Raw genomic sequence first — 72089 nt, 5'->3', positions numbered from 1 at the left:
TATCCCGACCAGCGAAGTTATTCGGTTCATTCGAGTACTCTTTCATCTTGGCAATCTTGAATCCACAGTAGTCATCTCTTTTGGCATTCCGGTCATTTTGTCTTCACCTCCACCTGGAGGCAGGCATCTTTTGGTCTTCATCCAGGGGACTCCAGGACTCCATCGTCTCCCGTGGCCTCTGATCCCGGAACCTCCGATCAAATAATGTTAATCGTCTAAATCAAAATAGAAAATAAACAGATTAAGTACATAGCACAATACTAACTTCATCCTTTTGCCAAAAATAAAACATGCTTGGTAAAAATACTTCGTTTTTTTTTTTTTTCTGAAATTAAACACAAGTTAAAAGAAAACAAACACATATAAAACAGCATTCAATATTTAATACACTTTCTCTCTGCACACCAACCACGAGCTTCCGTTATATGTGCATTTATTTATTTATTTATTTATTTATTTATTTATTTATTTATTTATATTATATATTTTCACATATATTACAGTGTTTATGTGCCATCCTAACAATCAACTTTTTTTAACTTCTTTGTCACTGCCTCCTGATCACACCCATTTATTTTCTCAAGGGACTCTATCCGTTTCCACATGCTCAAGCTGCCTGATCTCATGTCTGGGATGGCATGGTTTGATTTGATTTACATGGACAAACTGCTCTATTGCTGTTTCACCTTCATTTTTCAAAATTTTATACACTACAGGAGAGACTTTATCTATAATTCGGAATGGCCCCTGCCAGGCTGCCAGAAATTTAGAATTTTTCTGTTTACTTTTTCCAAAATGAAACTTGTACACCTGATCCCCTACATTGTATTCCTTTACTGATGTCTTTTTGTCATAATATGACTTAGCACTGTCAGCAGCTCTTTCCAGATTTCTCTGCACAAAAGCAAATGCATGTTGCAAATGCCTCCTCAGTTCATCAATATATTCATGAACTGTGGATGCACTCACTAGAGTTTGCTCATGTGTTCTGTATAGTAGGTGTTGTGGTAATACCATTTTCCTACCTGTTAAGACCTCATGGGGGCTAACACCTGTTGCTTTGGCAGGAGTCGACCTGATTGCCATCAAAACCAATGGTAAACGCAAATCCCAGCTGGAACCTGCTTCTGCCACAAATTTCTTTAAAATGTCCACAACAGACCTATTGCTTCTTTCAACTGTACCTGAAGACGCCGCCCGATATGCGATATGTAGTTTCCTTTTCACACCTAGTATTTGCCATACCTTACTCATTAGATTACTTGTGAAATGACTTCCTCTGTCTGACTCAATTCTTTGTGGCAACCCAAACCTTGAGAACACATGGTTCACCAGCAATGTGGCTGCTGTTTGCGCACTACAATCTGGTGCGGGAATGCACTCAATCCATTTTGACATCAAACATACCACACTCAAAATATAGCGGTGTCCCCTGCTCGACCTTTTTAAAGGACCTACATAGTCTATTTGCAAATCTGACCATGGGAGAGTTAGGCCTCTTTTCATCAATGGTGCTCTATGCATTGGTGAAGCAGGTTTAAATTGGGCGCATACTAGACATCCTCTAGTATATAATTCCACATCTTGGGACATATGTGGCCAGTAAGCATAATCTTTTAGTATTTCTAATGTCTTTTGTGAACCTCTATGGCCTGCAGTTATGGCATCGTGTGCATGGTGTAGCATTAGTCCTCTGAATGAAAGGGGTACTACCCACTGTATTTGCCCTGTTATGGACTCTCTAATCATGAGCCCATCCTGTAATCTAATTCGTGTTTTGTTCTTTAATAACACCCTCAACTCTTCTTTTCCCATACAATCATTTTCTGTTAAAGGATTTTGTTCAGGATCTATCAAATGATTATAATAGATTCCCAAAATTTGATCATTCTTTTGTGCCTCAATCAAATCTTGGTCTGGCGTGTCATGACTCCACTGCACCACCGGTTGATCTACCTCCTTTGGTGCTTTAGAACGTGTGACTGCATCAATTTGTATTTCACCCATTAAATAATCAATAGGTAGCAATTCTCCCATCACAGCCCCAATCTTAGCCAGATGGTCTGCCTTATCATTTCCCTCCTTATCCTCTCCTGGTGTTTTTAAATGCCCACGAATTTTTCTCCAGTATATTGTTAAATTATTTTCTGACACCAATTTGTCTATGGCTTGTATCATTTTTCCATGTTTAAGTGGCTTTTTGTTGTATGTAATCATGCCTCTTGCTTTCCAACCAGGCAAATACTCCACAAAGCTATTCCGTGCATAGTCAGAATCAGTCACCAGGACAATTTCACTGAACTTTTTATCAACTGCAGTAGCAATTGCTTTATAGATGGCTGCCAATTCCGCTACCTGACTGCTCCTATCTCCAATCCTCATCCCTATACTAGGAACGCCTTCACATTTCAACCAGACATTTCCTATTCCTGCCACTAATTGTTTATTACTGTCATTTTCAATGTGAAAAGCACAACCATCCACATATACAGTTGGCAAATCCTTGCATGTTTTTTCATCAAAAGCTTTGTGTGGTGATTGTTCAAATTCCTGCAAACTAGCTTCCACTTCCATTTCATTTGGTATTTGTTCAGCTGCACAGTCATGTAAGTCAGCTAACCCTTGAGCAATTGGGCTCTTTTTATTTTGTCCATATCTTACTTCTACGGGAAAACCTTGTAATGCCAGCGTCCATGAAGTGATTCTGGATTGCGCTAGATTGCCTGATCTAATTCTTTTACTCTCTAAAAATTGCAAAGGTTGATGATTTGTTTCAATAATCACCTTTTCTCCCTGAACAATGGGGCGGAAATGTTGTAGCGCCCACACAGTGGTTAATAGGGCCTTTTCGCATTCATTAAATTTCATTTCAACTTGGGAAAATGCCTTACTTGCATATGCAATGGTTTTGTGATTCAAATCGTGTTTTTGTGATAACACTGCTGACATACAATGTTCAGAAAAGCCTATTTCTATAAAGAAATCCCTGTCCTTTATGGGGTATGCTAAACATGGTGCCTTTACAAGACATTCCTTCAATCTAGCCACTGCATCAGACTGCTCTCTTTCCCATTTCCAGGGAGTATTTAGTTTAAGCAGTTTAGTCAATGGTTGAGTGATTTCTGCATAATTCTCAATGAACTTTCTGTTATAGCCTGTCATCCCTAATAAACTTTTTACTCCTTTCACATTTTTAGGATCTTTTAATCTTTGTATGGCCTCTATTTTCTTCCTTTGTGGATTTAGCCCATGTTCAGTCACTTCATGCCCTAGAAAGTTCACTTTTTTCTTGCACCATTGTGCTTTTTGCAAAGATACTTTGGCGCCTGCTTTCTGCAATTGGCCAAGCACATGTCTTATTTCATCAAAATGGCTTTTAAGGTTTTCATTTTTTATCAAGACATCATCCACATAAACTATTGTCCCTCTTTCCGCTGCATCCGGCATGGCCTTTCTCAAAAATATGCCAAATTCACTCCCACTATTGATGTACCCGAACGGAGCTCTAAGCCAGGCATATTGAGTCCTGTCAAATGTAAAGGAAAATAGGTGTTGTATCTCCTCTGCCAATGGCACACACCAATATCCAGATGTGAGATCTAACGTGGTAAATACATTTGAACCATGTATCTGAGCTAGGCCCTGATCAATGAATGGTAGTGGCCATCTAGATACTGGTACTCTTTTATTTAACTCTCTTAAGTCTGCACATAGCCGCCATTGACCATTTGGCTTTAACACACCTAAAATAGGCGTATTGGATGTGCTATGAATGGGCCTAATTATTCCCCGTGATTCCAAATTTTTAATAATCTCTGCCAATGATTCTAAACATGCCAGCGGTAGTCTATACTGGCGTACAAACACTGGATTTCTGCTACAACCTTCTGGTAGTGTGGCCACATGTAAATCAGTTAAACCACAATCATAAGCATCTTTTGCAAATACATCCTTAAACTCCATAAATATTTCCCTCAGATTGCGTCGATCCTCATCGCTGTTACATGCATCCGCTAAGGAGATCTGCTCTTCTACCATTCTGGAAAATTCTGGAAACTCTTCTGGTAAAGGAATCTCAGCGCTTTCCTCTAACTGTGTGGCTGTGTCTTTTTGTAGAGCTGCCACTTTCAAATATTTTGGCAGATCAGCTTCCACTTCAATGGGCTGATTTCCTGTTTCATTTTCATTTAAATTAAATATTATGCAATCCTCTTGATGGCAGCACACTGTCTCATTTGCATCATAAGGATACACAGAATGAATTTTAAATATTCCTTTGGGCTGAGAGTCCAGGTGTTCTGGTAACTCGCCCCTGGCATCTACATATTTTTCAGGAATATTCCCAATCACCATGTTATTTAAATCTGCCGTATAATGTGATTTTTGTATGGCCATTCCTAATGGGGAGTTTTCCTCTAAATGAACGTCCTGACAACCTTTATTATTTACCATGATTTTTACAGATCCCTCACCAATGTCTACCAATGGAATGTATTCATAATCCAGGCCTTGCTGTTTTATGGATTCATTCAGGCATACAAATGCATCAGAGCCTTTCATCTGCTGTCCATTTTTGCATTTCAGTGTTATTGCAAACTGTTTTGTAAATGCAGGAACAATAGTATTTTTCCTCATCTGTAATTCGACTGCATAAGGAACTAGTTGTGCACAATGATAAGCCCTTCTTTTGTCTCCAAATTCAGGCGCCGGCCCACCTAGGCGTGACCATATTTTTTGATTAAGGAAATCTAACACCATACACATTCTGTGCATGATGTCATTGCCCATGTAAAATTCATTTTGTGCTCCACTCACTATCCATACATTATGGTAAATTGCTTTCTGCCCAATGCTAATTTTAAGCATGCATCTGCCTGTAATTCGGTTTTCAAAGTCTGGACTGTCCAACCCAGAAACATATTGGTTTTTAATCCTAAATTTTGGGATTTCTTCCCTCTCCATAATTTTTTGCAACAATTTCTCATTAATGAAACTCCTTTCATGTTCAAGCGCTAAAGTGGCTTTTATTGTTTTAAGATAATCATTTATACCAGCGTGAACCCATGGTTGCTCATCTTCCATGTGTATCTCTGCCAGAGTGGTAATGTGTTTTTCTGAATCTGTTTTAGGAACAATATTCTGTTTGCATGTATTCTCTTTTAAATAGAAACGTAATGTGTGTTCGTCTATGGCAGTCTGCCAATCTTTCCTTGGGTCCAAGTATATTTGTACAGGTAGTTTTTCATTGTCGCTCTGATCTTTGTCTTGACACCTTAATATAACAGTGACACTAGGTATGCAGCTATTCTGGAGATATACCTCCACAGCATCATTTGTTTTGGCAATGGTGTGACATTCTTTTATATTGCTGTTTTGTGATTTTAGTTTCTTAGGCCTCAATGGTTTTTTGGTTAAGGACCACAGCACTCCATTCACCCCATCTATGAGAGGAGACAATCTTTTCAGGCAATCTGTCCCCATCAGAAATGGAATTTCACAAATAGATGTGATCAATACCTCTTGTTTCATTCTGTGCTTTCCTATTTTTATGTCAACCTCAGTTACACCTATGATGGGCACCTCCTCCCCATTAAAGTTATGCACTGGGCCTTGATTTGCCTTCACTGTGATCTGACTCTGTGGAGGCCTCCCTTCATTGATACTCTTTACCAGCTCCTTGGACATAATTGTGGCCTGTGCGCCAGTGTCAATCATAGCAAAGGTGTGGCATTTTTCTTCTACAGTGATGGGTGCATAATATCTGTCCTCAACTTCCTCTAATACACATAAGAAATGTGAATTCTTACTGATTTCAGGGCTCACCTTTCTCAGGTCTTTTTCACTTTTGGCTAAGCACATTGGTAAATGAAAAGACATTTTTCCCTCCTTTTTACCCATTTCTGTGCGAGATATTTTATTCATTTCTCCATGTTCAGAGGTTTTTTGGAGTGTGGCCACCGTTCGCCCATCCATCTGGGTAACATCAGAGACCACATTACAACCTTCCAACTGAACATGTGTCACAACATCATTCAGCAATTTGTCATTTTTTAATTCTGTGCATTTGTGATCATTTAGTGTAATACCAGCCCTTTCAGCCTCTTCAAAAATATGTGGCTCAAAGAATTTTTCAGGTGATTGACTTGTACCCTCCTTGTGAGTATTTCCTTTTTCTGTCTGTGTTTGGTAATTGTTTTGCTTGCCCAGGGAAGGAGCTATGGCATCCCCACTTACTCCCTGTTCACTGGTATTCCCCATGCATGAGTCATTTTTCTTAAATCTGTCCCTTTGTTCTTTTGGAATTCCTAATGTTTCTTTTTCATTTGTGCAAATCCTTACTGTTTTATTTAGCTCTAAGTTAAACCGTACCTCTTTTTTAGAAGTATTTGCACTTTCTGTCACAATTTCATTTACTGGTACTTTCATTTTTAATCCATTAGACATCTCAGAGTCGTTATGCAAAATTATATCAGAGCTATCTGTCATTTTGGCACTGCAGTTATCATGAGTACTTAGTCACTTTTCGGAAGCCCCCCGGTCATTGCTATGGCCATCAGCCCCCTCTTTGGAAGGTTGTTTTTGCGCTGTATAGAGCTTTCCTATTTGCTCAGCTAACATTTTCACTTGGGCCTCAAGGCATTGGAACCTTTCCACCTCTCTAGGATCCTCTTTCTGTGGCCTAGGTCGATATTGGTTGTTTTCCCCCTGATTGGATCTATTCTGATACCTCTCAGGTGATTGATACCGGTTGGGATGGTTTCTGAACTCTTGATTCATTTGTGGAGGGGAGCGGGTTGCACCCATCCTTTGATTATAGTCCCCTGGTGGGGAATCATTGTACTGGCGTGGACTGTAGTTCACGTTTTGCTTCATGTCCTGTTTCTCAGATTGTGGGTACTGGCCCCTATATTGATTTCCATTATCAGTAAATCGATCCACATATCGGGGCCTATCCTGATTACCATATATCATGGTGCTGGGATCAAATCTGCTCTGTGTCCCCAATGACTGGTAGGGACCATCATTTCTTTGATCTTGATTTTGTCTCTGATTATTGTTCATACCTGCCATATCAGACCGGTATCTTACCCGGGGTCTATCTCCTAAATATCTAGGGCTGATGTAGCTCTCTCTATTACTAGGATCATGTGATTGGAATATTGGTACAGTAAATGGCGATCTTTGTTGATTACCCCTTTGTTCAGGTGTCACATTATTTTTACCTTGGCTTTGAGCAGACTCAAGGGACATTTTGGCTGACCTGATTTCCATTACTGTGGCTGAGGGTTCTTTAGATTTAGGCCTAGTATCTTTCATTTTATCACTTTCTCTACCCTGACAATAGAGTACCTCATATAGCTTGGTGCTTTGATGTACAATCCATTCAAGGGACTTGTCACGGTCAAATTCACGGACCAATTGGGATATAATGTCTTTCTGTAGCCCATAGAAGTATGCGGTTTTAAACTCATTGGAATTTGAGTCAAAAGATACATCAAAGCGAGAGAATGCTCTTTTTAAGTCTTGTAAAAATTGGCGAGGTGATGTATTAGGTCCAGCAGTAATAGTGTACGCAACTTTCTTTGCCTCCTGCAATGACTGAAAAGGAGAAAAATGGCGCCTAATTTCTTTTTCAAACTCCAGCCATGTCATATTCTGCTGTTCATTTAATCCCCTTATGATGCTGGCCGTCGGGGCATCTAAAGTTAAATGAAAATATTGTCTGTACTGTTCCTTAGGTATCTGGAGCGCTTTAAAAATGTCATGCACCGCTTCTAAGTGATCCTCAATGCAGCATTCACCTCCCTTTTTAAATGGTTTGATCAGGGCTTTAATGGATTTCATTATTTTTATGGGGCTACTTGTTGCAATGCATGGAATTGCACTATTTTGTGATTCAATCCTGTTTTCAGGTGTATGAGATTGGTGGCTGCCCCCAACGGGAGTATCAAATCCCCCAAGGGCGCTGCAACCAAGTTCAGTCACCGGCCCAGTCACTGGGGCACTAGCTCTTTGGGCAGAGCTAGAATTCACCTCCACTCCATTGAATGTGGTACCCTGCCGCCTCTCCTGGGACCTGGGAATGCACATTTGCTGTTCTAAGTCCTTACACTTTTTAAGGAGTCTGTTGGCTTCATCATGCAAATAATTATTTTCATCACTCATTTTATTAATTGCCTCCTGCATATCGCACATTTGCATTTGGCATTCATTGAACTCTTTACTTCTCTTGTCTCTTTCTTGGATCATTTTAATCATTTCTTGTTCTACACTCTGGAGATCACCTTCTTTTTCGCAATGTTCTTTTTGTAAAATCTGCATTTCTGAAACAACCTCATCTTTATCCTGCCTAATGTGATCCACTAAGGCTTTTAAGTGTGTCAATTCTTGCTCACTATCTTCAAATTGTTTCTTGTTTTTGGATAACTGAGTATCAAAGTCTCTGCATTTTAATTGCATGTCTTTTTGGCATACATCCAATTCTGCTCTCAACATTTCCTGATTTTTACTTGCCCCATCTAATTCAGTCTTTAACCTGTTAATTAGCTGAGTATCATTCTCTTGCATTCGCAGTGACTTGTTTAAAATAAACCATATTTTGCCGCATAGCCGTATTAAACAGTCTTTCTCTGCACTTTTATCGGCTGCATTCAATAATCTTGTAAGGCAGACCTGAATTATGCTGCCTTCTGCAAAAATATTGTCTAGTTTTTCTTTCTGCACCTCACCCTGAATGCGGTTACTCCATTCTAAGGTACTGTTCGAAGACCAATTCCCATGTGCAACTAACTTTGCCTCTAAATATTGCACTAGATCTGAGAATGTGGTTTCCCTTTGTGACATTCTGAAATTCGTTTTTAGTGGCACACTGCTATTATAAAATGGGTTCCCTTTAATGTGCAAATGGCAGTGTGAGACACGCTTGCCACGCCCAGTAGGTACTCTATGATCACTTTCCCGGCCTGCAACGCACCATAAATATGTAGGGTATTTTGTGGAGATTTGGGGCCTGACGGTATTTTATTACCGCTGAGAAATAACTTAGCAATAATCACTCTTTGTATTCAGATTTGGCCATGTGCAACAATAATACAATGGACATGCATTATTTCAGCACCCAGACCTGCATATTTGGTATACGTGGTTGGTGGTATTTTGGTGAGCATAATTCCCTTGTTTTATTTGTGGCCCCAATGTCCAGAATCCCTTATCTTCGCTTAGATTTTTCGTGTGATCACTAGAGAGACCTCAGACCTGCATTCTAGGGAAACCACAATTTCCAGGGATAGTGTTGGTGCGCCACCATGGGCAAACTCACTGACTTATTTACGACAGAGAGCTATATGTGGTAGTCTTGTGGTAATTTCCACTACCTTATATACGGTAGGGAGCTATGTTCAGAGAGTCTCTCTTCCCGTTGGCTCATGTACCTCCAACAAGTTATACTACAGTCACTCACAATTATTCATACTGATTCTGACATACACACATCTGTCTTAAAATGACCATTGCACTGTTTAAAAATCTCCCCACATCATTGGCATTGTAATGGTAAATAGAAAATAAACCACCCGTCTGTTTTCAAATATTTTCTGTATTATAAAATTTGCATTTAGACATAATCTCATTCTTTACAGCAATAAAAGGGAACAATCAAAGCATTTTCAATGACACACTGCAATTATAGTGGCGGAGAACAGAACTTAAATTGCAACATTAGCACTTGATTAAGACACGCACGGGACTTTCATTTTTCTACACTGACTGCATACTTTCGTGCACACACACAGCTCCCCCAGTTAGGTAATTACCTTATCTGTTTAGAGGATTCTCTCTGTGAATGTGGCTCTCTTGGCTTAACTCCAACGAAAAGGGACGCTTGCCTTCTCAAGCCGGGGTCATTGCCTGGAATTCTCAGCTTTTTCAGATAGGACAGCCTCTGCCAGTGGAAATGTAATTCTTTCAGCTTTCCCCAGTCTCGACTGCAGCAGGACACCCCCACAGCCAGGTCTTCTCCCCAGTAGTGCAGAAAGATGTCTCCTGTCTTTTTCCCTGCTACTGCCCACTAAAACTTTCCTCTCAGCCCTCTTTATGACGTGTTCCAATGAAATCCATCATCTCTCATCCTCCTACTTTTAAACAATAGCTTCGCTTATACATTTGCAATTGTTGCAAATCTGACTTCCTTCCTCCTGCAGTTACTGTGCACAACAACACGGATAATCATGCAGAGAAGAGAGGAAAAATCTGCACACTCATTTAACTGGTTTTCAAAATATGCCTAATTCTGCAGTAGAGAACACATTTTATTAGTGAGTTATAATAAAATAAGGTTTTATTAGTCAGGTTAATGGTTAATATGTTAGCTGTTAATTTTCAAATGTGTCTCTAGCAATATAGGCATTTCAGGTGAAAAATAGTGTGCATTTTTAAATGAACACGTGTGCTTTTAACTGTAAAAATAGCTTTGCATCTTATATGTTAAAATCGTTTTTTGACTGAATAGTCTGTCTTTCCTTGTTAATCTGCTAACCCATATAGCAATGCACCGCACCCTTGTGGTGGTGCTGCAAAAAAAATGCTACTTGTGCAGTAGTGCTGTAATGCTACTTGTGCAGTAGTGCTGTAATGCTACTTGTGCTGTAACATGCCAAATATCCTTACAGGGCCACTGTGTGTGATAGAGTGGCTTCAACGGCTTAGGGATTAATTCGAGATGAGCTTTAGAGTATAGTAATTTTTTAGAATGATCCACTGTCTCCTGTAGGGGCTGTGCTGGTCTGCCGCAGACAGAGTAGTTTGTAATCCACTTATTCAGGGGGACTCTAATATCAACCTGTCTGATTTCCCCATTGTCACTGACTCGTGTGATAACAGCATTAGATGATTCAACAAGGTAGGTGAATCAGCTAAATCATTACCATCATCTATCATTTGATTTTTTGTGCTGTGTACCATTCTTTGTAAAGCGGGTAGATGTGTATGAAATCCCACTAGGTTAGATTTGTTTCCCTTAGTAATCCGAGATATTTGTGACTTTGGATTTCCATCATCTCAATTTCCTGACATAGAATGTCAATGGCATCTGGTTCACTGACAGCGCAAACTACCACCTGATCCTCGATAGTCCCTGCCATTCCAGTGAGAGAGCCGAGTTGCATATTATCGGCCAATATCTTTAATTCTGAGGACTGTAAATCCTGTAATTCATTAATGAGCATACAATCTTTGTTAGGAATATCAACAAGGCTACATGCCTTGGGCGTTAAGGGTACATAAACACCAATGGGACCCCTACCATCCATCATTGCAATTGCTAGCAATTTAAACTTTTGCTGATCTTCCACCAGACTAGTACACAGTTCGAATAATGTGTCAATTTTAGCAGACATGGTAAGTAAGATCGAATGAAAATTTGCCAATGTATCCTTATCATTCACTATAGGTACATTCAGGCTTGGATTATTTAACTCTTCATCAGTTTCATAATCTGTTTCTTCTGAGTCTTAAATCAAGCCAGTCAAATTTGGACTTGCAGATAGGTTTGTTGGTTTTATAAAGTCCAAGACGGTATGGGGTGGTCTCAATAAATTCCTTTTTAAGTGATTACAAAGGTCGAGGAGTACACCATTATAATCAATGGTATAATGTTGTGCATATTAATTTCAATCAGTTCTGAGTCAACTCTTGCTGGTGGAGCTTTAGGACTGAAAAACCCCATAATACGAGGAACTAGTTTGACAATGTAATTCTTTGGTCCTTTCGCATCCTGTCTTCCCTTTTTAACTCTCGGGGCACTTTTTAAATTGTTATGTTTTCTTAAAGGGCTCCTTATCCTTTTCCACGGTCTTGAGGTTATACTCCTCAGACCTGAACGTTTTTGTCTCCTTTGTACGGTCATTCTGGTGGTCCAAATCACAAAGCCTTCAAGCTGCTCTGCCAAAACTCCACAGATGATAATAGGTTAGTTGATATAAATCAAACACACCAATGGACCAACAAGGGGTGATTAGAATCGGCAGGCACATAACTAGGTCTATAGGACCACAATGTGGAACACCAATTAATTCCCAAAATAACCACCAATTAAATAGCAATCGTTCCTTTGTTCATAATTTGACTGCAAAAGTCTATAGTGTAAATTTCCCAACATAACTCAAAAGGCACCCAGGACTGCAGCCGCTCTGTATAAGTAGTATCAAATAGCAGCCTGTGTAGTCATTAGTCATTAAGAGCCACAACGCAGTTAACTAAAAAAACCTGTGCAGCAAGGAATGGAGGTCTCCTGGTGCACGAGAACTCAAAGTCAACCATGCAGTCACTCTTGCAGCAATGTTAACGTTAATGGAGAAAATGTGACACACAGGTAGGACATTGTTAGTAAGAATTGCCACAATGGCAATCATTCAGGCACATCCTACCTATTGCCCCTTTAGTCATGGTCCTCTGGATCCGTGCAAACTGCAGACTCCTGACACAACTCGGCTGCAACTTAGCGGCCGCTCTGTGGGATAGTGAGGTTCTTATATATAGGCTCCACCTCCTCACAAATACATTGAGGGACAGGGAAAGCAGACTCTCCTTGCAGTACGCAGACTATTGAGACAACTCGGCTGCAACTCTGCCCTATTCTATCTAGGTAAAGTGCTCCTAGCCCTAAGGTGGCTCAGTAGGGGCAGTGAGGATCCTGAATTATTCAATGCTTCACCGCAATCCTTCAAGTTCCTCAGATGTAAACATGTTAACTGGTGAAACCTCTCCCTAAATGTGCTAATAAAGTCTGCTCATCTAGTCCCCTCCAGATTGTGTCACATGCATTTCCATTTCAAATGAAATCAATATAGATGGCAGCCTGAAATGTAACACCCGGAGCATGCCACTGCTCGACATACACCATGCCTATCAATGCTTACACATGAACAACTCGTCAAATTGAACCCTGATTTTAAGAGCCGGTCTGTAATGGTAAATTATACCTTTTGTTTTATTTTGTACCCAAGCAATATGTTTGAAGCCAACAGTGCAAATTGCAAATCTTGTTTAAGCTGTAAAATCACATTTAACAAATATGTTTGTGTAGACTGACAGCAGTGTAATACTAATAAATAGCTGAGCCTTCGATGATAAAATGTAAAATGATCCTTTGAACAACCTATGTTACATTATTTCCTTTTAAATATAGGTAATTATACAGCATTTTTATTCATAACCGTACACACAAAAAACTCAGAATGGTTTGATCCCAGATCCCATAGCTTTTCCGTGTTTCCAGTCGAGAGTTCTAATCTCAAAGCTACCAATGTTTTGGTCATGAAGTGTGTACACGAGTGCTTAGACTAAACGTAGTAGCTACTTCACTACCCCCTCCTTTGGGGTATCAGTGATCCCTTCCATGCTGCTCAACAGTTAATGCAATATGTTGGGAATGGCTAAAACCTTGTGCGTTAACAGAGTGATTTGAGTCTAGCACCACTCTGCGAAGAGAACGGGTGTGTGTGTATATATATTGCCTTTAAACCTTTTGATTATTGTGAAGGTAAAATGAATGTGTGGGATGCTACTTATAGAGGCACGGGATCTCATATTGCTGCCAAGAATGTATCAAGTGTAGGTCAATATCACACATGTCTATGGCAAGTGCAATATGTCAGTACCATAACCACTAACAAATGGCGTACATTCTTGCCACAGTAAGGTGAAATAAACAGTTATTTGTGGTGAACTATACACTTATTTGAAATGCAATGATATATTACATCCATTCAGCAGATGACTAATTTAAAACAGTTATGCACCCTGCACAACCATGTTTCAACCATATAACTTAGCGATGCATCGAACCAGCAAAACAACCAATGAATAAAAATACTTACCATCCACTTTTTTTCTGTAAATAATGCACATAGCACTATAACATGGTATACATATTATTATAACATATCGAAATAAGTTTCCATTTTCCTCCATTCGAATGGTCCATTATTAAATGAATTCTGCGTGGTTGTTTTCTACAGGCATTTCATATTTGGGTGAATATATACATATTTGAACAGAAGAGTTAACATTGAGGATGAGAACACCAAAATATCAAATTTTTGATGCATTGAACATATGGACAATGTAGCTATATCACTAAACAGATACCTTGCAAACAAACGAATTAGCATGTACCTCTGGAAGACATTGCTAATTACAGGGTATATCCTATTTGTCCATCCACACGTTCTGCTTGAATGCACGTAAAACATTATTGGTCACGCATCACATTATAATTCATTATATGAATACATTTTATATAGCTTCAATTTAGCTGCATGCAATTCATCTTCACCTGTTCCCCAGATGTGCACTGTCTCCAGAGCTCTGGTTATCTCAAGGCTGGACTACTGCAACAGTCTTTTTTCTCACTCAGTATAACTCTACTCTTCGCCCCCTGCAACTAATCCAGAAACTGTATTGCAAGACATCCTCGGCCTCAAGCCCAGGGACCACATCTCTCCTGCCCTGAAATCTCTCTTCTGGCACCTGGTGGCTGCAAGGCTCAACTTCAAGACCCTCTGCATCATCCACAGGCTTTCTTGGGCCGGAGTCTGCAATATATCTAACTCTATCTGCATAAATACCTTCCTTGTAGAGCCCTCCACTAAGCTGCCTCTTATTATCTAAGGGTCAGATGCTTCTCCAACCAGAGAGTGGTGGGTAGATCTCTCTCCTCTGCATGTTCCTCCCCCTGGAACGGACTGACCTCCCCTCTCAGACTTGAACCAGACCACCTGAATACTAAATCATATCATATCATATCTTATATTAGTGTTTTTGGCCTGTAATGTACTCACCTTGCGACTATTATGAACAGGACTGCTTTCCTTAAGTTAACGTATTGCATTTCAAAGTCCACTCCATTCAATAGCAGTGATTGGACCGCTAAAGCAGGGTAGCTTTAGTCCAATAAGGTGAGGACATTTGCCTTTAAAAGAAGCGGTCCTCAACCGCTTCTGCAGACACGCTCAATTCCTCTTGGGTCCTTTAAGGCTGCAGATTCACTTTGAAGATCTTACTGCTCTTCCTTTTGGAAAGTTGCACTTTCCAAAGCCCTCAGCCTGAGGTGAAGAAGCAATCATCCAAGACAGAAGAAAAATGTGTTCCCTGTCCGCTCTCAAGGCACATTGGGAGTGGCCTCTGCCATGGATCAGGACAAACCACTCTGCATCAGAATCACCTGCGCTGAATGGGCAGACCCTGAATGGAACCATTTAATCCTCAAGTTCCCCTGACTAGAACTCACAGCAAATGGAGGTCTTAAACAGCCAAAACTCACTGTTCTAAAGCACAAAACCGGTTGCTCCATGTGCGCAATACCTGGAAAACTTGAACTTCCATGAACTTTTAACTAGCTCTGCATCATATCATATCCTAACTAAAGCTTGTCACCTGCTGTGCCCGAAGTGACTGCTCAAAAGTACCGGGATCCGAAAGGAATCATTGGAAAGTCACACGCTGACTCTAACCGGGGGATACAATCATGGCTCGGCTTAGCTAGAGCTTGAACTGCCACCTCATTGATCGCACATCCACGCACTAAAGATCACTTCTTCGGCAACTGCCACCCTTCGACTCAAACTGCTGGAGCATTACTCATCAACCCCTCCCTGCCACTAAACCCTGACTCAGACTGGCCTACTGCACAGTGTTCCTGGGACCGCCTCAACCTGCACTTGAGAGCTGCCTTTCTACCACACAGAGCATCCACCTTCAAACCTACTTGATGCCTGCCTGCAGCCTGGGCTCACATGAACCAATGTGCCCAAACTGAACTTGATCCTCCCACATCTAGGTTCTGATTCTGTCAACCCACCAATAACTGATTCCAGGAGGTGTTGACTGTGATCTGCCCCCTAAGTCTACCTGGACACTATAGACAGGTTAGGTTAAGATTACTCCTGTTTTCAATCAATAAATATCCTTTGTGTTGAAGTAACCTACCTACCACCCTTGGAACCATGCTCAGAGTGCTACTTTTTCCAGTCTGTTGCATCTTATCGGTTCTTCCTTTGGGGTGGGCTTTTGTACTGTATTCTCTATTTGTTTTACATGCAGATTGTTTGTTTGATTACATTCTATATCTTTTAAGAGAACCTTGATTGGGCATTCACTTTATTTTGTGCTGTGATACTGTGTTTTTTTAGTCACTACTGGTTCACCTTCACAACCGACTTAAAAGCATAGCTTTTCCTTGGCCCATGTTACCGCAAAAGGAGGTATATCTCTTAAATGTCTCTGCTTTACCTTTATGATTGCATTATTTGTTGTGTGAGGGCTGAGAAGGCAATTTTACCCCTACTCATCGTTGTACTCCTGCAGAGCAGAATCCAATATTTCACATTATGAAAATGTATAGTCCACGTAATCTTAGTTTGTTACATATGGCAAACTTTAAAACGTTAATAAAGGATACCTTATAATCAAATAATAACATCAATATATCATATGCACAAAATTACATATTTATTACCAAATGCAAATTAGTAAAATATTTGTGTTGTATATCGCCATATCACAATTCTAAACCATCCAACAATCAAATGTTACTTTTCACCCAGCTATCAAAACATCACATCACCTTGCTTTCAGGAAACATTTTGTTCCTACAGTAATCAACTATAAAAGATTAAAACATGTGCAGGCAATTAGAAAGCATGAGGGTTTAGATAGAAGTGCACACCTATGGTAAGTAAGTAGAGTAAAGAAATTTGAGGATTATTTTAAATACATTTTTAGGTGCGGGGGAGGAACTGGGGTCATGGCACAAGACCCCGACAATAAACAGTAAAAAGAAAGAGGATTCAACTTGGGAACCCTCCCGTCCCCTGCACACTTTCAAATGTTTGGATTAATCCAATACAGTTGTTCAAATTGAGTTCTAGGCATGGTACATATTTTTGTTTCTAACAAATATGGCCAGACACAGAAGTGTGAGATAAACAAATATATATTTATAGCCAAGCTATATTATTTTCAGCAAGAATTATAGTTCAGAGAGAAATTATTTACAGTGCATAGAAACAAAATGGAATCAATAGATGAAGCTCAAATTGAGGAAAAATTGAGTCCAAATTAAATAGCGACGCGTTTCGAGGAAGTTCTCCTCTTCTTCATAAGGCCAAACTTGGACTCTTAATGTAAAAGGAAAAACACAAATTCAGTAAAGAAAATATTGTAGGCACAATTCATAGATTGTTCATAACATATTCAATTTTACAATTTATAAAAATTGTGTGACGTTAGTTGTAACATGTCATAATATGCGTTGTAACATTATAAGGTGAATTATGTGGCCCATGTTTGAGAGAGAAACTGAAGGTCAATTGATACACCCCTTCCTGTAAAATAGACAGTAAAACGTACAACATATTATATAGTTCAGTGGAATGATCCCTCTAATGGGACCTATCAAGTGGATGGTGAAACATAAACTAAAGTGAATATACAGGGAAAAAAAGCTAGTAGTTCCTAAGTTCTATCGATCTAGTGGGGAAGAAATGCGAAAGTCGTTACCTTTGTGTGTAGAAAGTGTCGGAAACAAAGAATCCGGCGAAGCAGGAAAAATAAGTAAACAGACTGTCTTTGTGTATCAGTTAGTTCCTAGAGACACGGCCAATTCCCAAAAAGATACTAGAAATCTGTAAATAACAGAGCCTGATCAATGTCAAGCTCATTGTTCAAAAGTAACGGACATTAGTATGAAATATATAAAAAATCGAATAACATACCTAGCCAGAATGTGGATGGAGGTAAATAATCAATAGAAGAGCCCACGTAAAGTGTGGACTTCAAATATCCCGCTGTCGCTGCAGGAGTGCCTCAGAATGGAGGAGTTCTGTCACACAAATAAACAAGCTGAACAGGAATGGAGTCCGGATTAGTATAAAAAACTCAGCAATCTAAAATGGAGTAGTGAAAACGTAACATGATGTTTAATAAAGGCAAACTGAAATGTTAAAAATGACCATGATTAGGATGTGCACAAGGCACAATTCTTGAAGCTGATGTGAAACTAATGTCAAGATTGTGTGGCCCGTCTACATCTGAAGAATCTGGCAGTAATGGATTAGGTAGAGTATCAACTAAAGAAAGTGTAAGGAAAAAAGAATAATGAGACTAAGGAACTTTATCCCTGGTCCCTAGATAGACAAATGCTAATTCATTAGCGCTTACCTGGAGCGTAGGGGGACAATCCTGAACAGAGTCTGTTCAGCCGAGCAGCTTGTTGTTCACAAACAATGGAGACAGCATGTGACCATGGAGATAAATAGAGGACTAGAGTTATAGATAAAGAAGAAGGACTAAGGAGTAATCAGGCCGAACGATCGGCTATCTTGAAACGAGGTTATATGTTGTGATAGAGTATGGACCTCTAGATATTCAATAAACAAGAAGTCATTTCAATCAAGAAGCGCAAAAGTGCGAAATAAGATCGATTGATACGAAAAATTCATGCAGTGCAGATACCTAGTGTAAAATGTAAATCGGGCATAACAAATACTAGTCGGCACATGGTAGAACGGGGAGAGGAAAGCTAAGACAAATAGTTTACCCTGTGAAATAGAATTTAAATATGCAATGAGAAAAAGGTTGTAAATTGGACAGAACGCTCTGATCTAAGAGGGGGAAAAATAAACATAATTATCAAATCATCAGGGCAAGGTCACTGAACGACTGCGTGTAACCTCTCAGTCTATAATAGGTGGATAAACTAACCCTAGATCTCTCTTTTTCACATGGAAGACTTAGTACAATGTGACAGTCTCAGTTGGGTAAACACATTTAATTTACAGAAGATCAAAATTAAATGTAATAAGTTTAATAAAAATTACATAAATAAGAGTAAACAATAAGAACAATGTTTACATTGAATTTACAGGCAATGATGCTTATGGCAACCATCTATTAGTCTCAACAAAGTAGTGCCTTAGATCACAGTCAGACACTGGAATAGTCATGCAACTTTCAAGTTTATGTTGTTGAAGTTCAAGCATTCCTTATTGACAAATTCAAATCACAAAAAACAGTTCAATGTGAAATCTTCATTTAAACCCCAGGGCTGTAAAGAGCTTAACTTGTCAATCCAATATGCCTCTCTTTGTAGTAAGAGTGACTGGTAGTCACCTCCTCTTGTAGGTCGTTTGACAACTTCTAGCACCTGGTATTTTAATTGGGCAATTGAATGTTTCTGCATGTTGAAGTGGCGGGCTACCAGTGAGTATTGGTTATTTGATTACCATAAACAAGGGAAGGTGCCTAGTTTTTGGTGGCTAGGAAAAGTTGTTTCTCCTTTGGTACTCGTTCAGCTTTCACCAGCTTGTCTCTTATATTTTTACCCCTTTTAAAACACATCATTGGAGGTGTGGGGAACAATTCTAATAGAGTTTGATCATTGTGAAGGATATTCCAATGTTTCTTTATACTTTTTGTGATCTGAAAACTCTGTCTTGAGAATTTTGATATGTATAGAAGTGGGGTATCTTTAACAACAGATTTAGGTTTCAATAAATCTGTACGAGAGATCTCTGAAGCTTTATCTTTGGCAATGTCCAAAGTTTCCAGTGGGTAGCCTCTGTTCTGAAATTTACCAACAAGATTTGTGCATTCCTTATCTAGAACTTCTGGGTCAGAAATTATTATTTTAAAGCATAAAATGTGACTATATGGTAGACTTTGGAGCATCGCCCTCGGGTGGAAGCTAGAATAGTGAAGCAAATTGTTAACATCAGTCGGTTTATGGAATACAGACGTAGCAATCTTATTGTTAACAATGCTCAAGTTAACGTTGAGAAAATGTAGATAAGGGTTACCAATCTCAATAGTACATTTGATCCTGGGTTGCACTGAATTACGGTATTCAAAAAACGGTGTGCAGTCATAATGTCGACAGTCAAAATGTCGACAGTCAAAATTTCGAAAAATAAATGTCGAAAAACAATAATGTCGACAAACAAAAATGTCGACATTTTTCAAAATTTTTTCGAAATTTTGAATTTATTGTAAGAATAAATAAATAAATATATATATATAAGATGTGTTGAGTATGAGGGGTGGTTGGGGGGGTGTGGGGGGGTGGCAGGGGGGTGTTGGATGAGGGGGGGTTGGGGGGGCGACCCCCCCATAGTAAATGATACTATTTTTATTTATTTAATTATTGACTAAATAAATAAATAAATATATAATTGTTATGTGTTGAGTATGAGGGGTGAAAGGGTGGTTGGGGGGGTGTGGGGGGGTGGCAGGGGGGAGTTGGGTGAGGGGGGGTTGGGGGGGACCCCCCCACAGTAAATGATCCTTTTTTTGGTTATTTATTTATTGAATAAATAAATAAATAAATAAATAAATATATAAATAGAATGTGTTGCATATGAGGGGTGGGAGGGTGGTGGTGGGGGGTGTGGGGGGGTTGCAGGAGGGTGTTGGTTGATAGTTTTAAGGGTTTATAGTCATAATGTCAAAAAAAAATGTCGACATTTTTTTTTCGAAAAAATGACTTTTTACATTATAAGTATAGGATGTCGACATTATTATTTTCGACATTTTTCTTTCGACATTTTTGTCTGTCGACATTTTTTTTTCGACATTATGACTATAAACCCAAAAAACTGATCTAGGTCATCTTGTGTGCCACACCAAATGCAGAAAATGTCATCAATAAACCTCTTCCAAGTTAAAATGTATGCTGCCCATGTGGGGTGTTCCAGTACATGCTGACTTTCTTGGCTATAAATATATATTTGTTCATCTCACACTTCTGTGTCTGACCATATTTGTCAGAAACAAAAATATGTACAATGCCTAGAACTCAATTTGAACAACTGTATTGGATTAATCCAAACATTTGAAAGTGTGCAGGGGACGGGAGGTTTCCAAAATTGAATCCTCTTTCTTTTTACAATTAGAAAGCATGAGCCATTTTCAAAATCATAATGGCCTCTAATGGAAAGCACTTGGGAATGAAACATTGTAAATGTGAAACACATTGTATAGTGCATGTGGTGAAGTTAGACATGTCAATGGATATCAAAATAAAATTGAACAAAGATTAGAATACATAGTTAAAATATTGACTCATCTCAAGCAACACCAATAAAATAATGTATTATAAGAAAATAGTTTTAACAGTATTCACTGGTCGCCATTCCGCAAAAAGAAACACAGATAAGAAAATGTTTGAAAATTAAAACTTTCCTATGTCACATGTATTTTCAAATGCTCCACACTGATGATAAATTAATTCAAATATGGTCCCAATAAAGAGGAAATCGGTAGTGTCAAACAGTACCACATATGCAAATGACATGTATGAATTCAACATTTGGCATATCAGCTGACCAATACATCCTTTTCCCATGATCGTAGACTGTTTGTCTTGTCAAGCAGCCTCCAAAATACTTTTTTTGAGGTGTGGGGACAAATGTTTGGCTGTCATATTTATTTATTGAGGGGCACATGTCCTATAGAAAGCCCTATACTAGTTGATGCACTTTTTGATTGATGTGTGTGCTACTGCAAATCAATAACAAATAAAAGGTAATATAAAAATATTAGTTAATTCCAACTAGGGACTGAAATGGTGGAGCAAAATTGACCACCTTCAGTACTATGAAGCCAAGAAACTGATGATGAGAACTGGAGATCATCCGATATCCACTACCTGTGTTTCTCAGTACCCAGATATGATGTCTTTATCAAATGTGTTTCCAATACAACTGAGACACTGGCAAATTGCATTCTGCACTGCAGGAGTTCAGGGAAGAGTAGCAGCGAAAAGGCCCACTTAGCCCCCACACTTCTACCAACGAAGAGCCAACACAATCACAAAGGTAAAAAGGGAGCATATTAAGAGATAAACCTCCTTCACCTTTTGTTCTAACATCGGCAGAGGGAAGGATATGCTCTTCAGAGGGGTGTTGATGTGATTCAGTAGCGACCCAAACAGCAAAGCATAACAGTCCAGAATAAAGGAATGTCCAATCAAGGGTTGATAAAAAATACATATAGTTTATTGGAACACACTATTTGCAAAATAACTAAATAGAAAAACAACACACAAATCCCAACCCTGGGGAAAGCACAGAGAATAAGCAAGGATGGCACAATGCGCAGTCTGAGTAATGAATCAGGAGTGTAAGGCACGTAAAGAACACAATTTTCTTTAATAGGGATATATTTATTGGCTGCAAATGGGAATTGGGGACCTATCCAGTCTCTAGGGCCCATAACTGGACAAATGGGGGCAGTTATTTGTGAATATTACCTTTTTGTAGGTCTTGGCAGTTTGCAGCAGTAAACCAGACGTCTTAGCGCTGCTCATGTGATTTGAATATCGGTAGAGTACAAAAGGCACCATCGGAGGGTCCTTGTGGGTCGAATGTGTTGAACAGTACTTGGAAACACAACTTCAAGTAGTTCAATGGTGATAACACTAGGATCCCAGCTATCTTCGCTCTCAAAGTGCTGGGAGTTTCAATCCAGGGGCTCCTGGTCAAGATTAGTCCTTTTCTAATGCTACCAAACACGGGGGAGGATGGCGCACAACTGCAGGGGTCCTTCAGCATGATGAAGTTGTGGGTACTGCTGTGGCTGGCAGAGAGGCAGGTGCTTGTTCCATCAGCAGTCAACCCCGACTGGTCCATGGGGATAGTATTTTTTTGGCATTTCTTAGGCGCTTATACATCAAGAAATTGCATTTTAAAGAGCCTGCAGGTCAAGGGAAGGGAACAAGGGAAGCAAGACAGTGTAATATGATAAACAGTGATGAGCAAAAATACAACAGCGGATCTACTAGGCCTTGTGAGCATTCAGAATGTGCAAGTGCAGAGAGAGGGAAGGGATAGGGGAGGGGGAAGTGCCAGAGAGTCAATTGCAAAGGTCATATGTAAATGGCAGGGAGTGACAATTTGGAGGAAGGTCGGACACCAACCTAATACAATAAGTTCAGGCAAGTTGGTGTCCAAAGGCAAGTGCAGGCGGAGGGCAGATGCTGCAGGTGATTGAACATAACGGCAGGACCCAAAAGGACAAATAAGGGCTCAGGCCCCCAACCACAACAAATGTGCACTGAAAATCGTGGCCCAAGCGTGAAAAAGCAAGCGCAAGCGCATGCGTGTGATTCATGGAAGGCCCTGCGCGTGTTGTCCCGGGATGTGCGCCAAATCCTTGCGTGGCGCACAACGTCATTGAAACATCCAGAACGCTGTGCACGATGCGCACAGCGAAAGCGCACAAAGTCAGCGCAAACACCAAAAAGGGGACGGAACATGGGGCGGAACATGCAGAATGGGCAAAAACGTGTGAAAAGGAAGGCGTAACTGGGGAAGTACTGCACGGAAATACACGGAATGCCCACACGCATGTGAACTACACGTATTCATGGAATCGAATAGGGGAAACCCACGCACGGCCAAAGACACGCACAGGCCTAAACATGTCCGCCACACGAAGGCAGGCAGTAGTGTCCCTGCGCATTACAAAAGTGTGCATAAACAAAAAACACATATATACAGCAATGATGAATGTCCCAATCTGTGGCCCCCTAGCAGAAATAACGTATCACGCATTGCTCAGGCATCCCAAAAAAGCACGAAAAATAGATACACAACCCCTGTAGCCCACATGCGTGTAAAAAAAACACATGCAGTACGCTGTGGCAGCCAGGAACACAAAAATGCATAGATCAACACGCAGGCTAGTATGCCCGGAAAAAAGGGGTACGCGACCAGCCGGGACACCCGCAGTACGAAAAATAGCATTTGTGCGACTCACCTTCCGCCTTGCTTGTAGAAGAAGAACACATAGCCAAAACCCATACCAAAAGAAGAAGTACGCACTGTATCCGCTGTGAAGTCATGGCGTGTGAACCCCAACGTCTGGAAACAACACACACTGCATCCCACGAAAAGCACGTACAGAGTGATGGAAACTCATGTGGGTCCATCAACCCATGCCAGGGAAACGCCTACACACGTGCATGTTACATCACCTATGCGCTTACACGCCAAGGGCCTTTCCTCAAATTACATACTGACGTGCTGTTTTTTTCACGTGCCAAATCACTCTGTATCAAGCTGGCCACGGAAGACCACTCTCCTGCCCAGAAGGCCGAATTACTGCCCCCCAGACCCCTGAGTAGCCTCCCACGAGCCATCTGCTACCTGCCTGCTGCCACCGTGCCCTGTCATTTGGTGCCTGCACATCTGCCATTTCCACAGAGGACTCCCGACTGGTATTCCATCGATCCACAGCCCAGCCCCAGGATCCAGTTGCCCACCTAAACCTGCCTCAGTGGTTGCCATGACTGACACAACGCCATCTGGCACCAGTGGCAACCCCCCCCCCCCCCAGCTGAGAGGCAGGGCGCTGCCAGCTTCACTTCCAATGAAATTTGCATCCTGGTGGAGCAAGTCCTGGTGCATCATGGCTTCTTCACACCATCGCACGCCGACAAGGAAGGACGGAGGAGGATCTGGACAGACATAGTGGGTGCCATCAACACGGAGGGGGTGGCATCCTGCGACATCAAACACATCCAGAAGTGCTGGGAGGACTACAAGTCCAGGACCCTCAAGAAGGCCCAGCGCCTCTTAGACATAGCGGATGATGCTGCATGTGAGACCAGTCATGCGTGAACCACATGGATGTATGTGTTACAATGCAAGATGCGGAGCAGCATGCGGAATGCACACATGAATGCATGCCTGTCTCTGTTCTTGGACATGGTTGGGGGTGCGAGAGATGGGTGCTGCTGTCATGGACATGTATTGTGTACATGTCTGTGTGTCTGAGTAACGTGTGTGTGACTTGTAAATGCCATGGATGCATGAAACATGTTTGTGACAATGTGTTGATTCACTGATGCAGCCTAGTCATTCTTGTATCCACTGTGTCTGGGGTGTACAAGGCCAGATGCATGAAACCACGGTGATGTGTGTGCATGTGATCGGTATGACCCATGATGCATGTGAGTTTCAAACCACCATTGTATGTTTCAACAGTTCCTTGGACATCGATGCAAATGTTCATTGCATGCTCCATGCCTGTTTCCACATGTGTGTTGCCTGCACTGACCCATATGTTGTGGAGGGACATGATGGAAGTGACGTTTGACAGTGCCACTCATGTGCTATTGCTTCCTGTCTAGGGGTCTATTGTACAGTACCCTGATGCTTGTGTTGCTTTATGTTTCCATCTACACAGCGGCGAGTGAAGAAGAGGGCAGTGATGGTGCTGTGGAGCAAAGCGGCGGGGATGCTTCCACCGGCCGGCCACGCAAGGCCCAGTCAACCTCCCAGGAATTACCATCACCTGGGAGCGAGGAAACTGGTGCAGCGTCTGCCACTACGGCTGCAATGGTAGGGGCGGGTGAACCCCACAGGGGCTTGCGACGGCGGAAGATGGTGTGGAGCCATCCAGGTTGGTGGTGTGCACAGAGGAGGAGGAGGACCCTACTGAGCCGCACATGGGGCCTAGCAGGGGTGGTACCACTGGTGCAAGTGGTGCAGTCCAGGGGCAGGGGCAGGAGGTAGCACAAGTTGCCATCGAGGGGCATGTGCATGTCACTGTCTCTGACACTGTGACTGCACCAGCAGGGATGCCCCATCTCAGGCCTGTGCGCAGGTAGGGGGGAGGTCCACGTCATCTGGCACTCCTCTACCTGCGGACAAGGGGACTCGTGACCGAGTCCGGCCTGATTGGTGTTGCGTTGCGTACGCGTGACATTCGTGATGTTGTGCATGCTTTCTGGGGGGACCACGCACGGCATCACAAAGAGCTGCATACCAACATGGCCCAGTTGGGATGGGCCATGGTCGGGGGTTTCCTACATGTGTCGGGCACTCTGGCGGCCCTCTCCTCCTCTGTGCAGACTATGCGCCAGTCGTTCTCCATGCTGTCTTCTGGCCCAGATGCCACCAGGGCCCCCTGTGGACCTGCCCCGACCAACGCAGCAGGCTCGGTGGAGATCCCATCCCTGCTACAGTCAGGAGATGGAGGTCCAGACCGGGTGGACACCCCAGCAACTGGACCCCAGCAGATGGAGGATGTGCCAGCATGATCGGGCAGGGCAAGTGCACAAAAGCGCCGGTGGATTCCATCAGACAGGATGCCGTCTAGCTGGCAGAGGTAGTTGCGTCAGAGGCAGCGGCAGGCTCAACGTGGGAGGCATCATGGCTCTGGGCCATCAACATCAGAGGGGCAGGCATTGGCCGGAGGACCCTGCAATGGGAGTGTCTTCCGTGTGGCAGAGGTTGGGCCAGCGGATATATGCGAAGCGGCGGCGGGCGGAGGAGGCACAGCTTACTATGGTCAGGGCGGAGAATTCCATGCACAGGGCATTGAAGCAGGCTGAGTGCCTCGTGGCCTCTCGCAGGGAGTTGGAACAGGCCATGACCGCATCCCTCAGAGACCTCAAGGACAGGGAAGAGGGCCGCCTCTGGGACATCGACGTGGAGTTTGATGATGCCCTGGCCCGGAACATCACAGAGTGAGCCGTATGACTTGCACCCGCCATTGTATATAGTTTATTAGTCTTTGGTTTCCTTTGTTTTTCTTTTATTTTGGAGTTAATGGACATTGCTTCACTTCGTGTATATAGTTTTTTCTTCATAGGACTTTTTTGTAGGTTTCCTTTTGTTTGTGGATCATGGACCATTTGGACTTCCATTGTATATAGTTGCAGACTTGTACCTACTTTCTTTTTCTATATTCCCATGGATCAATGGTATTTTTTTATTTGGATTATGTTTTGATTATGGACATTTGCAATGGACCACTTTTTATTGTACAGGATTTTTCTTTTTTTTACTTCATTGGATTTACAATATTTTTTTTCTAAATCTGTCATTGTACATTGATTTTCATTTTACAATTCCTCCAAGTCAGTTCATTATGTTTTTAATACATTTTGTATGACATCTGAATTGGTGTTGTGTTCTGTCATTGGTTTTGTGCATGTCTCATTGAACATTTCCTCAATCATGTGTTGCCACTGTGTGGCCCCATTGTGCATTCCTGCATGGGCATGGTGGTTCATTTATACTATCATGGCATGGGTAATTTGGGAGTGGGTTCTGTGGATGGTTGCATGCTTGGATTGGGGGTAAGGGGGATTAGGGTTGGCTTTAGGGACATGGGTCTGTTTTGCTAGGACATGATGTTTGTTGGGACATGTGTCGGGCCTGCTGGTAGGTGCCCGTCACTGCAGGGTGGGTGGGGGTGCAGGGGGACATGAGTCGGAGCCTGCTGGCAGGTGCCCGTCACTAAAGGGTGGGTGGGGGTGAAGGGGGACATGTGTCGGGGCCTGCTGGCAGGTGCCTGTCACTGCAGGGTGGGTGGGGGTGCATGGAGACATGAGTTGGGAAGTTTTACATGCATTTTTGCTAGCGCGAGAGGGGTACGTGTATACCGAGGGGTGCGCGTAGGCGAGAGGGGTACGTGTATTCTGAGAGGTGTGCAGGGAGTTGTACACGCATTTTCGCTAGCGTGAGAGGGGTACGTGTATTCCGAGGGGTGTGTAGGGAGTTTTACATGCGTTTTCGTGGTTGGGGGGCTGTATGCTGGTCCACTGGCCTTTGCGCCATGTACTGGATTTGTGTGCTGTTCATGGCGCACGGGGCGGGGTTGGGGGCGTAACTGGCGCTGCTGCAGGTTTGCTGCGCCACTCTGCGCCACGGCTGGTTATGGATGTTAAAACCATGAATACGCTGTGCGCTGAAATGCGTTTTGGCGCAGACTTGTGCGCTGATTTCTATGAATTACCCCCTCAGTCTTCACCTCACTGGTAGAGGACTTTGGAAAGATGAACTCTACTAACAGAGGTCCAGTGACATATTCTTGCAAGGTTGGAGTTCAAAATATGATATGATTCTAATAAGTTTTGGGAGACCCCTCCTTTCAAGTGCAAAAGCCTGAGGTGATTGGATTTAGGCTAGCCTGCCTTAATCATCCAACCACTATTCTTGAAAAAAGTGCACTTTACCCATCTGGCATCACAACCAAAGTGCTTTGCTCTAGTGAAACTGCAATGAAGTTGAGGTGACGCACACAGAAGAGATATAAATGAAGTAAGTCTATAGACCCTATTGAACCTGATGGCGAAGTAATGAGGTATGTAACATTTTTCTCCTGAAAAGAAGATTGCAGGTGCAGACAGGCACCAAAGACAATGCAAAAACATTTAATGACTGTAAGGAGGCAGGAACGCAAGTAGATGAAGTAATCATAAGGATGGCTATGTAGTGAGTTAACAGATTGCAGCGATGCGCCAATGTATGTACACACAAGAATATATAGAATCTGGATGTTCCACAACACACTATTGCAAACTTGGACCCCATAAAATGGAAGAATTGGAAGTGTGGCACAGCAGAATAATAGCTGACGGTGAAGGAAGATTTGAGAAAGGCTTGCCTGGCCCAGTGTTAAGAGTCGGGCCGCTGAGACCCTTGCCATGTACTCGAGAAGATACAAAAACGTGAGAAGCAAGCTCAGCGCCTGTTTGTTGTATAATGAAAACCATCGAGGGTGCCAAGAGTCCTTCATTTAATGATATTAAAATACAATGAAGAGCTCAAAAACATTGTCTACAGTCACATGATCGGATGAGAATAGACTTTGTGTCGAGCTGCACTGAGACCGGAATATATGACCATGCTTCACTCCCTTTTATTCTCAGGCACAGTGAGCCTCTGCTAAGCCGACTTCAAAGGTATTAATATAATGGCAGACCACAGGAGTGATGATTGATGTTGGGCTAATTGGGTGGGGAGGCATGGCCAGGCCAAAACCCCCAGCACCTGATTCCCAGTTGTGTGTTGCTAGCCTGTGGAATAGTCCAGAAGGGTACAAGCATACCTACCAATTATAGATGGCCACGTAGCAAAGAGCCCTATAGTTTGATAAGCAAATAGTTGTTGTATATTTTCATGACATGGAAGATGACTTGCACTTGGGATGGGCTTAGTTGCCCACCTGAACTTAGAGATCCAATCACTTCCCTGTACGCCATAGAAATTATATTTTTATGTTCCCCGTTGACCAACCAAAATCCCCCATAGGTTTTCTTATTTGCCACATATCCTGACGTCACTAATGACAAGTACTTAGTATAAAGGCAAAGTTTTTTATGAATTATGTCGAGATAAGTCTGTGCGGTGTCCGTTGATATCCACTGTACTCCCTCTTTTAAAGACTTGTTATTAAAACAGCTTTGACTTTTGGCAACTTCTTGAGTCGGTATGATTATTGATGTTTGAGTAAGATCTGCATCCCCATCCATCTCAGATACTGTTACCTCGTCTTAATGGACCCGTTGTCCAGGTTCACATGGTAGCAGAGAAAGGATGGTTCAGGCCCATTGACTGATACATCTCTTAGAGATTGCGGAACATCGGGCGTCCACTGCCATTTAGCTGGAAGAACGCAAGGTTTTCAACCTCGACTTGTCCCCTTTGGCCCACTGATCTCTACCTTCTCCACGAACTTTCAATGTTATGCCGATGACACTCAGCTTTCCTTCAGGCTCCCCTCAGCCACCTCTCCGCTCTACCTCATTCCTGACTGTCTATCCGCGATTCCGGTTTGGCACACCTCCAACCATCTCTGCCTTAATGCATGTAAGATGGAGAACCTTCTTGTCGGGACCCTTGCTCCTGCTTTCACTCTCTCACTCTGACCCTGGTTCTCTCTAGGCTGGTGTAGGTGGCCTCCCTGTCTTTAGACGTGCAAAAGAATAAATATGACACTCCCCTTACAGGGAATAAGGCTAAGAGGACATGTTGTGTGAGTTCAAAAATAGTTTATATATTTGGCATCCAAAGAACTCTGCTTCCTGAGAGCGTTCTAGCAAATATCACAGTTAAACCACATTATAAGGGTACATTTTGTCATACATGACGCAATTAGTGGAGGGTGCCGAAGCAGTACTGGATTGATTAGTCAGTATAGGCACATATGGCGATGACGATACAGTTCCATCTGGATTAGTTGCTCCTTTGCCGGGAGAATGGACTTCACGTGATCTGTCGCCAGTGTCCAGGAGGGGTGAAGGTCAGGTTGCTGTGAGGTTGGGAGATCACTCAACTAAGCTAACATAATACATCTCGGTGAAGCATGCACTAAATAATTACTTTGCAATGCGTTTGAACAAATCACTGTAAACCTATAAATGTCTTATATGTATTTACATCATCAATAACAGAGGTTTATATCGAACATCAGGTTAAAGAGCTTTGACCATCATGATAGCGTTGATTGAAGCTAGGGTCTGAACTCGCAAAGACTCGAAGGCACGTTGGCATATGTTAGTATTAGGAGTCGATATATTGTGACAGGGGTCTAATGTTAGTCGGGGGTCTGCTTGGCAGGTATCATGGTGGGGTCACATATTTGGTACATCGAGTGAATACCTTGCAAGGACACTGTGTTACACTGGCAGTAATTTTCCAATGGCGAGGGTGAGGGGGCATGGACAGATTTGTGGAGATGGATGCTTGGCTTAAGCTGGTACAGACGCAGGGCAGTGATCTCAGAGGAAGAGTGGGTTGTTAGATTTGTTCTTTGTTGCAATTACCTCTGGTTTCAGCATGAGAATGGGGCTGCAGAGTTTTCCAGGCACAGTGAGAGAAAAGGTGGGGGCCATGTGTGCTGTGTGCGCAGCGCTGGAAGAGTGAGAGAGAGCTTTTCATATTATTGCAGTGAGGCCTAGTTATCAAGATGGCGACAAGGGGGCACAAAGATGCATGCCTTGTGTCCTGCACGATGGTCCCGTCTATGCAACTGTCAACCAATGCTGACATTGCATAAGGGCAACGGGGGCACCCCCACCATTGGAGGCACATGGTCCAAGTTTGTACTAAGGAAAGGAGGGACGGGGGGCCTACTGACCCCTCACTCCCACACATTCCTCCCTTTCATTACATCTAAAGTAACAAACTACTAGTTCTTTTTATTCTCCCTTCGATAATACTCAGCTTCAGCTACTGCCTCATCCCAGGCTGGGGTACCTTTTATGGGCATCCATGCTCTACATATACTTTTCAGGCTGTGCCCTTTCCTTGCATATTCATCAGGGGTACATGTCATATAAATCCCTCCATCCCCATCCAGGTCCACCCATACTTTACTGTACCACTGCAAGTCTGGGTGGGTTCTTTTATAGTGGTGTGATATAGGCTGTCGACCCTGTCCCCATGCTGGTGGTATACTGCTGTCATGCAATATTTTGGTGGGTTAAGTTCCCCAGTTTGCATTTGGGCATCTAACATACTTGTTACCGTTGCCTGTCTGCCCATCGTTACCATCATCATAGCTGAATTAGGCATAGATTTTGCACAACATCGGAAACCTAATTGGCACACATAGAAAAATAGCATTATGAAGACGATGATAGGAACGAAAATGTTCATCATGGTGTTGAACCAGGACGGTATCTAGCTGAACATGTTGTCAAACCATGTAGTTGGTTCTGCTCCCCCTTCTTTCGACATACTTTCTCCCAGGCTGCGTACTGCTGATATGACATGTGACAGTGTTCCATTATCTGCATCTTCAGATGGCACGAATGTGCAACATGCGCTCCCGATTTTTAGGCAAACACCACCATCCATCGCCGTGAGGCGATCTAAGACGTACCGGTTCTGCATTGACATGAGGCGCAAGGCACAGAGCTCCATCTATATCACGTTACACCCTCTTTAGTGTCGTTGGCTAGTTGGATTAGTTCCCAGCGCACTATTTGTAACCACTTGGCATTGGTTTGAGCCTGGAGACGTGGTGTTAGGAGCAAAACAAAGAATGTTTCTGCAGAGTTCAAGAGTTTGTATTTCGGTGGGATTGCGGCAAGAAGAGCAAATGATTCAGAGGAGATATAGTTGGATGATCTCCTTTTATGAGAGAGTTTGTCTTTCAAGTCATTTTCTGACAACAGTTCATATGCTGGGGGCTCTGTTACTTCTGGTTGGGGCACTGCCAATGTGTCAGCCAATTGCCCTGCTGCCTATATGGCAGCCGATTCTCCTTTTTGCACCTTGGATCTGACTTTCTGGGATTACCATCAGAGCCGAATGTAGGATTGCTAGGGCGCAAGTGCCTTTCCTTGACGCCGGGAGATGCAGGTATGCTTGTTTGCCGCAGATCCAATACATGTCCATGAGGGCCGCTGTTCCTTTCTTCATATCTGGAATTATGATTGTCTTATTGCATTGCCTGTTGGTGCCCATGGGCACTTTTCCTTCTCCGTGAAAACATAGTTCATGTGGTATTTCTTTCTGCATTTTGATCGTTTTTTCTAGTGCTGTGACCCACGTGAGTTTGGCAATGTGCTGAGACCATACGGGGTGCATGTTTTTTTTACCCATTGAAAATTCTCTTCAGCCAGTTCTCTAAGTGCCTCAGCTTTGCACTTGATAGTTTCGTCATGCCATTTGTTCTCTGCAAATCCCGTTCCTTTTATGATAAAGAATGGTTCTTTGATGCAAATTACTCCCTGGCGCCTGCTTGAGAAAATACTCTCATTCTGCAGCATTTCTATTGTAACTGTGTGTGCCTGGAAGGTACTCCGAATCCTACACAATGCAAGATTAATTAAACATTGTGCATCTGACAAGGGTACCTCTTGAGACACAAGTATTTTGGGCGTTCCTGATGCGTGAGGAATGAGAGAGCAAACGTAACAGCTCTCATTTGTGGCTTGTTTTGCTGTGGCACTCATGTCTGAATACCATTTATTTGACTGATCAGGGTGGCGGGGGTCTTCTATTTCATCTAATCCCAGGCCATGGTAGATGTCATACCTTTTCCTATCTGCCCTCCTTTTTCCCCTTCCCTTGTGGTAACTTCTAACCTTTCAATAATGTATTGGGAACACCCCAGACCATGCTGTGTCATTAATGTTATTTACTGTGTGTTCGATCGGTAGACCCGGTGGTGCGCGGGTAACAGCAACATAAAATGTGGTAGGGTCACTGGTTGTCTGTACATTGATGTTTCTTTCTGTTAGTTCATTTGACCAAATGTAATCACAGTTTCATTGTCATTATACCCCCTTATGGCGGCAACCGATGGGAGGGGGACAGTGGCGTATCATTAAAGTACATCATAATGTGGGTTACATTGTCGTAATTGTCATCAGCTGGATAGTTTTCTCTCCACATTGTTTTTACACCCTTCCAAGTTAATGTTGATCCTTCCCGTATCAGCTGTGCCCTGCTCCCCCCTCTGTTCATATCATGGACAAGGCATAAGAGCGTGTAGTACCACGGGAGATGGCAAAACTCTAGAGTACTTCCACATGCATTCGACAGTGTTATATTTGTTACCTCTATTAGCAATCCTATTGCCAACTAAAAGTAAGCCATTTTCTGGGAGTGCACTTCTTTCAGTCATTGTGTCACCTGGAGGGGCAATATAAAACGGTTAAGTGGCAAGCATATATTCATTTTTCACATTGCATAGTTTATTACTGTTTGTGAAATTCTTCTTAGTAGTCATTCACGTACTGATTACTGCTATACATCTTCTAAAACCTTTTTTTTTACTGATTTTGCACGTTACTTATATTGAGCTATTAATATCAATTCTGCATCCATATATATATATATACACACACACTCCATACATATATATATATATTTTTTGTCACCTTGATAAATGGTGCAGGACGAGTGAGCAAGGGATAGAGAGAAAGAACAGGAGGAAAGATAGAGAAAAAAGAGGGAGAGAGAGAGAGAGAAAGACAGAGTCATGCAAGCACATTGTTATGCATTGTTCCTGTTACATCCCTTATAATTACATTTCATCTGTATTCACCATTTCAGTGTTGCTCACTTGTTCACACTGAGGGTGCTCAGAGAGGCACAGCTTCACCTCACTGATGAGGCCCAACAAGGCTGAAACACGTGTATGGGGTTGCTGTTGGTACTCTTGTACAGAGAGGAATTGCCATAGCATTTCGGTGCTGGTCTGCCCATGTGGGCGGGACAAAGACAGACATGCAAATGGATATTTCCCATCTGTGAAAGGTACAGTGAGCAAAAAACATGTGCTACAAACTCTCATCTCAGAACAGGTTATCATGCTATTTTCTTTCTGGAGAGGAGCACCTGCTACCTTTTTTTGGCACACCGAGGGAGTGCTGTATCATGTGCCTTCCTCACATCTGAGAGGTGCACCCAGTACTTCAGTCCCTTCACTTTAACTCTGGTGTGTGTACAGTATATGACCTCATAGGGTCCATGAAACCGTGGCGAGTTCCATCGCCGAACGAAACTCCTCATGTATACATTATCTCCTGGCATTAATGGGCCACCTGGGCTGTCTGGGGCTGCAGTTACAGTGTCTGTCGCAGCATTTTCAGTAAAGGGCGGTGCAATTTGGCGCACTATGCTACGCACTGCGCGCGTCAACTGGGTAAGGTATTCTTTAAATTCTTCCCCCAACACTGTGGCAGCCCGATGCACATCCAATGCTTTTCTTATTGGGGAGAGTTGCCTGTGTATATGCCTGCCAGTTACAATTTCATGGGACCTTAGATGGTGGTCTTTGCTTGGTTGCGTTCTGAGTTGGAACGGTGCTAGGGGCAGGCAATACAGCCAATTCTTTTTGAATGTGTTGCACAATTTGGACATTTTACTTTTGAGCAGGCCGTTGATCCTCTCCACCATCCCATTAGCCATGGGATGATAAATAGAACAGAGTTTGTGCTTAACTCCTAGAAGCGAGAGGTCATTCACAAAATGCGTGCCATTATCTGATCTTATAACATCACAAATTCCCCACCTGGAGAACACCTCCCACACCAAAAACTTGGCAGCAAACTTTTCATCTGGGTGGGGGCATGGTCCTGCCTCCACCCATCTTGAAAAGGGGCATACCACCACAATCAAGTATCTTACTCCATTACACCTTTCCCCCATGTCCGCATAGTCTATGTGGAGCTCTCTGAAGGGCCCCACTGGACGTGGTAAAGTTCCTCGAAATGAACTCAGAGTCATTCCTGAACTGTACGTTTGACATGTGGTGCATTCGATGATGAATTTTGATAAGTGCTCCTGCAGGTTGGGAATGAACCAGTGTTCCTGTATGTCTGCTGCGATATGTTGTTTTGTCACATGGGCCGGGAAATGCAACGGCTGGAATGCTACCTCCAATAGTTCCACTGGCATCACTACCTTCCCACGCACTTCCTGTCTCCATATTAGATCTGTCTCCATATTAGATCTGTAGGTGATTGCTTACACCCTCTATTAGCCCATAGTTCTTGCTCTTCTAGTAGTGGGGGTCTTAACAACACATTCAATTGCCGGGGCACATTAAAGTACGAGGCGTCTTTCGCTGCTGCGTCTGCCGTCGCATTCCCCAATGAAATTGCATCTGTGTTGTTATTATGGGCCTGGCATCTCACCACTGCCACTACTGACAGTTCTGCTAATGCTTCTATTAGTTTGTTTAATAAGTTAGCATGTTGAAGTGGCGACCCATCTGCCCGTCGGAACCCTCTCTGTCGCCATTGTGATAATCCTGAATGTACTATTGTTGTGGCGTAGGCTGAATCTGAATATATTGTTACTGCACACCCTTTTGCTGCATGCAGTGTGTCAATTAATGTCACCAGTTTGGTTGCTTGTGTGGAAAAATGAGAAGGGAGGCGCTTTTGGACAATCGTTTCATAACTGTCTTCTTCCATTCTTACCACGGCTATCCCTACGTGTTTTTCCCCCATTTCAGTATCTATGAAGTATATTCCACCTTCCTGCAATGTGTTCTCACTTGCTTTGGGGATATCATCTTCCTCTCCCTCGTATGTGGCACAGTTGTGCTCCTGCATGTCTTCAACAGTGCATGGCTCTGTAATGAATGTAGCAGGATTTACTGATTTACATCTCACTATGTGAACATTCGGGCTGGAAATTATTCTCTCATAAACTGTTGCTCTCTGTGTTGTCAGTGTTGATTTTGATCGCTCTAAGATTGCAAGGAGTGAATGTTCCGCATAAAGTGTGACCGAGCAGCCCATTACAATTGTGGCGCTCTTTTCAAATGTCAAAGGCCGCTGCAGTGAGAGCTTTTTCACATGCAAAATGACCTTGCATTGCCGCATCCAGCGTACCGCTGTAATAGGCCAATGGCTTGTGGCCTAGGGACATTTTCTGTTTTAATACTGCAGTCGTAAGTGTTCCATTTAGGTGTGAGAATAGGTAAAACTCCCTGTCATGAGTAATGTCTGCATATCTTTTACAGTTTTTGGTATTATCATGTGGCGTATGGCCGCTACCCTGTCGGGAAGTATTCTCTTACCATCTTTGGATATCAGCTGTCGTAGGTATAGGACCTCAGCTAGGCAGTATTGCAATTTTCCTTTATCTACCTTATATTCTTTTGTAGCTAGTAGATTCAACAATGTTATTGAGTCTTCTCAGCACCTCTCTTCAGTTGGACTGCAGATGAGTAGATCATCATCGTATTGTATTATCACACTCTCTACATCAATATTTCCAAGATCTTCATGTAAGATCCTATTGAAAATGCTTGGGCCCTCACAATATCCCTGCGGTAGTCTGCAGTGTGCGTACCTGTTCCCTCCTAGCGTGAACGCCGTGAGGTAACAGGAGCTTGGATCGAGTGGTATAGAAAAGAAAGCATTTTTCAAATGTACCACGGTAAAACATGTAGTTTCCTTGGGGATGCTGCACAGTATTGATGCCGGGTTAGGGACCAATGGGAACTCTTTCTGAATGACGTCATTGAGCGGGCGGAGATCTTGTATCAGGGTCGGACTGGGACAAGAAAAAGGCCCGGACACCCAAATAAAACTGGCCCACCCCTCGCCTCAAAAAAGTGGCCCACACCCCGCCTCAAAAAAGAGGCCCAACCTGTGCCTCTTAAAAAGTAGCCCTCAAACCATTTACTGTGATTCGTGTCAATTCAAAATGCTACTTATGGAGGGGTCATGTGTCTGTTACATTACAACACAACTCATAAAATAACATAACTTTGCACAGAACTCTGTGACAGGGTCCACAGCTCTGAGGCGCAGGCCTGAACAAAGTACACTACAAAAAATATGGTTGTGATTTCACTAATGTGATATACATTTCATACAAGAATGGATCACCATATGTATCATTAATATCTGTGTGTATAGATACATATTGGCAAATTACTGTGAATGCAAGCAGACGTCCAAGGTCAAATGATAATATGTTATTGTATAGCACTTACGTTAAGCTCTTTTTTTTATAGAACAAATATGCATACAATATCACCCAAGCTGTGTTGGTACTCATTTATCGACCTCAGAAGGATGAAAGGCTGAGATGGTTCGAAGCTGCAACCTGCGGATCACACACTCATCGCAGCAGCGAGCGCTCAGCCCACTGAGCTATCATATCGGCTATAGTAAAATGAGCAATTATTCTGTATAGCAATTATTTTGTAATTATTCTGTACATCAAGCAAATGGCCACAACTACAAGGATGTGAAAAGCATGCACTTCAAGTAGGAACGGTACTCAATGATGAGGCTGTGATGGCAAACGGTTTAAACGTAGCTTTACAGACAAAAGCAGAGAAATAAAATCTGCTGTGAAATTTGGCATTGGTAGTAATCCAATGTAGTGGCCAGAGTGGGGTAGACTAAGACATAGAAGCACAGGCTTTCATCCACCCTAATAGCTCAAGTGATGGTTATGGTACCTGCAGGTGGGCGTGGACCGTGGAGGGGAAGACCATCACCCACGGGTGCCCACTTGTTCAGCTCAATCTGTGATGCTGGACACATCACGATTAAAGTCCATCCAGCCTCAGCCTGGGAATGCCAAGATGTGTCTCACACTTCCACTGCTCTACCGAAACAAGGCCTTTCCAGGGTAGCAATAATGCACTCCCAGATATTAAAGCTACGCTTTGATAAAGGCTTGCATGGTCTCTTTCCTGGCATGCCTACATCAATGAAATAGCCCAATGACAGAAGGGCAGCGAAAAGTTTCAGTTTTGGCACCTTGACGCCTCCTTTCATGCATGGCCATAGTTAGGCAAGCTGCTTCCCAGTGAGTTCTAAAAGTACACACGTTGTTATTCTCTGCCCATTTAATTCACAAACTTGTGGCAAGCAGAGGAAAGCTGTTGGAATGCCGTCCCTCCTGCCGCCACAAAGCTAAACTTAATTCTCAATCCCGTGACCAGGCCCTTTACAAATCACATGCTCGACCAGGGCCTCTAGAGAGGCGTTGTACCACCCAGCCTGCCTCGTCCAGCAGCAGCACTTTTATGTGAACCATGTAAGCCCAAGGCAGCCGATGATCATTAACACCGACACCAGTTATGCAGAACGAGGCTGACACTAAATGGTCATTGTCAACATAACATAACATTTTTTTAAAACATGCACGGTGCATCGACATGGCGTTCAGCAACACAGGTGCCAACCTTTGATGTTCACTAAGGGAGCAGACATTCCTACACAGAGAGGAGCGAAGAGCCATACCCATGCCCATCTCGAAACAACACATTTTAATACAACCCATTTTGTATTAGGTATTTGAAAAAAGCCATAGGCTTTATACAGGAAGGTCTAAACATGAAACATTGCAGCAACTTACCTAACCTTCTGAGCTGTATTTAGACACAGAAGTCCTGGCCCACGCTGCTGACGAAAGCAGCTCAATGCTGCAGGCAGAGAGCAGAGTCTGTAACAAATCACTGGGAGGGAGCAGGCTGGGCTGAGGCAACCCTGGCCCCGCCCAACCCTACCGCTCCCTCCTCCAGTGTTTTGAAACACTTACTGCTCCTGGCGCCATGGTGTCTCGTGCCACGGCAGTTGGCCGCCGGCCCGCCGCATTTATCAAAGAAAGGTAACACTTCAGTGTTACCTTTCTCTGCATCTGCAGCGGGCCGGCGGCGATGGGGCTGCAATTGCAAAGGATCTGTAAGCTACGTACTTACAGATCCTTTGCAACTTGCGTCTGTCCGGCGGCAAGGCGGAGGCCCTGGGGGCCGGTTCCTGAAGTGTGAAGGGACAGTGAAGCCCATACCTGGGCCGGAGACCGGCCCAGCGTGGGCTTCAGGAACCAGCCCCCAGGTCTCCTCCATGATTTTGTATCGGCCACGGGCCGATTGGCCGACGGCTCGATCCAACCCTGTCTTGTATCATTCTCCATGCCTCTCCTTTCACTTTCTTGATTGGAAAAATTGCTGTATTACATGGCGAGTTGGATGGTACTATTATCCCTTGTTTCAACAGAGCAATTATTGTTTATTTTATTCCTTCCTCTGCTTCTGTCAATAAGGGGTACTGCTTAACCCTTGGGGGTATGGCACCTGGCTTCAATTGTATCTTAATGTGTGTTACATCATGCAATAACCCAACATCATGAGGACCTGTGGTACATACTTCTGGTAGTACCCTTTCCATATCTTCTTCAAAAATTGTAGGCGCGATGTTAACGCTGGCCATGAGTGAGTTATGAATTTCCCTGTATGACCCATGATGTAACATGGTATACTTATTTCCATTATTATTTCCTCATCAGTCAAATCACGCAACATTATGTTTGGATCTAAACATAGTACTGTTCTCCATTCTCAGCCATGTGTGTCCAGTCCTACCACTGCGATACATTTGCTTGAGACCTGAACCCCTTCTAAGTCAATAGACAAATGGGTTCCTGGTACAACATTCCTTTCTTGTTATTTCTGGTACCACCCGGGTCAACACTCTGATGCCGTAAATGAACATGTCCATGTCAATGGGCACCCCTCTTACTACGACCTCATTTGTGATTGTACTTATCATCAGCATTGCCCGTACGGGGCACACTCCTGGGGTTGAACACACTATTTCTCGCTCAGTCAAAGAGATTGTCATATTTAATTTACTCAACAAATCTCTTCCCAGTAGATTGATTGGCGCGTCATCATGATACAGTAAGGGTGAGCGCATTGTTTTTCCCCCCACTGTTAAATCGAGATCATTTGTGTACGGAACTTTTAAAATAGCCCCAGAGAATCCCTGCGTTTCCAAAAATGTTTCCCGAGAGCGGAAAACGCCCTTCCATGAGACATGATTTTTCTGCTCCTGAGACTACCATAAAGATAAACTGCTTGTTTCCTATCTCTGCTTCAACTAGTGCTTCCTCTTCTGCACTAGGGTAGTGGATAAGACTGCACATGCAAGCGCTCTGTGTGGGCTGTCCTAGTTTGCAAAGGTTTCAGTTCCTGCCACAGAGAAAACATTATCTCCTACCACTGTTGTGCCGCGAAAAGGTGCTGGCGCACCATTGACCGATGTTGCGAAAATATTGTCCTTTGCGTTTCCTACTGTATTCTGTCTGGCTATGGGCTGTTGTGCTCCTCTCTGCTGTGGCTGTTGTTGCTGGGGTTCCTGTCTTTGCTGCATTTGGGGCTCACTATAGTATTGATTACCTTGCCTGCCCCCTCCCATAGGTAACCCATAGGGGCTGCCTGGATGTGGATGTCCATACTGCTGTTCATTTCCCATTGGGGGCTTCCCTTGGGAATACCCCATAGGTCGCATTCTACAATCTCTTGAATAGTGCCCCCATCTACTGCAATTCCAACACGATCGTTGTGGTCCTCTTCTCACCCCAGGCCCTCCAAAACCTCTGTTCCCCCTTCCTCTGTACCCACCTGTACCCACCTCGTCCTCTCGCAGGCCTTCCTTGCCATTGGGGCCCACCGTACTGTTCTTCTCCATCCCACTGTTCTTGCCCTCCTGTAGCCCATGCTGCAGCCATCCTAACTGGTGCACTGCCTGCTCCGTCATCGCTGCTTCTATCAGTTGTGATGGTTGCGTTCTGCGCTGCAACCTTCACTAGTTTATTCTATTTTCTGCACTTTTTGTCTTTCTTTGATCATCCTGCAGTGGTGTACAATTATGCTTTGAATCTCTGGCCAGCCCTTGGCTTCTATCCCAGCTATTTTATCCAAGGCCTTCTGTACATCCTTTGGAAGCCCCTTTTTGATTGTGAAATAGAACAGGGTGGTGGATTGATCCCACGCCGTACCCGTTTCACTCCTCCATGGGTCTTGCACCCTGAGGATGAATTGCATAGGCTCCTCCTCCTCTCCCATCATGCACTGCATCACTAACTGTAAATCTGGAATGTCTGGAAACGTGCGTCGCAGTGCATCCCATACTTGTGCTCTAACCTTGTCAAATGGTGATCCATCATGGCGGTCACAACTCATCGTTACCTCCGGGAACCCTGACTTTACCCACACTGCGTCTTCTTGATCTCCAATAGCGAATACCAACAATCTTTTCACGTCTCCTATTGCTAATGGGACTCCTGCTGTGTTCTTTTCAAATGCAGGCATCCTTTTTCCCACCCCGCCCGAAAGTGGGGGGAGAAGCTTCAGCAAGTTCTTTTTGTCCATTTGGGCCCACGGAATGTAGTGTGGCCCACCTGCCCCCTTGTGTATCAATGGCATTTGTAGTTTGTGCTTTCTTCCTATCTTACTTACCATCCCCTTCTTTGTCTTGCTCACCAGCATGTTCCCTACCCGTTGTCTTAACCGTCCCTGCCATCTCGGCGGTGATCTGTCATATAAGCCATCGAAATGGAATGGCAGTGGGGATCCCACCGCCGCTACCCCTTCTTCATATTCATTGAGATCGCTCCATACCTCTTCTACTTCTTCTTCTTGCTCCCTCTCTTCTTCTTGTCTTTCTCCACGCTGACTACCTGGGGTTGTTGGCCATATTATTCCTACTGGCTTGGCATTCAGATAGAACAGGAACTCTCCCGATTGCCATTCTTGCTCTTGTCCACTTGATATGGGTGCTGACTGTGATGGCGCTGATTGTGATGGTACTGGCATTGCTGGCGTTGATTCTCCTGCTTGGTGTGGGTGTTAGATCGGTTGCTGCTACTGGTGGCACTTCCCCTCCCCCAGGCAACACCTGGCCCCTATCGCATAACGCTCTTAATCGTGTTATTTCCATATGTGCGTGTGCGAGCTGTCTAACTAAATCCCCAGTTAACCATGCTAAGTTGATTGGTGGGGCACTAGTTGGGCCATACAGCCCCCCTCTGTCATATGGAGGTGGTGCAGTGGCTGCTGTTTCCACTGAGGTGGTCGGGGCAGGGCCCGCTGGCACATATCGAGGCTTGCTGTATCCTACCATGGGCCGTGTCAACAACGGTTATATTTTGGTGGTGTCACTCTCAGTTGTGGTTGTTGTACACTCTCCGCTCACTGACCCGCCTATCTCTTCTGGTTCTTTCTCCTTTTCATCTTCTTTGTTTGCACCTACCTCACCTGCAGGCGTTATTTCTTCAAACATCCACCACAAATCTTCTGTTCTCCAACTGTTTTCCCCTATATCTGGCAAACAGGTGTATCAAAACTAGGTCCAATACCCTCTTATCAAATGATCGTCCCTCTGGCCATATGGGAGTCACGCTATCTCCTTTTATCTCTGTCACCCACTGGTCGTGGTACTTCTGTATCTTCTTGCTATACAATGGGAGGTGTTGACAAATGTGCACTAAGGGTGTTACTCCCCTCATGATAACACAGTTTCCTGCGTGTGAATACACAGACACTTGGTTCACTCTCTCTTTGTTTCAATGTTGTATGCAACCTTTTTCCTTTTCTTTTGTACAAACATTTTTCAACAACTTTTCATCTTTTACCACTTACCGAGACCATACATTATTTCAACTATGAACATGTGTAATTTGCAGCTATTCAAAACATGTTCATATACATTGCATTTTCAATTTTCTTAATCAACCTCAATTTGTTCTTCGTTATTGGCACGTAAACATTTACGGACAGATCAACATGTAACACCTTGACAAACGTGAAAACATACAACATGAAGACATATCACACGAAACATGTACTACCTGCGCACTTTTGCTCCCTCTTTTTTGATTATTTCAGCTTGTTACCCCTCTGTTCTAGCTTCTCACGCACTTCCCACCTCTTACCCTCTCTTACTACCTTACCAAGAATTCTGCTCACGGAAAAAGAATATTCTAAATTACTACTCCGATTCTACTGGATATATGAGACTCCTACTATTTTCTATTTATCTTCAATTATTTATCTGTACTGGACGAGACAATGCTATGCGGCGCAGCCTTCTACCCTGTTCGGGCTAAGTTTCCTCACTCTTCTCTTACTTATTTAACTCCACAAAACCTAATGGCCATATAAAGGATAGATCAGAAAAAGCCACAGTATCATTCACACAGACCGTAACTTTCTTTTAGTCAATTGTTACCTGTTGCCCTTTGTTTTTAACCCTTCCCTTACCTCTTGGGAACTTTCGCAACTGGTACTCACGTGTTCATTCGGGTGGTCCGAGAGTCACCGTTCACGGTTCATCCACAATCTGGTACGCACCCCAACCAAGTTGTGGCCCGCCTCGGTGAGCAGCATTTACAGTTGGGTTTTTGTTAACCGGGAACCCTTGACCCCTTCTTGTTGTGCGCACAGGCTGGTCGGCCGCAGAGGCGATGGTTTTACGGGGGGGCGTCCCGGATCTCGCTGCACTGCACAGGCCTCGAGGAACCTGTCCCAAATCACGTTGCGGGGGTCACCAAAAATGTAGGCGCCCTCCCCATCTTTAGACGTGCAAAAGAATAAATATGACACTCCCCTGATGGGGAATAAGGCTCAGAGGACAGGTTGCGTGAGTTCAAAAATACTTTATATATTTGGCATCCAAAGAACTCTGCTGCCTGAGAGCGCTCTAGCAAATATCACAGTTACACCACATTGTTTGTTTGTTTGTTTGTTTGTTTATTTATTTGTATAGCGCACCTGACCCAGAGGTATATGGGCACTTGAGCATCAAGTTACAGGCATAGGTAGGAACATTTGTACAATTGTGCAATGTAAGTATAGTTACAACATCGGTTATGACAGCAGTTATAGTAGAATGAGTGACATACATACATACGGTGCTAGTTAATTGTTAAGTAACCAGGTGATGATCTTAGTTCTGAAAGGTTGAAATGTAGGGGTAGATTTGATGTCCGATGGGATAGTGTTCCATAATTGTGAAGCTAGAACTGGGAAACTGGATCCGCCGGCTCTTTTGAGGGAGTATTTGGGCACTGTCAGTTGTAGTGTATTAGAGGATCTGGTGGTTCTAATATTCTGTCTTAAGATGAATTTATCGGTTAAATAAGGTGGGGCCAGGTGGTTAAGAGCTTTGTAGGTGAGGCAGATAGTTTTTAGGTCTATTTTTTGTTGGATGGAGAGCCATTTGCATGTGATTCTTGTGGCTGAGATGTGTTCTCTTCTGGGAATATTAAGGGTGGCGCGGAGTGCATTATTTTGTAGAACTTGTAGTTTGTTAACAACCGTTTTATTGGCACCTACATACAGGCTGTTGCAATAATCCAGTTTGGATTGTATAAGTGCTCTGGCTAGAGTAAGGCAATTGTTGGGGGATATCAGAGATCTGCAGGCTCTGATTAGTTTCCCAGTGTAAGCAGTGGCTGAGGCGGTCATATTAATTTGTTTGGCGAGGTTGGTGTTAGTGTCGAGATAGAAACCAAGAGTTTTTACACTTTTGGCAGTGGGAATGGTGTTGCCGTCAATGATGAAGCTAGAGTAGCTCGGGCTGAGATTCCGGATAGTGTTGGGTGAGCCGACAAGGAGCAGTTCGGTTTTGTCATCGTTCAGGCAGAGGCCATGTGTGGCCATCCATGCCTGAACGATGGAGAAGACTTCACCGATCCTGTTGTGGTTGCCTGATAAAGTGAGGAGTATCTGGGTGTCATCTGCGTAGTTAGTGTAGGTGACACCCAGATGGTCCAGTTTATCGAATAGGGGCTTTGTGAATATATTATACAAGGTGGGTGAAACACACGATCCTTGTGGGACACCGCAAGTAATGGGAATAGGGTCGGCTGCTGCAATGGGTGAGAAGACTCGCATGGTCCTATTGTCCAGGAAGGATTGGATCCATGTGACCGCCGAGTGGGAGAAGTGTGCTGCCGATGATAGGTGGTTGCACAGGATTTTGTGGTCAACCAGGTCAAAGGCAGCGGAAAGGTCGAGGAGAAGCAGGATAGCAGCCCTCCCTTTATCTTTGATTTCGTCTATCTGGCTCTTGAGATCAACAAGGGCCGTTTCCGTCCCATGTTGGGACGAAAGCCAGATTGGCGAGTACCTAGTAATCGGTTAGTTTCAAGGTAATCCTGAATTTGTAAATAGGCCACTCTGTCAAGGATCTTTAGTAAAAATGGGACAGTGGTAATGGGTCTATAATTAGTGGGTATGTCTGGGTCGAGGGTCTGTTTTTTTAGCAAGGGTAGGACCCAGGATTGTTTCAGATTACTTGGGACCATATTGTTAGAAAAAGACAAGTTTATTAATTTGGTGATGAAGGGGGAGAGATCCCTGGCAGCATCCTTGATTATCTGTGCGGGGCAGCTATCCCCCTTGCAGTTCGAGGGTTTCAAGGATGCTATCATTTTTGTACTTCAAGTGTGGTCACCTTTTTGAAGGTGAAGCCTGAGCTAGAGGCGGTGAGTGGGGGATGGGTGGGTCTGGAGGAGGGGTCGTGAGTGAGCTGTTGCCGTTTGTTTTCAATTTTAGTTTGGAGCCCTGAGATTTTGTTGGCAAGGGCGTTCTGGATCCCTGTGCACCAAGGTTTATCCTTTGTGCAGGTATCTTCAGGAGGAGTGGGGTTTTCTAATTCCTTTAAGATGTTAAAGAGCTCTTTTGTGCTGGAGCCTGCCTGTGAAATCCTGGAATTAAGAGATTCTTTCTTAGCACGCGTGATCTCATTTTTGTAGTGGGTGGAGAAGTTGGTGAGGTTAGTTCTATTGTCTGCTGAAGGCACCGATTTCCATAGTGATTCCAGTTTGCTTTTTTGTAGTCGGAGAAGTTTGAGCTCTGGGGTGTACCATGTATTCAGGTGCGCTTTAGGTTTCCCTTTACGCATTTTTAGTGGGGCAATGGTGTCGATAGCTTTAGCCATGGAGTCATTATAGGTGTTGACCATCAAGTTTAAGTCAGTTGTAGTTGGTAGGGCGTTCAGAATGGGGGTCACCAGAGGCATTAAGGCTTCAGCTGTAATGTTGCTCTTTTTCCTAGTTTGGCAGGCCGGAGTAATAATAGGCTTTTTGTGCACTAGGTTGTTTATATTAATGTCAAGGGGGAGGAAGTGGTGATCCGTCCAGATGAGTTGTACAGGGTCCTTTAGGGTAATGTTGCAATTGAGGGCGGTAACCCAGTCAAGGATTCTGCCTTTCGAGTGGGTGGGTTTAGAGCAGAGTTGAAGGAGGCCATGCTCCCCTAATGCCGTGGCCAGGGCAGTGGCGGGGGAGTCATGAGGGTCATTAAACCCAAGATTGAAGTCTCCCAGTATAATTATTTGAGCTGAAGGTTTGGAGCTTTCGGCTACTAGGGAGGTGATGTCTTCCTCAAAAGAGCCAGGTGGGCCCGGGGGTCTGTAGATTATGTGCATAGTGATCGTACTCTTTGGGGAGGTTTGTAGTTTAACTGTGAGGTGTTCACATGATTTGAGTGGAGGAGAGGAGCCTAGTCTGATATCGAGTGAGGACTTGAAGATGAGGGCTACACCACCTCCTCGAGCGTTAGGTCTGTCTACTCTGAGGATAGTATAGTTGTCAGGGATGGCTAGGGTAAGGGATGGTCCCGCAGCCTCATGTAGCCAAGTTTCTGTCATAGCAAGGAAGTCTAGGTTGTTAGTCAGAATGATGTCGGCGACTTCTGTAGAATGGGCGACCAGGGATCTAACATTTAGAAGAGCTCCTTTTAGTGTATGGAGGGTCGAGATGATGGGGGTTATAGTGTACTTGTTGGTTTTGTTGGGTGGTTTAGGTGGGCGTTTGCTTGTTTTGTGGTGGATTCTGGCACCAAGTCTATTGTTGCGATCGGTAGGGATAAGGGTGGTTGTTTGAGAGACAGTAAGGTCAGTCATCGTGGAGGGGCTGTGATGATGGGTGGGGCAGGGTGCTCTAGTGCCTGTTGGGTTCTGCTTGGATCTATCTTCACTCTTGTTGTTTAGGACATCGTAAAATTGTGCATGGTCATAGGTAGGATAGGCAGATTGTGGGACCGGGAGGAAGGCTGGAGTAGTGGGCAGGAATGGTGTGGGGCAGACAATAGGGTAGTGTCTTGGGCAGGCGGGTCTAGCTAGTCCATTTTTATGGGTTAAGTAGCTGTTACCGTTGCAGAGTATATTGCTTTGCATGACACAGAAGGGGAACATGATCACGGTAAGGCAAAGTAGCATAATGTGTGTGCTAGGGGCAATGCGCCGTGCAGAGGATAGGCAGATGAGGGACATCGGTGCGGCCATAAGGCACAACACAATAGTATGGTTAAAATACGACCATAGGGCACAACACAATAGCGTGGTCGCTACGCAACCATAGGGCACAACACAATAGCGTGGTCACTATGCGATCATAAGGCACAACACAGTAGTGTGTTGTGCATTTTTTATAACGGTACATTTCGTCATACATGAAACAATTAGTGTAGGTTGCCGAAGCGGTACAAGATTGGTTAGTTAGTTTAGGCACATATGGCGATGACGATACGCTTCCTTCTGGATTGGTTGCTCCTTTGCCGGGAGGATGGACTTCACGTGATCTGTTGCCAGTGTCCAGGAGGGGTGAAGGTCAGGTTGCTGTGAGGTGGGGTGATCACTCAACTAAGCTAACATAATACATCTCTGTGAAGCATGCACTAAATAATGACTTTGCAATGCATTTGAACAAATCACTGTAAACCTATAAATGTCTTATATGTATTTACATCATCAATAACAGAGGTTTATATTGAACATCAGTTTAAAGAGCTTTTACCATCATGTTAGCGTTGATTGAAGCTAGGGTCTGGACTTGCAAAGACTCGAAGGCACGTTGGCATTTGTTAGTATTAGGAGTCGATATATTGTGACAGCAGTCTAATGTTAGTCGGGGGTCTGCTTGGCAGGCATCATGGTGGGATCACATATTTGGTACATCAAGTGAATGCCTTGCATGGACACAGGGTTACACTGGCAGTAATTTTCCAATGGCGAGGGTGAGGGGTCATGGACAGATTTGTGGAGATGGATGCTTGGCTTAAGCTTTTCGTATTATCGCAGTGAGGCCTAGTTACCAAGATAACATCAAGGGGGCACAAAGATGGATGCCTTGTGTCCTGCGTGATGGTCCCATCTATGCAACTTCAAAACAGTGCTGACATTGTATAAGGGCAATGGGGGCACGCCCCTCCATTGGAGGCACATGGTCCAAGTTTGTACTAAGGAAAGGAGGGACGGGGGCTACTGGCCCCTCACTCCCACATGCTGGACTACTGCAACAGGCTCTTCCTCAATGTGCCTTCCTCTACTATCCGCCCTCTGCAACTAATCCAGAAGAGGACTGCAAGACATGTTCTTGGCCTAACGCCCAACAGCCTCTTCCTCAATCTGCCTTCCTCTACTCTCCATCCTCTGCAACTAATCCAGAACAGGACTGCAAGATGTATCCTTGGCCTCAAGCCCATGGACCATATCTCTCCAGCCTTGAAATCTCTCCACTGGCTCCCGGTTACTGGAAGGATCAAGTTCAAGACCCTGTGCATTGTCCACAAAACTTTCTGGGGCTGGGGCCCACTTTATACCCAACGCTCTTTTCCAAAATACCTTCCTTCTCAAACCTTTAGCTCAGGTACCTATAACCCTCTAAGAGTTAGACGCTTCTCCAGGCAGAGGGTGGGGCTTAGATATCTCCCTCTAAAATTACCTGCCTGCCCCTCTCTCTTTTTTTTTTGGAGGGGTGGGGGTTTCTAGAACTTTATTATACACAAAGAAATCCAAAGTGAAGTTTACTGAGGAGGCTGGCCACATCCTCTGCTAAATCTACCACAAAACTGGAACTATGTTGCTTTTCCTGCACCCGCTTATGCCTTTTTGTCAGCACCAGGTGGAGCAGTAGGTATCTCTATCAGCCTCACCACGATTGAGGCTAGCTGGGCGCTCTCCTTCCAGACCTTTGGGTCGTGGCCTGCCGGTCTCTGGGCAGCTTCTGGCACGATTTCTGGGGCAGATGCAGGAAGTCACACAGGTACTGGATGCTTTCATTGGTCAAGTACCAAAAAAAATCCCTCTAAACAAACTGCTCCTTCACGTAACCACAGGATTTGAGAGAGTACATGGCCTTCATGACGTGTAGATTGGGGACCATCTTGTCTGCCAGCTCGAGGTGCTTGGCATGTGCACATCCTCTTGGCCACCACAACTCCCTCCTTGAACAGGAGTTCATAGATGGAGATTCGGTTCTTCTTGGGCATCAACATCTCTGCGGCTGCTTGGTGGGCCAGAGCATGAAAGGCCGTAGCCTTGAACATACCGCTGGTTTATTTATTTAATATTAATTCGCCGGTTGGTATTTTTTTGCCAGGACTCGATTCTAAAATGGCGTTTGTGTTCTCTTCTGTGACTCCAACCCAAGTCGAGCCCTTTGTTCCACTTTTTGGCGGGCTTCTCCACAGAAGCCTGCAAAAGTGGTGCCACTCTGTCTGGGTACCACAGGGAGTATGGGAGGGGGTTTAGGCACCTTGGACTGAGTTACCTTGGTAACACAAGTCGCACTCTTGTGTGATTGGCGCAAGTGGTGAGCCGGCCGGCTCACCACTTAGCATGTTTGATTGACAGCTAGGCTGAGTGAATGGGGGTGTGCTGCATAAAAGCAGGGCTTTGGGAACTGGGACTTCAGAAGTCGCCACAGGACCTGAGAATCCGACGAGAGAGAAGCTGAGCCGACCTGCTACAACGACACCACCGGTGGAGCTTGCGGAACCGACTCACCACTTCCCAATGACAGAGAAGATCTCCCTGCTGGAGAGTCCTCTTCCCCTGACTGGTGGGCACAACCAGTTTAGCTTCTTTTCCTCGCACCCCAGGACTTCTTGTGGTTGAATTGCCCGTGCCAAGCACCCCGGCAACCGGATAGCCACTTACCACTGGACCGCGAACCAAAGGACAGCTCCTTTTAACTGAGAACTCCGCGGCTGGTTTCTTCCCTGGCAGTGCAACGGACTCCTGTCTTCCTCCCGACGAGATCCTCTCTTCACCCGGACAAAGCACCGACTTGCATCCGCTGCCAGGAACAACTGCCCCCCCCCTGGAGTATTCTCACCACTTTAAGGTACCGTGTCCGCCAGGCCTCTCTTTCTAAAGATTGCTACAAGGTAATAATAATCCCTTAACCTTCTGGACTGGGCTGGCCGCCTTGACCATCTAACTGGTCCCTTTCTTTTGGTCCAACTCTTTCTGAACCTTTTCGAGACTTTTGTGCACTTTTCAACCGTGTGACCTTGGACACATTTCGTTCTGATCCTCTTAAAGTGGATCCGGCCTTCTGAACTTTAACTTCACGGTTTGACTCTGCCTTCCTCTCTTGCTGTGTTCTTGTGAAAGTGTTGGGATCTGTTTCAGTTTATACTCTGCTTTTCTCTCCCTTTTAAAACGAATTATTAGAGTGCCATCTGCGTTAAGCTCTCACCGCTTTCTGAAAATAAGTGGGGCTTTACTTAAGACTTGTCTAATATTCTTTTAAGGGAGTTTATATCTTTTAGTGACCGTGTTTTAGAACTGCTTAAAATTAGTGCCTGTGTGTTTTATTAGATGTGGTTTTAAATAAATACTTATATCTCTTTTACACCAAGCTCTGGTCAGTGTTTGCTTGTTCTACTGTGTTCTTTTGACCTATTGTGAATACTCTGTATACTGCCTAACTCTTCTTGAGGGAAGTCTGACTGCTCAGCCACAGCTACCAAGTGAATCTGTGTGGTACAGACTGCTACCGAGTGGGGTTACTGCCAAACACCTGTAGTCTTAAATCTTTTGCAGTGGTCCCAGAGGCAACTGCACAGGTTTCTGCCTAACAGTCGAATTCCGCGATTTTTGGTTATTTACGAAAGTGTTGTGATATGATATGATATGATATGTCATTTATAACGCAGCTATACACAAAAGTTTCAAAGCGTGACACCTGTTACTGAATAACGGACATGATGACACCTGTTACATTACACGTGTTCTGTCGATTTTGAATCTGTCAGAATCACAGTACCACTTTTCTGATGTTTCCTGAACTGCCTTGATCTGTAGCTCTGCAATATACAGTCAAGATTGATGGACACATCTGATCACCGTTGATAGTAACACATTTCACAATTCACTTGGTTTACTGGACATTGAACATGGTAGGAGCAGGAGGAGTGTTGCAGCACCTGTGAAGCTGGCTCCAAAAATGTGCCCGACTTTAAAGGAGTGTTCCGGGACTTTTTTTTAATTGTTCCTATGGTTCGGCCATGTGTTTTTAAGCATAAATCGGTAGATCGTAGAAAACTTTCCTATGGACCTTACCCGACTATTCGTCCATTAACGCACTCGAAAACATCCGCCATTTTATGATAATCCTCTCACTTGCCGCATCGCCCTGGCTCACCTGCTTTTGCGGCACTAAATCAAATCCCCCGCCCCTGAAACAGACTTGATCAAAACATTCATATTCCCCGCCTCTATCCGTGACGTGACTGAGCTGCGTAGGCAAACGCGCCCAGGCGTCTTCTACGCGACTCCACACAGAACCAGGAAATCAACACAGATGAGCTCACACAACACAGCGCGCCACAATTGGGAATATGAAACTGTACTTTTAAATTAAACCGCAAGATTGTAAATTTGGTAAAGTACATTTATTTGACATCAAATGTTTTGAGAATATTCAGCGATTAGCATTTTTATTTGTGCACGTTCCAAAAAGTTCGTTTCGAGGCACACGATGTTCCTTTGCTGTACACAGGGTCTTAGATCATCTCACAATACCCAACAACGAGGCACTAGGCCACCACAACGGTATGTATGTTGCATCGAGCCGTTAGTACTGAGTAAGGGCATACTTGTACTTGGCGATCGTCCCATAAAATGATCAGGGTGGTAACATTGTTCACGCGGAGAAGCAACTGGCGGCTAAAAAAGCCATCCGCCGGTGTCTGGTACTCGTGACACATGCAGTAATGCATGATGTACCTGTTTGAAAAACATAAAAAATGAAATTAGTCTCACCATCAGATCTTTATTAAAATTAAATAAAATAAATAAATAAAATAAAATAGCTAGGACAGTGAAACTGGGTATTATACATCGGGGGGGGGCCGTAGGATACTGAGACAGTCCCCCCGTGCAGGGGTTGACAGGGAGGCAGTGCAGGTGTAGAGTGGAAGGGCCCAGGACCGAGGTCGCAGACAGTGGACCAGTTGTAGCAGGGGCGAGGGAGAGAGAAAGCAGAAGCAAAGAGGAATCTTTTGAGGTGCTTCCGTAAAAGGAGATGGTTCTCCTCAAGATAGTGCGCGGTACAAAACAATATGCCACATAGAACGAACAAGTACAACTTAACCCGTCTTTAAAGCTACTGTATAGTAATTAAATTGCGGTATAAACTCATCTAAAGAGTTACTTACATTATATTTGCATTTTCCATTGTGTCTGTGCTTAGGGCAGCCCCGAAATACCACTCCTTCTATGCCGACGTTATTTCTTCTAATGAACGAACATGAAATGGCTTTCGTTTCTGAAATTATATTCATTATCGTGTCTTACGTTATTGCCCCACACACCCAAAAAGAAGTCTTTTGGGATGGTCCCGGCCTGTCAAGGTCAAATAACAATAGAACCTTATACTGAGTCGTGGGCCATTCCGGCACCCGAGCAAAAAATCAAAGCAGCTGACCTTCACTTTGAACGAGCACACATTCCTAGTTAGATACATTCAGTGTAAGGCCATCTCACAGGACTTGAAATTTACACTCCATCTTTGCATTTCCATCTTTGCAGCCCCAGAGAGCCATAAATACGGAGACATTCTATATTTTTTGAAAAATGTTTTATATTACTGTTTGGTTGGATAGACACATTGCATGTACACTGAGCAATCACTTTTATTTACACATTACATAGATACACATATTAAATGGGCCTGCAACATGAGGAGACTCGAGAGAACAGACAATCAAATTACAATCATTTAAACCGTGATGTGTATTTCTCAATGAGCTCTGCTTTAGGTGGACATGGAACAGAGGCAATGTTGGGTGGCAATGCAGTTGTCCCCTGCACAGGTTCATTCACAACTCCATGTATGTGCCTATCTATAACATCAACAATAAGTCTCTCAATAAACTCATATTGCATATCCTCAAACACTGGTTTGATCACCCATTGTTTACTTCTTTTAGTGAAGGCCTTATTGTAGCGAAGCGTCCCTAAAGTTCCGGTCGTCCTACTTTGTTGACGGCCAACATTATGGTTATGTGCCAAGACCGCTAGAAGAGTCCGATTTATCATGCCCTCCATGCCAAAATGCAATCGTTTTGGCCTGTACTTTAGGCACATATTGTGGAACACCTCCAAATCTCCTGTGTGGCAGAATTCCGTGAGTCCCCTCAAATCTCTTGTTATACTTTTATCAAATACAATCTTTTCAATGGCTTTGTGAGTGGGTGATGAAGGAATCAACCACTTCTTCTTCCGTGCCTCCTCTGTGGACAAATGGCCATGTTCACAATTGTGAAAATGTTGGTTTGTGTTCCAATGGTGAACGTTTGTACAGTGAAGCATTACTGACCGCCATTTTTCCAGTAGAATTTCCAACAACCCTCCACATGTTTTTGAGCTCCACCAAAGATGGTTGCTGATTGACTTGGACCACTGTGAAATACCTTGCATTTCTTTTTTTTTACCTGCAGCAGACATTTTTTTATTGATTGTTTTTGCAAGATGCCAAACGTCAAATTGGTGATTTATATTTTTGTACTCTTCTCTCATTGTCTTGGCAATTGAAACGTGTCTGTCCGTGGCTATCAGGTCGATCACCATTCCCCGCGATTGTAGTTCTTGCAATGATGCTACAAAGCCAACTTTCTCCATGGCCACTGAGGATGTACTTTGTGACACCTGCACGACCACCAAACTCACAATTTTCTTACTTTCCATGTCCTGAAAGTGGTAGGTGCAGTACTTGGCTGAAAATCCTGGGCTGTCGCACTGTCCATCACCGGCTAGCCTGAACCGTTTGCCTGCGAATGTACTATCAATAGACATTTTTTCCATTCTCCAAGCTTCGCTAATGGCTGGAAATAGATAATCGGTTTGGTATTTGTAGAACTGAGTTTTCGCAATGAAATGGATTCCCACAAACTGAAAGAAAGACTCTAACTTTTTAAAACTTGAACCACTAAAAAGTGCAGACGCAGCACAAAGTAGATTGCCTGCTGGCAGTTGTCCCAGCATGGGTTGTGCAGACCATGAGAAAGGATGATATTTTGTACAGGTGGCATGTATTTTAAGGTTAGTGCCTCGAATTGCACGAGTCACATTAATCAATGGCTCCCCACATACTTCCCCACCTACCGAATGCACACATTTCAACCGAATAATAATATCAATCAAACAACTATCGAATACAATGAATTTGGCCTCTTTCCTTATACTGTCACTCTGCATCCCAGCTGGTTCGGCCTGTAACGTTGAGGACATGTCACTCACATGAAAGGTAGAATCTCCGATATCGTCTTCCGCTATGTTCAGTGATATTGATGGTGTTTCATTGTAGTCCACTTCATTCTCTTCCATTGCAACATCTGTTCCTTCTCCGGCGATGGGTGAATAAGACAATTTCTTCAACTTTCTCGCGGTCTTAGTTTTTGCGGGTGTGGATTCTGTGAATTGATCTCCGACTGCATCCGAACTACCAGGAGGACATTCACTATCAATGGCTGGTGCTGGTATAGCTCCGTTGTCAATCACTTCATATTCTTCCCATTGGCACGATGCATCTCCAGTCTCAAGTCCCTGCCAAAAGGTTTGACAAGCAACATCTCTCGTTCGCTTCACTGTCTGTGTAGATCTAGTTCGTACACCCACTCGCAACTAGAGGACAGATTGGAAAAGGGATGTTCAGTTTAAACACAACTTACAGTATTGAACTATTAACAGTGAAAAACAACATAATATAGTGACCAGGACACTAACCTTCTTTTGCTTTCTTTTCTTTGAAACTTTCTTGCCTCGAACTTCAACATCAGGACGCTGTTGCTCGGACTCGTGTGTGCATGTCTCCACTTCCTTTTGCGCTGCAACGACTATATTTTCATGATAAGCACATCCATCACGCACTGACGCTCCATCGACTCCCTGAAAAATAGAACTTTCATTAGTATGTATAATAATATCGAAAACACAAAATGTACTTGGGGACCAATACCCACGTACATCTCAATAGCAAAACACGAATGAACGCTTTGTGTAGAACATTCAAACGACAATTATTCACGCATAGTTGTTCTAGTTAGATGGAACTGTCAAGATCCATACCTCGGGCTCCTCATAGACTTCCATTGATGATATTATTGAAGATGATGCTTCAGTGACTCCCTGAAACACAGTAATTGCATTAGTATGGTTTTCTATTTTGATAAAAAGAACTGAAATTTTGTGCAGGCGTCAACGGCTCATCTAAATAGACCTGCACAAATGATCAGTTGTCTAAAATAAATAATGGATATGTAAATATGATTCGATTTGCTCGATCGTTGGAAGTGTCACCACCCAGAGATCTGCATCAACTACTAGGGGTGATGTTCTTGTAGAAGAAGGTCCGTCATCTCCCTGAAACATAGTACTTGCGTTAATAAAGAAGGAAGTATAGCGCACGTCATATGATTTCGCTTGATCGAACTGTCAGTATCCATACCTCGAAATGCATAAGAACGTCAAGGGACGATGTAACTGCGGTGCACACTTCTGCAAGCTGTTGCGCCGAACCGTAACTGCATGCTCCCCCTTCTTCTTGGACTAGTGCTCCATCGACTCCCTGAAACATAGGACTTTCATTAGTAATGAACACAATATTGAAAAAAGAAGACACATAGGAGGGCGACGACAGAAGGACATATCAATGGCTAAAAACAAAAGAAACATTGTGTGTAACAATCACGCTACAAGAATGCAAGATCTGATGATCTCCATCGATGGAACTGTCCGCAAACGTACCTCGAGCATCTGAGTGACATCAACGGTAGTCGTCAATACGTTGGACTCCTCAGCATCTCCCTGAAAGACAGTACTTGCATTATTTTGGATAACAATAATTATAACTGAAAACAAAGACTAGAGGACGAGTACAAGGGTGTACCATTAGGTAAAATAATTACACGATAAATCAAAACTATTGATTTACATGCCTAAAACAAGTCAGTGGCAGAATAGCCAAGTAAGATTACCCGATAGGCGCTTGAAGTGGCTGATGACTGCAATAACGACACGGATGGAGAATCTTCAGCCTTCATATTGAGTGGATACATAAATGGGGAAATTATTGTTAGATAATGCTACACACTACTGCAAGGCCGAGAGATAAATACGTAAACTTGACTCACCAGTGGAGGGATGTGGACGAATAGAGTGGGAATAGCGGTTGAGAGCAATTTTCGCCTCGCTCGCGGTGTGTTCTTCTTTATTAGCAATGATGTGGAGTACATGTCTGAGCAAAAGTGCCTGCTGCAGATGCGGTATCGATCACCCCTCTTGTCCGCAAAGACTTCTAGGACTCTACTTTCAAGCTCAGACGGTGGATATCCGCAATATCGGACCCATTCTCTTATCTGATCTATTGTCTTAGGGAAAACATGCATTATAGTACCTTCAGATTTATTATGGGTCTTCGAAGGGCAACCGCCAATGGAACAGGCAGGCATTGTGGAAAGTTCTGAAAAGTAAAGATCAACAATTCTCTATGAATACCAATGTGTTAAAAAATTAAATGACACATAAAGGTTCAATGCAAGGTTCGTTTTGGTATTTGAATAACATTAAAAAAAAAAGAAAGATAATTTGACTAGACTCAAAACATGTGAATAGTTCCTTGCATGTACTGTCTTGAATGAAAAGAAATTGAACGCAAAATGGTTATGGTACATGGCCTTACCTTGACGAACAAACAGTTAGATGCAGGGATCAGAGTAGTTTCTTGTCGTAGAACAGGGAGCAGTTCACAGGTTGCAAACTGAGGAGTTTCCTCGAAGTGGTCACGGAAGTTCACAGAGACGAAGAGCAGATAACCAGCACCTTCACGGGTTGACTAACTAGCAAAGCGCAAAGAAGTGCTCATTAGAAATATGAAGTGGGTTATAAAGGATTCGAAACAGGGGTGTGTTTGTGAATGAATGACGTGTATATGTCGTGGCATTATGCTGTTTGCAGGGGGCCGTCCAGCGTGAGGGGGGATGCTTGGCAGGAGACACGGGGTCTGGAGGTAGACATGGGAACAACAACCCATGCTCTATAGACCACTTTGAAGTGTACATGGTCTTTGGCACCTCTTGGCCTTTATCGCTCCCTGACAGCTCCACTTGCCAGCGCAAGTACCCCGGTGCGAACTGCCTTTGATAGGGCGGGGGGGTGGATTGGGCCGGTGGTCGTGCAGACAAGACACAGGAAGACTCGTGAATGGAGACACACTTATGTGGATTGCAGGGGGGCGTCCAGCGTGAGGGGGATGCTTGGTAGGAGACACGGGGTCTGGAGGTAGACATGGGAACAACAACCCATGCTCTATAGACCACTTTGAAGTGTACATGGTCTTTCGCACCTCTTGGCCTTTATCGCTCCCTGACAGCTCCACTTGCCAGCGCAAGTACCCCGGTGCGAACTGCCTTTGACAGGGCGGGGGGGTGGATTGGGGCGGTGGTCGTGCAGACAAGACACAGGAAGACTCGTGAATGGAGACACACTTATGTGGATTGCAGGGGGGCGTCCAGCGTGAGGGGGATGCTTGGTAGGAGACACCGGGTCTGGAGGTAGACATGGGAACAACAACCCATGCTCTATAGACCACTTTGAAGTGTACATGGTCTTTGGCACCTCTTGGCCTTTATCGCTCCCAACGGCCTTCCTTTTATTGCCAACGCTTGAACAAAGTGGTGTGGTAAGTATTTTTGGGGGAGGAGGCAAGGCCGGGAGGCTTGATGCCAACCCGCAAAATAACATATGTATGTCTGCTGCATATGGGTTCAACGGTTATGTGGATTGAAGGTGGGTGGCCAGCGTGAGGGAGGATGCTGGCAGGAGACATGTGGTGTGACAAGACAAGGCACAGGAAGACTATTCAATGGAGACACACCAGATTCATTTAAAAAATCAAAACAACCATTGTTAAAATATATGTTGGGTTTTATTTTAGATCTTAATTTCAATTGAACATAAATAATAAACATTACACATTATAAAGTTCCGGTTGCAGCACATCCAGGGAAAATCCGCGGTATCGTCCACTGTCGCTGGGGAAATGTTGTCTAATGGCAAGTACCGCACAGGCAGGTATTACTCTCCGAACGCGGTGTCCGAGCCTCCCGTGAAGCCACCAAGTGAAGCAACGATAGGCCACCAGCCTGTACCACCTGTGAAAATGAAAGATGCAAACTGTATTAAAATGACAAAACTTTCTTATCACTGTCGATTCAGGTAAAAAATGTCATTCTGCTTTGAAAAAAATTCTATCTAGAAAATGCACAATATGGAACCAATTCACATGCATTCGAATGATATGTAGATGTAATTTTATATGTGGGAGACGACCATGACATAGTAGTGGCATCACTGACATCACAACCAGAGTATACTTACTGGTTACTCGGATTACGCGGACGAACAGTGCCGCGAATTTCGTGCATAAGCACCATCATCATCCTCAACACGGTCCGTGAGAGGCAGGCTTCCCTGAACTCTGGCAGCTCGGTGATGCATTGCGGACTTGGCTCGCCTTCCGAAATGTAGGCCAAGCACCCGGAATTTTCACGGCAGCAGCAGTTCTCCGCCTCAGTTGGCATTAGCTCACACCGATTGCACATGCACCAGGTGGAGACGCCGTCCATGCGACATGGTCCAGGCTCTTCATCCGTTGACTGGTCCTCCCAACTGCCGTCCGAATCCCCATCGTTTTCGCGTGCTTGCCTTTCCAGTAGTTCCTCCTCGGTGTACTCGGGCTCGTACATATACGGCATTATTGTAGCCATTGTGTGGTAAAGAAAGTAAAATAATTTACAGAGATGGTACAGGTGTTCACAAGGCCTAGAAGCGGCGAAGGTAGCTGACCAGAGCACAGAAACGAGTCACAGAATACTCAAAGTAACACAGAGAGAGTAATGGAATCGAAAATCTGCTGCTGTGTGTTGTGAAACGGTGTGTTTATACTTATAGAGGAAAGAGGCGTCCTGCCATTTCCATGGCGACACTTCATTAGCTGAGGCGCAGCGATTGTTGACACGAGACGTGCTTTGGCGTTGGGAAATGGGCGGTACGCGTCTGCTGATGACAGGCTCAGAGGCGGGGGATATGATTTAGTGCCGCAAAAGCAGGTGAGCCAGGGCGATGGGGGGAAAGGATAGGATTATCAGAAAATGGCGGCTGATTTCGAGTGCGTTAATGGACGAAAAGTCGGGTAAGGTCCATAGGAAAGTTTTCTACGATCTACCGATTTATGCTTAAAAACAAATGGCCGAACCATAGGAACAATAAAAAAAAAAGCTCGGAACTTTCCTTTAAGTACACACGCTTCAGGCTCAACATTTTTTTTAATGTGCAATATATCCTGTATACAAAGCCCATATGTTCCTTACTGTACACGAGAGACATTGTACAACTATAAGAGGGGAATTAAGTGCCCCATTCCCCACAGCCCTGTTGTAAAATATATTTTGTAAGGATGGACCGCTGCCTGAGGGAGTATCACATTTTCCCGACTGTTTTGCACTTTTGGAGGAGCACAACAAGAGTATGTGCCCGATTCGGAACCAGGTGCAGTGAACGCTCTTAATAGCACGCTTCACTGACCCTTTTCCTCACGGCTAGGCACCACGCTTATTCCGAACTCCGGCTGGGCGTCAGCACAGTGCTTGACAGTTCACTGCCTGCCATCCGCCTGTTTGTATAGGTAACCAGTGGATTGAAATCGGCAACAGTTTCATTAAATAGCGAGTTAATCGCAATTTAACGAAAGTGCTGCCGAGAAGATGATAAAACACAAATGAAGGCGTACAAAAATTGCAGGGTGTTTTGTGTTCTATTCTGGAGAAGAAAAAACACAAAAGGCATTTCAAATAAAACTATTGTCTGCAAGTTTAAGCAGCAATTTTGAGTTTGGGAATTTCTTTTTTTTATTTTCAATGAAAGTGTAAGATGTACATTTGCAATACAATAGTGTGCCCATCATATAGAAAGACAACTTCTAACCGGGATAGAACCACTCCTGTGGTGTCCCAAACAAAATATACAAACCAAACGAGCAAATGACGTTGGGCAATGGAGTGCAGTTCATCAACGCCCTCCCAAGGGGATCCTCTGTGAAGCTGGGTGCTTGCAGGGCTGAGGCAGGCTGTAACACACATCGCAGCATAGTTATCCGTGGCACTCCTCCACAAAGCGACGCCAAAGTGATGCAGTACATGGGCACCACTTTTTTCCATTTGCTAAAGTGGAGAAGTGCCACAGGTATCGGCATGTAAAATGGCCATTACCGAAAGTGCCAGTTGCGAGGTTGGTTTATCGCCCTTCCTAGCAGCTAGCACATATATTCTGAAAGTGGCGCATTCATTCTGACTTTGGAACAAGGTGCCACCTTCAGAATGTCTTAAGTACCAAAAATGATAGACACGCTTTATACAACATTTTCGGTACTTAACACGATGTTGAGAATCGGGCCTTATGAGTTTGCCTCTAACATTAGCGCAAGTGCTGGTTATCGGAATGGTTTCCAAGAAATGCCAGAAACCCTAATTAGCATATCACCTCTCCTAAAGCCTGACTTCAAGACAATGGGCCTCATTAGGACCCAGGCGGTAAGGGGTTTACGGCGGCGTAAACAGCGCCGACCCTTACCGCCTGATTCCGAGGTCCCTTAGCGCCATGGAGGTTTTAACACCTGCTTTTAGCAGGTGTTAAAATCCATGGCGCTAAGGAACCTTGTTGTTAATTACGCCACCGTAATTTACGGTGGTGTAATTAACGCCTTCCCCACTCCCATTATGCCCTATGGGGCAAAAATGGGAATGGGGAAGGGTAAATGGGTTAATGGGGACTTACCGCCCCACTCACCTCGGAATGGGGCGGTAAGTCCGCCAACCACCATGGCGTAGTTTAAAAGGTACTACCCAGGCGGTAACTTACCGCCTGGGTCGTAATGAGGCCCAATGGGCCTTATTACACGGACTGCGGTAACCATGGCGCTATTAGCACCATGGTTGCCGCCGGTATTTTACTGAGTCCGCCTTGGTGAATGGCAGAATTACCGCCCTATTCCAAGGTGTGTGGGGGCGGTAATTCCCCATTCACCAAGGCCCTTCCCCTTCCCATTTGAGCCCCCATAGGGCTCAATGGGAATGGGGAAGGAGCAAATAACGGTACCGCTATTAGCAGTATCGTTATTTGACCTGAAGTCCCTCACTGTGACCTCGTAGTATGGCACTAAGGGATTACCGGCACCGGTGCCCTTACCGGTGCCGGTAATCCCTTAGCGCCATCTATGTAATGAGGCCCAATAGGTGTTATTTACAGAAAAATGTGGGACTCTATTGTCCAATATTTCCAGTAAATAACACCTAATCAAGGATCGGGCCCCCAGAGTCGTGAATGTTTAGAGTACTGTGGGAGGCTCTGTGGTCACTATTTATCATCAAACACTAATATTTAAACTGCAAAGAAAGATAATATAGACAGATTGGCACACAGTCCTCTCTTAAGCAGTTGTTGTACACTATCTGATGCTTTTCCATTGAGAGTAAATAGTATATTGAGGCTGTTTAGCTAATTCCCGGCTGATCAGTGAAGATTTGTCAATAGAAGTATATGAACTAAACATCCCCTGACAGGAGTATTAATATCAGCATTAATTAAACCGTTTCTGTCTAATCACGTGTTTCTCAGGACAGGGCAGTGCTGCAATTGTCGTGTGACTTCAGGCAACATTACAACAAAACGCTGAAGTAGACGTTTAAATTGGATATGTAGAAAGAGAGGTTGCTATTCTTATTTCTATGTTCTACATAGTGGCATTTGTTAAACGCACATCCACCACAGATACATTCTTGGTGCTGATTAGAGAGGGAGGAGAGTTAGCATGCCTGATTAAAGAGGGATTCATTCGTTTTGCTTCAGAAAGTGAAACAAGAAACATGAACATACATCTGCAGAGCGATAGGACACTGAGCTTTGGGGCATGAAGACATCTAGCTACAAATAGAAGTTTAAGATTAGTGTAGTACCTGATAAGCAATGCAAGACACAGGGCATAAGGATTTAAATTGCACTCACGGCTTCATTGGCAGCTAGTGCAGATTGATAAGAAAACTGGCAATGTGAGAGAAACAACGAAGACCAGAATCATGGCAGACTGCAGCAATTTGGAGAATTTGAAATCATTGCAACGGATCAGAAGGAAGTGCAAGGAACAGTAAAGACAGACACACATGATCACAGTTCAAGGGTTTGTTTTGAACTTAATAATGGGTTAGATAAACGCCTAATCTAAATCTAAAATGGGAGCAAGCTATGACCATCAAATAATAATAAGGCAGTCCTAATGGCATCTTCCCAAAATAAAAGGGGCCTATACTAAAAAAACCTATTGCCAATCCATACCACTAAGTTTCAAAAAGAGTGAGGGATAATGTTCACCAGAAAATAAAGAAGTGTTCCCAAAATGATAAATCAGGATGGTATGGCTGGGTCTCCCTTCCCCACGTTTAGCACGGGACAAGGCGGGACTTCTGAGCAGAGCAAACTCTGGGGCTTCTCCAGCACGAGGTTCACAATTCCAGGTCAATGAAACCAGAATCTTCAGGGGCCAAGTCTCTTTTCTACAAAGTCTCTTGCCTTAGAAGGCATGATGATAAAAAACAAACAAACAAACAAATGTTCCTTCGGTGATCTTGCACTTTGGGCGATTACTCTTCGCCCCTCGGATCTCCCGCTGCCGGGCTTAGATCCTCCTTTCAACTTGGACCTCCCTCCGTCGGGTTCTCTTAGCCGTTCGAATGAACCTTGCAAATTTCAAGAGTCTTAATGTCCTTTTAAACAACTTCCTACTGTGCACAACCCTCAGCTTGGTTCACTCTTGTCGCACAATGTTCACGGATGTATTACTCTTCTCATCAATTTGCAGGCATCCATCTCCTGCGTTCACGTTTTCCAAATGCCCAATTCACTTTGCTTCATCAACATGCAGGATTCATTCTCATTAGCTTTCCCCTTGGTATCCTTCCGTCGGGTTCACATAGCCATTTTTAAAACAGTTTGCTTTTCCACTGGCATCCCTCTGTCGGGTTCACATAGCTATCTTAAACACAGTTCATGATTTCCTCATCACATCTGAAAACAGGATTCCCTTTACCTAGGTTTCTTTCGGTATCCATCCATCGGGTTCACACTTGCCTTATTTCACAATACTTTCTCTTCAGAAAGTGGGGGTTCCCTTCAAGGGTTCCCTTGCTTTCTTTTGCCAATGGGTCAGAGACTTTCGAGTTTACAAGGGATTTGTAGTGACCCTTGTTGGACCACTCCGACTCCTCACTCCGGCCTTCTGGTACTTGCAATTTCATTACACAAGGGCCAGCGAGAGTCCTTCGACTGAGCACTCCTATGGCACCTGACCTCTTTGCCGCTGGACCTTCTCTGGGCTTTCTCAAAAGTTCAAATACACAAGTGCTTTGTTCTCAATTTCTTGCGTTTATCTAATGTTGCCTCTTGCAACCTTGGGCTCAAACACACTTCAATTCTCTATAAGCTTCTTCCGACTCACCGACTGTCTTGAGTCCGCTTGGCTTGGCTTGCTGCTGGAGTAAAGGACGGTACAACGGTAGACAGCACGCCACCCCAACTTTTTCTCCCCTTTATTAGCTTCCTTTAACGCCTCAAGCAGGGGTCCTATGTATGAACTGTAATCAAATACCCATGCTCTACAGTAGTTGCACAGGCCCAGTAACTGCTGCAGTTCCCTCACTGTTTGTGGCACTGGTGTATTTGAAATGGCCTGTGCTCTTTGTGGTGCAATCTTTCTCCCATGTTGGGATATAAGCTGTCCAATGTAAAGTACTTGTTCCTGACAGTATTGTAGCTTTTCCTTGTCTACCGTGTAACGTTTTTCAGCCAATATTGTCAGCATCTTTAATGAGTCCTCTCTGCATCTTTTTTCGTTTGTGCTGCAAATGATTATGTCGTCAACATACTGTAACACTGTGCTTTCTACCTCAATGTTACCCGAATCCATCTGTATTACTCTGTTAAATATTGAGGGTGACTCGCAGTACCCTTGTGGCAATCTGGTGTGTTTCCACTTTGCGTTTCTGTAAGTGAAGCTTGTCAGATCTTGTGAGTCTGGGTGCAGTGGTATTGAGAAAAAGGCATTTTTAAGGTCGATCACTGTAAACCGTGATGCCTCTGCCGGAATGCCGCACAATATTGTGGCCGGGTTTGCTGCTATGGGGTATTCTGCTTCCACTATGTTGTTCAAAGGCCTGAGGTCCTGTATGAAGCACCAAGATCCACCTTTAGCCTTGTGCACTGGGTATACAGCTGTGTTGCATGGAGATTCTGATGGGACCAATATGCCATTATTTATTAGTTATTGTTTCACATATGCCCTCATCTGCCTCTTTTGATAGTGGGTACTGTTTTACTCTGGGGAGTATTGCACCCTTTTTCAATTTTATTCTTACCCCCCCTATGCTTTTTATGCACCCCACATCATAGGGGCTAGTAGTCCATAATGATGTTGGTACTTTTGCCATGTCTTCCTCAAAGAAGGGAACTGGGGTGGATGTGGGTGCCTCAAATGCCATTGCAATGTTCTGTGCTACTTGTTTGTACGCCACTCTTAGCCATATTTCCACACTCATCATAAACACCATTTCACCTTCCTCCTTTTCTTCTGAGAACAGCTCCTCATCTGACACCTGGGTGAGTCTACATCCTTCTGCTAGTGCTATCACTGCCCTCCATGCTCTTCCTTCTCTGTCTTGGGCATGTACAGCAATGTAATCAGCTGTTGCTCTAATGCTCTCAATGTCCACTGGAACCACCTTTCCTTCTGGTTCATTTACTGGTGTTTCTGGACTAAACAAATAGGCTGCTGCCCTCCTCCAGATCTTTCCCTCTATCCCTGGCATCCATGCAAATGCCATGTCTGTCCCGTACTGGAAGAGTTTGCCATCTACTGGCTCAGCCCTAATCGCTGTCTGTCCGCAGTATGCTTGCATAATCTGTCGTGCTGTGAGCATGTTAATTCCTGGAGTAGAGCAAATTATGCCGTCCTCCGTAAAGGAGATCGTCATATTCAACCTGTTCATTATGTCTCTCCCCAGTATATTTACTGGTGAGGCACTATAATATAAAAGTGGGACTGACATGATATGATATGATATGGTATTTGTAACGCGCCTATACACAAGTGTTTCAAGGCATGTCATAATCTCCTATAGATAAGGGAATGTTATCAGTAAAAGGAACCAACCCTCTAGCCCCAGAGAATCCTTGGGTGTTCATGGCTTCGCCCGACATCTTAAATTTACCTTCCCTTATGCAAGACCGGGTCGCCCCGGTGTCAACAAGGAATGATAATTTTTTGTCACCTATCGTTACATCTATGCGTGGTTCCTCCGCACTATTAGGTGTTACCGACAGGATGGGACACACCAAGGCCGTCTGTGGGCTGTCCTTTTGAGGGTACAACGATTGACCATTTCCTGTGTAAGGGTTGTGTCCCAGGACCGTCACCCTACCCAGTTGTGTTTGTTGTGCTTGGGGTTGTTGTGTTATCGCTACCTGTTGTTGTGGCAGTGAATATGTCTGTGGCTGTTGTTGTGTTATTAGTTGTTGCTGTTCATTTCCCTGTTGCAATGTCTGCTGTTGCTGTATGCCCTGCTGTTCCTGTGTGGGCCTTGGTTGTCCCTGTTCGCTCCATGATGGTGTTCCTGGTCTTACTCTACACGAGCGTGACATGTGCCCTACTAATCCACAACTCCAACACACCGGTGGTTCCCTACTGTGCCATGGAAAGCTTCCTGTGTTGTCCTGGTATACTGGTTGCCCGGTGGGGTAGGAATTTCTAAGTCCTCCCACCTGCTGTTGTGTGTTATATCCGTATCCTCTCCCTCTCATAATTCCTCCTCTTCCCCTGTTGTAATTATAATACCCAGCTCCTGGCATTGAGTATCCTCTTCCCATGTTGGTTGTGTATGGTTGGAGTGGCGGCACCTGTTGTGTTATAGTCTGTGAGGGTGGTATTTGGGAGGGATCTTGTGCAGCCACTACTTGTGTGGGGCTTTGGGTCATTGTTGTAGGTGTAGTTATTAGTGCCCCTTCCATTGTGTATTTAGTACGTTTTTTCTGTACTAGTTTAGCCTCTTCCGTTTTCCTGTCCTCTTCCTTTTGTTTCATTTTTCCTTGCCATGTCCTGCAATGATGCACTATTGTCAGTTGTATTTCTGACCATGCTTTTGCTTCCATTCCCACTACTTTCTTCAGTTGTTTCTGAACTCCTTCTGGGAGCCCTTGTACTAGTATATGATAAAATATTGCTGGTGTTTTGTCCCATTGTTCTCTAGTTTCCATGCGCCACTTTTCTTGGATTTCCTGGATATAATCAACAGGATCTTCGTTCTCACGCATCTTGCGTGAGGTAATTGCTCCTATGTCTGATGTGTCTGGGTACTGTACCCTCAGTGCCTGCCATAGTGCATGTCTGCAGTTTGCGAATGGTGCCCCATCGTGCGATGTGTTTGCTATTGTTACCCCAGGGAATCCCGCTCTCTTCCAAATGTCATCCGCTGCATCCCCTAATATCGATATTAGAAGGCCCTTTACATCTCCCACTGCCAGTTTCTGTCCTGCGGTGTGTTTTTCCTTTTCATATATCCATTTACCCGCACCTCCACTTAATGATGGGAGCCTGCACTTTATATTTTCTTTGTCTGTATGCTTCCAAGGGACGTACTGTGGTCTAACCCCTCCCCTCTCCAGAAGTGGCATTAAGTTGTGTCTCGTTTTACCCCTTGGGTTCCATAAAATCGAGTCCTCACACCCCTCCTCTTCTTCCCTCTCTCCTACATCGTCAATTTCGTCCGTATTTCCCCTGCTCCAAACTCTTTCTTCTCCATCTTTTCCCCTTCTTCCATCATTTCCTGTATTTAATGTGGCCATGTGTATTCGTCCTTCCTGCCTGCGTCTAGGGAGGTCTCTAAGCCGACCTACATAGGGTGTCAGTGCGTTTGTGAAGGGCGCAAGTTTGATTGTACGTAATGAGCGTGAGGTGGTTGAGCATGTAGGGTGGGATGGGAGAGGGTGTGATGGTGACGGTGTGGCTTCATCTGTCTGTCTTTCCGCTATTCCTTGCTCTTCCTCCTCACTTCTCTCCAGTTCATCCTTTCTCCTACAGATCCATGGTGAGTCTGTATTGGTCCGGGTGGTGTATAGTTTATCTAGGCTTTCCTTTTCACTGTTTCTTCCTTCCTTCTCCATTCCTTCTTCTTCCTCACTACAAAAGTCATTCATAAACGGCAGCCCCCACTCTGTCTTTTTTCCCTTGATTGTTACTGTTTTTAAGTCTATTAGGTCCGGTTCTCCCTTTTCTCCTTTACCAACCGCTCCCCTTTGCGCTGATGTTGTTGCTACTTCTGTGTCTCTATATACATACCCCCTTACTTCACTCTCCCTTCTCCTATCTTCTCTTTCCCCTTCATTTCTCTCCTCCATCTCTCTACCAATTTCCTCCCTTTTCCTTTTTAATTCCTCCATTACTTCACTACTCACCTTTTCCAATATCCTTTCATCCTCTTTCTTCCTTTCCCATCTCACCCTCTCCTTTTCTAATATACTCTCTATCACCCTCCATTCTTCGTATTTCTTAGTCGTTTCTGATAGTAATCTCTTCTTCCACATTGCCATTTCTCTTTCTTTCTCTTCTTCTTCTCTTTTCCTCTCTCGTAGCACTGCTCTTGATACCCTTTCTGCTGCTGCTTTTACTCTTTCAGCTTCTCTCCTTTGCTCCTCAGTTCGTTCCCTTATTTTTTCCAATTCGTTCTTACCTTCTTTCCTTTCCCTCGCTCTCTCTCTTTCCTCCCTCTCGAGCTGTTTGATCAGTTCATTCTGCTCATCCCTTAACTCTGCTAGTCGTTCCTCCAAAATCTCTTCCTTTTGTCGTAACAGCTCTTCCCCTCTCATTCCACTCTCCCTGGTATTATCCTCGTCTATTATCCTTACAACCTCCTTCTCTTCTCCTGTTAATGAACCTCGTAATTTTAATAGTATCTGCGCAGCTACCCACTCATCATGTCCTATTTCCACAGTTTGTTCTTCTCCCGTCCTCCCCTCCCCTGCTGACATCTTCCTATGAGCCACATATGGTGGCGGGCTGTATGCCGGGTTCGAGTACCCCTGAGCCGCCCTTAACTGTCCTATTTCTATTTCTCCTAATTCTCTTAAAGGGTACAACCCCCCCTCCCTCTGTTTTCACTACCTTTGCTAGGGGTATATCGTTGCTCTGTTCCTTTTTTATTTAATTTTCTTTTGAGTTATTATTCTTTTCTCCTCCCTCTTGTCCGTTCCCCGTGTTCTTTGGGTCTTCACTCCCCTTTTTCCCATTCTCTCCTTCCTCCTTAATCTCTTTTTCTTCCAGTATTTCCCCCACAGTGAACATTCCATTTGGTCCTGGTCGGGACCCTTGGAACATCCTCCATAAGTTAAACACCTCCACGTGGTGTGTCAACTTCTTCCCTTTGTATGTATTATGCAGATGGTTTAATAGTGAATGTTGGGTATATGGATCGAAGCTACCATTAGGCGGCCATGGTGTTATCATTTTGTTGTCCGTCCCCTGTGTCCATTCTATGCTATACTTGATCAGTTTCTCCCTATGGGGTGACAGTGTTGTACATATGTGTTGTAGTGGGGTAGTGAGGGTGTTCCCCCACCCTCCCGATCCTGTCCCGTATGACATAGTAGCGCTTCACTTGTTATCCTTCCCCTATTTGGTAGCTATTATCTTACTAACACTTACAATACACAGCCTTATACCTTTACCTGGTCCCGTAAGTTTGGGGACTTGCGATAGTCCGCTAAGGAAAATTATTTAAATATAGTATTTACATTTGTATATTTTCTTCTTTCTTTCTTCCTTTACACAACACCCTTACGGCCCTCTGCGGCCGAGGCGCACGTAGCACCCTGCGGCTGCGTACCCCTTGTGACGTTCTTATACAGTCATCCTATTTTCATTTGCTACTCCTCCTTCTTCTACACTTGCCGTGGCCGCCGATCAACTCATTACCGTTTATCTCCGTTTCCACTCCCTTACCACAGTTCTCTTCCCCACCACTCTCAGAAAGAAAAATGCCTTGTGCTCGGGATATCCTATGAAAGCCCTACTGGTGACGTCACCGATCACTTCAAACTACTGGTAAGTTCTTCATATATTCTTTAAGTCCAAAATACACTTGCAATCTACCCCCGTTAACCTCACAGCTGTCTTCCTGTCACTCCTGGAACAAGGTAATCAATAATAAAATCGGACTGCGCACACTGCGTCGCCTCGCGTGTGATACGCCCCTCGACAGGAGGGCTTAACCAGCCAATTATCTTCCGTATTGGGCAACTAAATAGCTACCGCCTACAGGGAAACGTCATCTACCTATCGAGTTTCTTGCTCGAACAATAGGGATCCTCATCTACTTATTGATCAATAAATGCCAACTCGTAGGAAACCACACACACACACCCTTACACGTAGTCGCGACCTAGGCCAATCAGTGTCTACGAGCGGCCGCACGTGATGTTTTCGTGCTCCACCTCCCTCTCTCGCGTAACGTAGCCGACTGCTCTCGCACTCGTTCGGCTACCATTCATTTCATTGCCTACACTAAATTGTCAAACCTTCGCCGCGCACCTGTGCAACACCTCCCACCTCCCGTATTTAATTCCTCCCCCCTCCCTCACAATTTCGCATTGCTTGTTGTGCGTGGCATGCTCACCAAGTTCTCTTGACGCGGGGCCGCTCGACTGCGTGCACCCCTCCAAGCGGCTCGCCACCTCCCCTCGTCTGGACCACGTCTGGACACTCGACAACCGCGGGCGGGATACTTCTCAACCGGCTCCCGAAGGCCAATATCCGGATTGCGCTGTCCGGTCTTCTCGCGGTTCCGCGATGGTCCTGTAGTCCTCAGAAGGGGGCAACGGCAGAGGGGGCCGCGCCGCTGGGCCTCCTCGCAACGGGAGTACCTGGAAAAAAAATTAAAAATAAAAAGCAGATCTTAAACAGATCTCAGCAGTGCCTCCAACTTGTCGGGGGGAAATTCTGCTGGGGTCGGCCGGGCCGTCCGTAGACCTCCGGGCAGGGAGGCCCCAACTCCTCCCGTATATCCCAAAAGAGATAGAGTATGAGACACACGCAAGAAGCAAGGTGACTCTGCTGTTTATTAGACAAAACGGCAGGGATGGGTCAAGGATCGTAGGCTTCCGTCCTGACACACACACAATCGTGGGGCTCGCAGGCCCTTTTTACCTTAGTATGACGCGCTACTTGCGTCACCTTGGAAAGTTTAGCAAAAAACCTATTTCCACTCTGGATTGGTTACTCGAGTGGTAGGGTTAGTATAGCATACATATAGAGAACGGTGTTAGTGGTTGAGGGTTAGTCAGGTGGTATACTTGGGCTGTCCCTTCAATTTGATACATGAAAATTGTTACATGAAGACCTCTGAGGATTGGTCAATGTTAATGGCGTCAGTGATAAGAGCCCCATGTTCTGATTGGTCCGCTCGCGTGCCTCCCAGTCTGAGACTATCGCTGTTCCCAGCTTGCGGTGCACCTGTCATTTGCAACAATGTTTTACTATGGGTAGGTGTAAACAATGTGAGGATTTATTGATATGTTGGGAGGTCGACTACTCCCACTGCTGCAGATGTCCAATGAGTCTTTTAATTGTATCTGCCTGTGTCTTGAAACGTGGGATTCAGGCGTCTCCTTCCTCCTGGGCTTGGCATCCTGTCAAGTTTGGCTTTGTCACGTGAGGTGGGACCGTGTTTGAGGCAAAATTCAGCACAATTAATATTGTTTTTCCCACTGTGTGCCTGGTTTATCTTGCAGGTGCGACCTTGGCGTTGGCTTGCGGCGTGCGAGATTGCAACATCGTGCCCTTGGCGGTGTGCTTTCGCCGGGCTCATTTTGCAGGGTCAGCAACCGAGCTCTTGCTCATTCAATGTTCATGGAAGCTTTTGCTTGCGGCCTACTTGGGCCTGGTGCATAGGTGGAACCGTTTGATGCAGAGCGCTTTAGGTTATGGTATCATATTGCTCTATCCTCAGTATCGTGTCTCCGTTATATTCTTCATTATGGTACATGGTTCTTAGAAGAAGCGTGAGCAAGCCTTTTTAGATAAGTTCATTATGCGTCTTGCGTTTCTGCATTTTGAGAGCCTATGTAGAAAATAATAAAGATGCACGTCCGTGGGTATGTCTGTCGCCTACGTCATAACACTGAGTATGTTCTTCGTGTGGATTGGTGTGGGAGTGTCCGGTGTGCATGTTTGCACAGGTGTGCTGACCGTTGGCTATGTCGTCATGGCATCTCTAACGACGTGTAGGTTTAGTCGAGGTGATCCATGCCGCAGGTGTCGGCATGGACAGGGCGGGCTGCTGGGCAGGTAGGTGGGCACATCCGTATGTTCCTGTACCAGGGTATTTGGTCGTCTGGTAGATAGGCAAACTCCTCTCGTGGCGGGTGTCTAGGCCGTGATCCTCTAGGCCAAGCGCGAGAGGGGAAGGGCGGGAACCTGTTCTTCCATTCTCCCACTTCACCACAATGGGTCGTCAACACATTCTTCTTGAGTGTCCCCCTTTAAGGCAAGAGCCAGGGATTGCCGATAGTCCTCGAAGAAGGTGAACCTTGGCATCGAGAGTCCTCGATGTAAAGAGTTTGAGGGCATCGAGGCAGC

The 72089-nt window shown here is 44.3% G+C and overlaps 1 pseudogene; it reads right to left on the bottom strand.

The window, feature by feature from the left end:
• Positions 1–48830: 48830 nt before the first annotated feature.
• On the bottom strand, positions 48831–49376 carry LOC138515638 (small ribosomal subunit protein eS10-like; annotated as a pseudogene).
• Positions 49377–72089: the final 22713 nt, after the last annotated feature.

Source organism: Ambystoma mexicanum, chromosome 6q (assembly GCF_040938575.1).
Source record: "Ambystoma mexicanum isolate Mex_15411 chromosome 6q, UKY_AmexF1_1, whole genome shotgun sequence".
Lineage (NCBI taxonomy): Eukaryota > Metazoa > Chordata > Amphibia > Caudata > Ambystomatidae > Ambystoma > Ambystoma mexicanum.
Note: the sequence above shows the minus strand (reverse complement) of the source record. Positions and strands in the feature narration are given on the sequence as shown.